At 33.1% G+C, this 72089-nt stretch overlaps 2 protein-coding genes across 3 annotated transcripts; one reads left to right on the forward strand and one right to left on the reverse strand.

Annotated features, from left to right (window-relative positions):
• Nucleotides 1-1106: 1106 nt before the first annotated feature.
• On the forward strand, nucleotides 1107-46835 carry LOC118189388 (uncharacterized). Of its 2 annotated transcripts, none has more exons than XM_085816090.1 (2): nucleotides 1107-1174; nucleotides 46437-46835. In XM_085816090.1, exons 1-2 carry the CDS (start codon nucleotides 1142-1144, stop codon nucleotides 46761-46763), a joined length of 360 nt encoding a protein of 119 aa, XP_085672216.1. In that variant the 5' UTR covers nucleotides 1107-1141; the 3' UTR covers nucleotides 46764-46835. The 2 variants fall into 2 exon arrangements, with proteins under 2 accessions (XP_085672216.1, XP_035215866.1); XM_035359975.1 differs by lacking the exon at nucleotides 1107-1174 and adding an exon at nucleotides 42125-42242.
• Nucleotides 23886-36184, reverse strand: LOC118189375 (adult-specific rigid cuticular protein 15.7-like). The gene is made up of 3 exons (XM_035359970.2): nucleotides 36081-36184; nucleotides 32948-33049; nucleotides 23886-24976 (listed from the first exon to the last, which is right to left on the reverse strand). The coding sequence occupies exons 1-3, from the start codon at nucleotides 36090-36092 to the stop codon at nucleotides 24566-24568; spliced, it is 525 nt and encodes a 174-aa protein (XP_035215861.1). The 5' UTR covers nucleotides 36093-36184; the 3' UTR covers nucleotides 23886-24565.
• Nucleotides 46836-72089: the final 25254 nt, after the last annotated feature.

Raw genomic sequence — 72089 nt, forward strand, 5'->3', positions numbered from 1 at the left:
ATCACAATACGAGAAATATACATACATTTATGCAGATTTTTCATTATTTAATTTCTTCAAATATAATGCAGGACTCTAACATTTTGTGGCAACAGTTTGAAAAGTGAACCGACATTTATGAGTCCGACGCAAAATGCCAAAACGAAACTAATAGTCCTTCGGGATTCAAATCCCTTTGGACTAAAAAAAAAAAAGAAGGGGGCAGTTCTATATTTCTCATTCTACCGTACCGATTGACGAAATTCAGCTTGTGTTTTTCGTGTCTCGAAATCACGACTTAGGATATGTATTAGATTTATATATAACATTGTTCTAATATAGGTATTTTGACGCCAAATCGAACTTTTTCTGAAATGACATGCCAATTTCTTTCCATATTTCGATTCTATGACTCTAATTATGGGAAACTGAAAAATTTTGTAAAAATCGCCAAGAGTAGTTTTTAAAAAGTTATCTCTCAAAATTTTAGCTCCTGTATGTTAGTTGAATTTGATATATATATTTATTAATATCTCTTTTCTTATTAAACTTAGTTCATTCCTTCTTCCAGAATTCGAAATTTAGGCTTAATCCAAATGAGCGTGAAGAACATGATATTTAACAAATGAAGTTCATACATAAAAAAGGCTGATAATAAAAAGACGGAAAAAAAAAAAAAAAAAAAAAAAACGACGTTTCGCTAGCCATCTTACTAAGAAAACTGGTCATTGATAGGAAAAACTGAGAAAAGATTGAAAATAATAATAATAATAATAATAATAATAAATGTATGGCAACACTTAATACTGCATCGCGAATTCTAAACATATGCTGCTTTTAAAATTTTTGTAATTTTGCTGTTGAAATGTATGTAGCGTAAGTACGAAGAAAATTATGTTTAATGACGTTTTATAATACACGCAGACATTCTCAAAGTAAGTTTTCACTAAAACTTAAAAATTTTTGTAAGTTTGGATCTAGGTAAGTAATGCTTTTTTAGTTTCTTGTGTATTAAAACAATTCTATTCTTGTGTATTAAAAATATTTCAAAGGTCGACACTTTTTTAATGGTTCCTTGTACTTAATTTACTTTTAAAGGTGCTACTTTGGTAGACGGTTGCACGGATTTTGGCGATTTTTCTTTTGGCGAGTAATACGATTTATGGTAAACCCATTGCTGGATAAGTTATTTATGGTAACCGATACTTTGTTGTCATTTTATTTAAAAAATAATGTGTTTTTATTTAAAAAATAATGTGTTTTATTGTGCATAAATTCCGTGTTTTAAATATTATTTATGGCTTCTAAATATTAAAAATCAATTTAATTCTGCATTTTTATTTGAAATAAAATTTTTTTTGTTTATCATAGTCTATGAAATTTTATGTTGCGGATGATGTAATCAATGACGTCACCTTACTTTAAAAGTAATTGGTTTTAATATGTATAAATTTAATCTAATGTTTTAAACATTATTTATGGCTTTTAAACATTATTTTAGCTTATGACCGTTTGAGCGAAGAAGGTTTTAATCACTTGCAAGTTAACCATTCGCTTCATTTCGTAGATCCTGAAACCGGAGCTCATACTAACACAGTTGAAAGACAATGGCGTGACTTCAAAAATTCTTTGCCGGTTTACAATCGTCGAGGAAATTTTGAAGGATACATAGCCTGGTATTTGTTTAGGAAAATTTGTTCTGCATTGAATGAGCATCCATATGTTAAATTTTTTGAAATTATTAGAGACATAGACTGGGATGATTCGCATGTACTTCAGGGAGGGACGGTTAAAGGATCTTCGAAATTTTAAAAACAATACCAATTATTGGATTTTTTATTCCAAATTTTTTTGTTATTTTTAATCTTCATGATCCATTAATTTGGCTCTAAATTGCTTTATCTATTTATAATTTTTTTTTAAATTTTTTTATTCCTGCCCTTGATATTATTTTTTTCAAATTTTTTTCATTGATATCTAAATTATGATTCCGATTTTTTTTGTGGTACTTATCAATAAACAACAGATTAAATGATTCAAAAAAATGTAAGTACATATTTTTCTTTTATTTTATAATTGTATACTTCAATTTTTGTTAAAAAATTAATACATTATTTTCAAAAATTGCTGAGATAATTATTGTCACATATGTTTTAATGTTAATTATATTCTATATAGCGTATTTTAAAGTATTTGAATTTATTAATATTCTAATTCTTTTAAATGTTGGATGATGGTTTTTAATTCGATATTCAATTTCAGTAATATTTTAGTCTAATTAAACGTTGGCACAATGTTTTTATAGCGGTGTTTTTATTCTCTTCTTTGCTATATGAAAGTAATAACCAAACCAAAACCGAAAGTAATAATAACCTTACTTTAGTATTTTATGCTCATAGTAAATGTATTTATTTACACTTGCCTGCCATCTTAAAAAACGGCATTTTCAACAAAAAATTAATCCATTACTTCTAACGATATTTATTATTATTATTTTTTTTTTAAGTTTCGAATACTTTATTATGCGTAAAAACAGCGTTCTTCAAGATGGCTGACGTTTGTAAAAATCGCGCCAACGTAAATCGCCAAAAATCCGTGAACCGTCTACCAAAGTAGCACCCTTTTAAAATGCATTTTTCAATATTAATAATTCCTGCGACTTATGTAACTAATGCAGTGGTTCTCAACCTTTTGATTAACGTGTTACCATCTAAGCAAAACTTGAAAAACTTCAGTACCACCCCTACAGTTTGCAATCATTATTTTTCAATTTATCAATAGAAATATTAAAAATATATATATTTTTCCATTTGTGCAGTCTATTGGCTATTTGTAATAAATGTGCACACATAAAAAAATTAAAAATTGGTTAGCATTCTAATTATCAAAATTTTATTTATATACTTTAACTATAAATTTAGTGTGAAATTGGGCCTGTTTAAGAAATATTAGTTTCTTTATGCCTGGCCTTATTTTATTTAATTTTAACCGTAAATTAGGATCCACTTTTAATTTTGTTCTGTATTTATTTTTCAGATATAAAGTGGAAGAAAATCTTTGTCGACTCAAATAGGTTGTACAAAAAAGCAATACAAATGTAATAGTTCTATTTGAAATGCCTTTAACGTCTTATTTTGGTTCAGCCAAAAGTTAGCGATTGTGTTATTTTGAAATCTTCATTTAGAGTTCGATGACAGGAAATTTCTAACAATTGTTCTTTTCTTTAAGAGGTTTTTGAATCTAATAGCTAAAAATAATTCGTTTCTTTGCGTATCACCTATTTTTCTCTTGCCTACCACCGGTTGAGAATCGCTGAATTTGGGTTGCAAATGCATACAGATTTAAGTCAAATCCTGAGAGCTGTCACAGCGTTCGACAACAGTCACGAAAACATTCACGAATTGAAGTTTAACCAACATTTCAGGTGGTGCTGCCATCTTCTGAGACATTTCTGAAACTGAAACATTAACACTTAAATCAAAGAAAGATTCTTTGCTGAAATGTAGTTAATAGCAGAGCTTTACCGCCATCTGGTGAAGATTTCTGAAACTAGAACGTCAGCACTTAAATGTTGTTAATAACACATCTTTATTTTAAATTTAAAACTACTTTTTACCGTTAGAATCTGTTCATACAAATTTGATAGGGAACAAGAATTCTTTCTTCTGCTATCAAGTTTAATTACTGAAATGCTCAAGTAATATTATAATTAATCATATAGTAAGCAAATCAGTTGTACCATTGATACGAATATATATTAGGAAATCTCATGCAATTAAGAATTTATTCTTTTTTAAGAAAAGCAATAAAGAATAGCAATCATGTAATCAATAATTAAAAAAATTCCAAGACTAATTTTTCTTTACATTTGAATCCATTTAAATAATTTCTGCAAAATTATTTAAATTCCATTTGCTTAATGAATAACAATTAAAATTCTTCACATGCCGAAAGTCTGAAGCTAAACTTTGGATTACACCGTAGTCATACGTTAGACTGTATATATATATTTCAGCAGAAGTATGCAACGAGTATACGGAGACTTTATTAAATTTGTACATGTGGCGCCATCTATACTGAATATGGAGAAACATCTTTTAACGCAGTACCCCAGTTACGCGATTTCGGCCACTTCGTCAAAATTATGTTCCGAAAATAGCCTACTCATCCTACGTCCTTCAGATGCTTGCTTAGAAACCCTCACTTGGTTTATTTAATTCAGATTTGTAGTAACTATTAGGCGAAATATACATGCTTAGAGCATCAAAAAAAGCGAGCAACGCGCAAAAAGTTTCTTTGCCGGTTTTACCATGGAATTTATGATGGGGCTAAACCAAGACAAAAAGAGAAAAAAATTACATAAGCAGTTATCGTATGTGGAGACACCATGGTCCTGAGTCAATCAGTTGACCGTTTTCTTAACCCTAACATTTATACAACATTTTATTAAAACAGTGTAACCAAAAGTGTTTTACATTATTTTTATTATATACACTTTAGTCCTCAGGAGGGAAAAAAGTAATAAAGAAAGCAAACCCATTCCTCTGAAAGGAAATATATTCTCTCTAATCAAGATCAGCATCTCACAGAAGTTTACAACGTCAATTTTCTTTTAAGCCCGTGCGGTCTATCCGATGGCGTAAGATTACGTTCGGTTTATTTGAATTTTTCCGATAATTTTGATTTTAAATTTCATCATAGGTAGCAGCCTATCAATCAATTTTTGATGGATCAAAAATTTTATAAATTAAGCTAGAGATTCCGACCAAAGTTCATCTGGAAGTTTATTTTCTGATTTATAAGATAACAGAAAGATAAAAATCCTGGTATGATTAGTTTAACACAAAAAATATCTTTAAATTAATTTTATACATTAAATGAAATTCTTAAAAAAATACGAAGTCGAATCTTAAAAAAATGGCGAAGTTGAATATTACACTTTCATTACAAATACATATTCATAAAAAATCTTGTACTTAAAATATTCAAACTTTTCTTTTGCTTCTTAATAACTTAATTCTACATTGCAAAAGGTAGAGGAAAAACATTTTTCTGTTTGTAAAGTTTTTCAATAGCATCATTTCTCACACCTTCAGATGACATAATGAAGTTTTAGAGACATTTGGTTATTTCCAAGCAGAAGATATGAAAAATGTGCATTGCCCTCGCTGGGACTCGAACCTCTAACCTCTCGAATACGCGCCGAGTGTGCTGACTACTACAGTACGAATGCATGCTAAGAACGCGGGAGAAATATCTTATACACTTCCCTTTAAAGGAGATTGGGGATTAGGGAACCCAGTCGCCAAATTCTGGTGGTGAGGAATCATCATCCACCACCTTTTAGTTCGGGCGCTATCAGGAATAGAAATTCCACATCTTCTGAAGATGGAAGATGCCTCGGAAACAGTCTCTCATGGTCGAAAATAGGAACATTTATAAATCTTAGTAATTCAGTCTTTTTTTAAATCTCAATATCAGAAACAAAATATTCGTGTAGTATAATTTTTGAATTTATGCTGTACAGTTTTTGAACTAAATATTATATCTTTGTGGAAAGTGGAAATTTATTAAAATAATTGCATTTGTATCTTCATTAACTGCGTACATTTATATCGACTAAACGATGAAAATTCTGAAGGATTTTTTTTTTTTTTTTTTTGTTTTTTTTTTGTTTTTTGTGTGGGGGTGGGGGAACTGTTTATAGAAAAAAAGCTCATAGCAGATTGCGTTCATCATTATCATTAACTAACTTTTGCCAAAAATGGACTTATACCACTTTCAAAGAAAACGGCTCAAATAAAATCCGAATCGCTAGATCAATTAATAAAGTACATTAGAATTTTTAAAATTCCTATACATCGTGAGGGGTAGGTTTTAATTTTATCATTAGAATGTTTTTTATTACTGAAAATGCTTCAGAAAACTATAAAGCAGAAATTCTTTTAAATCAAGAGGATGAGGGGATAAATAATGAGGAGATAAAAGTTTATAACGAAACAATTTATTTACATGATAAATATATCTCGAATTCTGTGAAAATAAATCAATTAAGAGAATTTCAACCAACACCTTATTATTGTTCAGCGCTTTCAAACAACCACATGAAACTCATGTGCAGTTTTTTTCACGTCTCGTGGCTAGCTGAGACGATTATTTAAAATTAAATACTGTCTCTGACTCGAAACTTTTAAATAATTTATACTATCGAATAAATTATACCAAAACACTAGATAAGTCAGCTTTTTACATTTCAATACGGCAAGGAGATAAATTGTTTTCACCAAGCGAATAAGATAAAGAAAATATATGTTTCAAGTCACTTGGAAAATCCCTTACTGAAAACTTTAATCTTCTACGTAAGTATAATAACTTAAAGAATGTAAGTAAAGTATTTTTGTCGGATGTTAAGACAGTAAACTGCATTTTAAATCGTGAGAATAGAATCATGGTCTAGTAAATTGTTCATCTTACTTTAAATTACCTGTACAAGACGTAGCAGAATTTGTGAAATGTTGGTTTTATTTATTGTAAAGGCCCTTATTTTCGCGGGCCGTAATTTTCGCGAAAATGAATATATCGATGATATCGCGAGTTGAAAATTTAGCGAATTTTATATGAACAGAACCGAAAGTTGAAAAATTTCAAAAGTATTTAGGTAAAGTTGAGAAGGTTGAAAAATTCGATTGAATTGTTCGACGTTTTTAACCAACCACACCAAGGTCCTCTTTTTCTGACTGAGCTAGAGAAGAGGAATATTATTCCAGTTTTTGTGCTCGCTTCCTGAACAAGTAAGCTCCAACCTTTGAACTTAACTGTGAATGGCGAGTTCAAGCGTTTGCTCAAGAATGAGTTTATTGAGTGGTATTCTAATAAGCTTCAATTTCTAGAGGATAAAGAATCTGTGGATTTGCGAATATCACGACTAAAACCGATTCACACGTCTTGGCTTGTGCGCGTATTTAACGGTACTGAAGCCAAGCATGAGAAAATTTTGAATGGCTTCAAAGAAGCTGGTATAAATAATATTCTAAGCGAATGAGCTGCCTTCTATTAATTTTATTGGTTTATACTCGAGAAATATACTTGTATATTATTCAAAAAATAGTTATAAGAAAGAAAGTTGTGAAGAAAAAGCTTGTAACTGTGCAATAAATCATTAAATTTTGGGTAAGTGAAAAATTTCTGATTTTTTATTATTATTTGAGGCGGAAAAAAAAGCATTTCGCGAGGCTTAAATTTTCGCGATTAAGCCGGGCTCGCAAAAATTAAAGCTTCGCCAAAATAAGAGCCTTCACAGTATTTAATTACGGCAAAGTAGTCAAGGGCTATCAGCCTAAGGTGACGGATGCCTTCATGGAGGAATTTTTAGGGGAAACTGGCTCGTGTACACTTTACACATGGGGAAAAACACAGAAGTCTACATGCAGCCAGCCCGTTCGCCGGGATTCGAGGCCCAAACAGAACTACCAGTGTTCACGCTGCTCAACTGGTATAGTGGTTAACGCCGCTGACTGCCGTGCCGAAGGGCCTGGCTTCGAATCCCAGTGAAGGCATATTTGTAAATGTATAGTGTCCGTGCGGCATGGGGGCACTCTAAATATACGGCGAGCCGGAAGATCTTTCGAGAGGTTGGTGTTAGGGGAACATTGAAGAACCCCGTTCCGCGGGGTTCTCTCCATCAAAATTACGGGCGGAACTGAACTAAATCGTAATGTTACCTGTAAAGTGCTCAAGGCTGTTGCCAACGACAGGCGTAATCGTGCGCTCCTTACCACGAGAATTTCATGGACTATACGTCAGGGAAGTGAGGATCAGTCAACAACAACAACTAGCTTTCAAGGACTTCACTGCTTGGCTGCTAGTGGGGCTTAATTGTAAAATGTAAGAAGTTATATTTGAATTGTTCACATTGTGTGAAATTGCCCATTTAAGTATTCTTACTATTGGTAGAAACCTCACTACAAAATATTTCATTTTCTGAAAGCAGGTAATAAAGCATACGCGAAAGAATCTTTTTCATCAGATCAAAAAGAAAGGGAATCAGCGAAGCCAACTGCAGTAGTTCCGAGCCAGATGATGCGCAGACCTTGAACATTAATGTGAAGAAATTTTTCAGAAAGCAGTTATTCGAAAAGATAGCAATTTTGCTTTCTATCGTAATATGCTTTCTAAAAGATAAGAAGGACCATAAAAATAGAGTAAAGTACTTATTACGTGTCAGCACTATGTCAAATTTCGGGAGTCGTAATTTTATAGAGCATTTGCAGTTAAAGAAAAGAAAAAAGTTTAGTTTCATTAGTAAATGATGTTACCTTGACCATAAAACATAAAGTTAATGCATCAGTATGCAATAAAGATGAGAGTTTCGGGAAGAATTTTTTTTCTTTTTTCAGTAATTCCAAAAATAATTGCAGATTTAACGGTCTCACATCCAACTGAAATTTTAGTGCAGGAGTTTCCAAATGTAAAATTTGAAGATGATTTAATCTTCCATAACCTGTAGATATGATGTTGGAAGCGGGAATTTTTTACGAGCTTTTAAAACTGGGACAAATTCTTATCAGTAATTCCGATCTCATTGTGAAAGACACAACTTTTAGATTTGTCGTGGCGGGAAATGTTCTAGTAGAAACTGAAAATAGGTTTCATTGTGGGTTTATAAAGAAAGAAAACGAACTGTATAATACTCTAGGAAACCTTTGCAAAACAGCGAATATTAAAACTAAAAAACTCAAAAATAATGAGGTTTTAGTTTTGTGAAAAAATATTTTACTGAGAGTTATAAGCGAGATAAAACCAGTAGGTATGCTACTAAGATGTCCTTGAAAGAAGATTCAGCTACTTTAGAAAGTTTCAAACTGACGGAAACGAATAAATTAAATTCCTTAGTGAACTGCATAGCGAAGAAGCCCAAGTATTTAAAATTATCTTTTGAATTTTTAAAAGAATATCAACAATTATTCCACCTGGTTGATATTAGAGAAGCAAGTATCGTATTATACATTCCTCATATTGGAATATATATAGGGGTTAACAGCATGGGGGAAGAATTCAGTGCAGTGGCGTAGCTAGAACTTTCGGCGCCCGGGGAAGTCCCTGATGCTTCTGCTGGTGTCTGATGCCCTTTCACCTCCCTCTTAATATACTTGTACAAACAAATAACTGCAAAGATAATAAAACGACATGCTGGGAAATAAATTAAAAATCTATGTTTATTTTTGAAGACAAACTTTAATTCCAACTTTTTAAAATTACATTATTATTTTGTGTCCTCTTTTGTTCGCAAACCCATTTGACTTATTTGATTATGGCAAAGCATTCGAGAAAAAGCCTCGTGAGAAAGCCTTATGAGGGAGAATGCCTTATGTAGGACTTTCTAAGGGAAACTGGCTCGTATACACTTTACACGTGAGGAAAACCAAGAAAACACCCATGCAATCGCCAGCCCGTTCGCGAGATTCGAACATCGAATCGAAATACCACTGTTCAGTGATTTTAACGCTCGGCCGCCGGTGGGCTATACTAAGCGGATGATGATAAAACTGTGTAAAGCGATGTATGCATATTTTACTAAATTAAAATGTCGATTATACAGTTTTCTCATTTATGCAGCTTTTCTGAATGGCCCACTGAAAGACATCACCGTGTTTTATTATATTTTCTCTTTCAATATGTATGATTTTCAGATGTATTGTGTCACATACTGGGTCACAAAGTATTCTTTTGAAAGAAATGCACTTCAGATAAATAAAATAAAATTCTCGAACACATTTATATTAATGGATTATACTTGAATCACGCATATCATATCATTAAACAGAAAATTTAAAAATAATTAGTTGAAGAAACATAATTCAACCATACAGCAAACAAATAAAATGAAATTCTAAGAACATAAAAAATTATCTAAAAATAGCAATTGGGATTAAAAAATGTAGCGTAAAGTAAAAATATTTCTAAGAAAAAAAGAAACGAAAGTGCATCAGCTAAATTTCTGAACTACTCCGTAAGTTTTTCTCTCCGTATTTTACTAGTAGGAGAAATATAAACTGTACCCCAGCACATTTTCTTAACGGAGTGTATATTGGTTAAAACAATAATTTTACATTTAAAGTAATGGTTAGGCGTTTTCGTGGTTTTCCCCTATGTGTAACGCGTATACGAGCCAGTTTCCCTTAGAAAGTCCTCCACGAAGACATCCCCCCTTTAGGCAGATAGCCCTCGTGTGTTTTGCCATAATTAAATAATCCAATCCAATCCATTTAAGGTAATGGTATTTCATTGGACGATTCTGGGTGAGTCAGTACCGTAGATTTAGAGATGCGCTTAAAATTACTGCCAACTAATTCCTAAGAACAAAATTGTTACTGTTACACATATTTAACAAGTAAACTGTAAAATATACCAAAATTATTGTAATGTAAAGTTCCAATCAAATTTTGAAACAGATGTAGGTAATAAATTAACAGATTTAAAAATGTTCTTACAATTGTTGCCAACTAATTCCTTAAGAATCACAAAAATTGTTACTGTTACAGGTATTTAACAGTAAACTGTAAGATATAGTAAAATTATTGCAATGTAAAGTACCAAGCAAATTTTGAACCAAATAATAATAACGTAACAATATTAGACAATAGATTTAGAAATGCCCTTATAAATGTTGGCAACTAATTCCTAAGAACAAACTGTTACTGTTACATGTATTTATTTATCTGTAAATTGTAAGATATGGTAAAATTATTGCAATGTAAACTACCAAAGAAATTTTGAGCCAGATAATAATGTAAAGGTATTAGATAATAGATTAACAGATTAAGGAATGCGCTTTTAATTGTTGCCAGCTAATTCCTAAGAGGAACAAAAGTGTTTTTCTTACATATATTTAACAAGTAAAATGGAAGGTATAACAAAATTATTGCAATGTACCAAGAAAATTTTGAACAGATAATAATATAACATTATTAGTTATATAATGCTGAATGTATAAATGTATGTGATAATACGTCAACATTCCAATAAATCATACGAACTAAAGAATGGAATTCCAAACGAGCTGCTGGCGGTGGCAGGGCCGGCGGTATTGAATGGATCAAGCGTTTATTCTTTAAGGACTCTGTGGGATGCTGGTGCTTGTAGATAGTTAGCATGTGAGGAAAATACCTGCTTCACCGTTTGGTAAACATCCGGTGTCCTCTATACTTCTCTTATATGTATTTTAATTCTTATTTCATACAGTAATTTTTGTTTCTAGCAGAGACAAAATGTTCTTTTCGGGTTCACATTCCCAATATTTTTTGTAAAATTTAAGAATGCGATTAACAGTTCCAGTTCTTGTTTCGCTTGTTTTGAATATGTTTCTCAGAGCCAGCATATTAATTTAGATTAGCAACTGAAAACCTTTTCTTAGAGTGGCACCTAATAAAGGATAGGAGAAGAAATAAACAATTGAAAATAAGGAAGCAAAAGTGCTTGGTACAACAAAAGTGTGACAACAAGGAAATTTAAACAGCATGAAGAATTGCAGCTATGAAATGACATACTTTGGAAAGCAATTTCAGATTTAAATCATGCTGACTTTAAAAAAAGGAAATGAAGAAGAAAAGTCTGAATGTTTTCAGATTTTAAATTACGTCCAGGAAAAAAAAAAAAAAAAAGCATTTTTTTTAACATTTTGTGCGTTACCTTTATTTATTAAATATCATGTTCTTCGCACTTAAACCATAAATTTCAGTTCAACATCAATATCACAAAATAATTTTAAAATGAGCATATCGTTAGAATTTCTGATGCACAGTCTTGCGCGTTGAAGATAATTTTTTTTTTTTTGGTACAATGTTGCCATTGCACCCTTTCAAATCCTTGAGTTTGTTACTCAAAAATTCGTTAAAGTTTTGCAAAATATGAAATCGATAATAAAACAAATTCCAAATTTCAAATTTGGGCTTCCAGATGCCCATATTCGGGTGGAGGCGTACATGATTCAAAATTTGATGGCTCTATGTAGCGTTGTTTTATCACAATGCGAGAAACATACACATGTTTATGCAGCTTCTTCATTATTTAATTTCTTTAACTATAATAGAGGGAGATAATATTTGGCGGCAACAGTTTGAAAAGTGAATGAATCAACGCAAAATGCCAAAACGAAATTAACAATCCATCTGAGCAAATTACCCTTTTGGACTAAAAAGAAAGGAAGAAAGGGAAAAGAGAAACTTGTTTAGATTAATTTGCAAAATACTGCATATGCAAACTACTTTTAAAATCTGAAACACACATTAAAAACCTTCTATTCTGAGATAGTGACAAAAAACTTGGATTTGGGAGTTTATCAGGTTCAATGTTTCTTCTAACCTTCTTCGGAAACATACAAGGACCTGACTAAGAACAGAGAGCTTACTAAAGCTATGTTCACTAATTGTAGTAAGTAGACAGGATACAGACGAAGGGTATACAAAACCCTTTATTTTTCTTTATATACAATGACATCCGTACTTCGGAATACAATGACCCTCCACTCGGGGTCTAACGTAAAAGATATCAAAATAAAACTAAACTCTAATTTAACTTTAGAATAACACACGTGTAAGATTGGCCTTATAATAACAGGAAGCGTATGTAGCACAGAGACTGTGAACACTACAATACGTTTAATTTATCAAGAGGATTAAAACCTCTGGCCTGGAAGGCAAATAGCAACTGCGTAACTTCTATGGTAAGCGGCCTGCTTCGAACTCACTGCTTCCTCTCTCTTTCGCTTGGCAAAAAGGCCACACTTAAATACTTGGCGTTCGCCAGACAAACTTTGCATAAAAACCTTCACGCTTATAATTCTGGCCGGAAGTAGAAAATAAGAAGTGATAGTAAAGATTTAAAATAAAATAAACGTTAGTAAAACTTAAGATCCTTACATACTTCCCGCCAGAGTTAATTAGTTTGAAACTGAGGTCTCAAACGACCTTGTTGAAAACTTTTAGCTCTAGAATCTAACGCGAGGCCAACCTTTTACAATCATAACTTCGTTAAAAACTAGAAAATTTAAAAGAAAGGAATTTGTTACAATAGCAGCTCCCAGGATCTACAACAATCTTTTTTTTTTCATCTGTACTGCATCTAAACAGGAGCTTTATTCAATTATGGTTCCTTCCAGAGATCTGGAAGGAAAACTAGTGTAATGAAATGTTACACAATGACATTGCAAATAACATATAGAATATACTTCTCTTAACATTCTTATTTCATTCATGATTATTTTAATTATCTCTCCCCCGTGCTCTCTGACATGTGTTGTAAAAGAACACCAAACACGAATGTGTTTCTGTCTACGTGTGCCACACTTCCTCCTACAATCAAACACTAACGTGTTAAAATTCAACATAACGAGACCTCTTAACACACCCTACTTTCAACTCTAAACCCTGAGGTACTATTCTAAAAGTGGCTAACTCTAAAGTGTAGCGTCAGAGAGCCTAACTACATCATTCAACCTTTACCACATATTCGCCATGATTTAATCTTTACAGTCACACGAATAACAAATTTTTAACATTACTTTCACTTTTACCATATCACGGTATTTCTTAACATTTAAAATAACAGTTCACATGTATATAAGAACATATCAACATGCCGTTAATTTTACACATTTGAAAACATACATTAGTAGTACATTGTTAACTTCTATTCTTTTCAAAGCAAGTGCCAATTCTTTCTACATTGAAATAATACTACATTTCAAAAAGTCTTTCAGACTAAAACTTCTTTCTTGCTAGAATGTTTTAAATAAAATTTATACAATAACTTTTTACAATATTTAAGTCTTTACACAACGCTATTATATATCAACTTTAGTTTTACGCGCGAATAATTGAAAAACATAATAAGAAAATCGGTCACAACTCATTTCTCGCCCTTTTGGCGATAAAGGTAGACCTCGCATGAAGTAAAACTTCTTGAAATCTGCCACTTGCAGTAAGAATGAAAGATTAATTTAAGTTTGCAACGTAACATAAAATTTTACTTATCTTTGTAATATTCGGACATCCTTTTCTGGGCCCAGTCTTTAAAGGTACTGCAGACCGCAGCCTGGTTTATCCTCCTTCTTGTATGGGCTCGCCCTTCAGTGCTTTCCTCTGGAAGCTTCCGTTTTTCACCAGTACGGCCACCCTTGAACACCTTACTTTTCCCCTCTGCTTGTGGTCTTGGCCGTTTGAAGGCAGCTGGTCTTGGCGGAACCGGGAAACTTCTGTCGTGATCCTGCTTGGACCTCGTTGTTGGCCGTTCAAATTTTTCTTGTACTTTTTCCTCCGCCGCTGATGGCCCTTCCGCAGTTCGGCGACTTTTGCTGCGGAGAGTTCTGTCGGATGAGTCAATCTTCCGTTTTAAAGCCGGGTTATAGTTGCCGTCCTTTCTCCTGGTCCTCTTCACATACGTCGTCCTTCTCCCTTCTTCATTCTGGGGGTGTTCGTGAACTCTGTTTTCTGGATGGTGGAACGGCTTCTTTTTCTTTTTACCTTCAATTTTTCCGCGGGGCAATTTTCTTTTCACTTGCTTCTGTCTCTCATTGGCTTGCCCTTGTACTTGTCGTTTTCCCACCTCTGGAACTTGTACCTGCGGTGTCTGCCGTGCCGGATCCTGCAAAAGATCTGAAAAGATTTGCATTTTATTACGATCGAAGTAGGGCTTAATTTGATCAATATTTGCGGAACAAGTTTCACCATTTCTGGCCTTTAACACTACAACAGCGTGAGTTATTTTTTCTATAACATATGGTCCTTCAAATCGTGGAAAAAATTTGGCAGTTTTATCTTCTGGTGCTGAAGAAAGTGAATGCTTAATTTTTAAAACTTCATCCCCTACTTTATAAGTTACTCCCCGTCGTTTCAAGTCATAATATAATTTCTGTTTTCTTTGTGCTACTTCCGTATTCTTTTTTGCTTCTTTTATTAGTTTTTCTATATCACCCATTTTAAATTCTGGGGCTCTTTGTTGCACATAAAATAATTTATCTAACGGTGTTATAATCTTTCTGCCTAGAAATAACTCAGCAGGAGTTTTTCCCGTTGTATCATGTTTTGCGGTCCTAAGGGCGAAAGCAAATTCATTGACATAGTTATCCCAGCTTTTATGAAAATTTTTAACATAACTACGGATAATTTTCACTATATTTCTGTTGACCCGTTCCGCTATATTTGATTGCGGCCGATACGGGACCATTTTTAAATGACGTATGCCCAGTTTTTGGCACATGTCTTCAAATATATTACTTACAAATTGAGGACCATTATCCGATATAACTTTTAGGGGCGCCCCGTATTTTAAAATATATTTATTTAAAATAGAATCAGTAACTAATTTCGCGGAGGCTCGTTTTAAGGGAACAATTTCGGTCCATTTACTAAAATGATCAACCATAACAAGGAGATAGCGACTTTTATTTAACTGACTTTTTGGGAAAGGGCCCAATAAATCGATGCCAATTATTTCATTTGGAAATTCGGATTTAATACTATTTAGAAACCCGGCCGGGCGGAAATTAATATAATTAACGGCTTGACATGTTGGGCAGGACTGGACATACGCCCTTGTTAACTTTTGCAGTTCAGGAAAGTAGACTGCCTCGCGTACGCGTTGGATAGTTTTTCGAATACCAGCATGAGAAGCTAAAGGGCTGTCATGGAGCTCTTGCAGGATATTTAATCTAAGACTAGCTGGGATAACAGGTCGAAATTCGTTGTTGGAATTCGTAGTTTTTGTATAAAATAATAGACCATCTATTAGTTCGTAATGGGCCGCCCTATTTCTTATCGCCACAATATCTTGTTGGCTAAAATTTTCAGGATCCTTCAAATACTCATAAATACTTCCAAACTCAGGATCCTTACCCAGTTCTGTTATTACAGTTTCTCGGGAATTTATTGTACACGCTGTAAGCATTGCAACTTTTACGGTATTACCCTGTTCGTCTAATTTAATTCGTGATAGGGCATCTGCTACGATATTTTCCTTTCCGGGGGTATGCTTGATTACCAGATTATATTCTTGCAACTTGAGTGCCCATCTTATTAACCTTGGGGATAAATTTTTCCCTGAGTACAATCTAGTTACCGCCGCATGATCAGAATATACTGTTATCGGCGCCTTTCCAAAATAGACTCGGAACTTTTGCACTGCTAACAGAACTGCAAGTGCCTCTCTCTCGGTCGCGGAATAGTTTCTTTGTGTTTGATTTAAAGTTCGGCTAAAAAATGCCACGGGCTGCTGATTTTGCGAAAGTACCGCTCCTACCGCATAATCCGAAGCATCCGCTGAAATTTCTAAATTTTCATCCTTTTCAGGAAATTTCAACACAGGGGCTTGCGTTAATGCTTGTTTTAATTTTTCGAAAGCACTATTGGCTTCGGCCGTCCACGAGAATCTTGCCTTTTTCCTTTTTAATTTTAACAATGGCTCAGCGATAGCCGCAAAATCTTTTATAAAGGACCTATAATATGAACAAAGTCCTAGAAAAGAAGAGAGCTTCTTTGCCGTGTTTGGAGTCGGATACTTTTGTACAGCGATTATTTTTGATTCATCTGTCTCGATCCCTTTTTGCGATATTTTGTAACCTAAATATTTTAATTCAGGGGCTGCAAATTTGCACTTTTCGACATTAACTTTTAGACCGGCCTCATTTAATAAAGAAAACACCTGTCTTAAATCCTGTATATGTTGGTCGAGATTATCACTAGTAATAATGATATCGTCTAAATAGATAAATGTGGACTTTCCAAGAACAGGTCTTAACACAATGTCCATGCATCGCTGAAATGTTGCTGGGGCCCCAGAAAGGCCAAACGGCATACGCAAAAATGCATAAGTGCCAGACTTGGTTATAAAAGCAGTCTTAGACACGTCCTCAGGCCCGACCCCTATTTGAAAATAACCATTCGTTAAGTCTAAAGTCGTCATAAATTTGGTTGATTTTATGTTCCTTAAAATTTCTTCTATGATCGGTAACGGATATACCGGATATTTCGTTATGGAATTTAATTTACGGTAATCAATAGCGAATCTCCACCTTTTTGGATGCTCCAAAGGATAATCATTATTTTTCTTACATAAAACCACCGGGCTAGCATAACTACTTGAGATGGGCGTTATGATCTTTTTACGTAGCATATCGGTAATATGCCATTCTATAATTTTTTCCTTATTCTTATCATACCGGTATGGTTTTTGACGAACCGGCAATGCATCTCCGGTGTCAATACTATGGTTAGTAACCTGAGTAAATCCTGGAATATCACTAAATAAGGAAGCAAATTCACTTACCACTTGTCGGATTCTATCTTGCTCGTCATTAGGCAGGTGGTCAAGATTTAACCTTGGCGGTTCAACCTTTTCTACACGCACTGGTTTCATTGTCAGCCTAAGGGACGCTTCATTAAAATCCAGTGTAGCTTGTGCGTCTGAAAGAAAGTCTATTCCTAGGATTAAATGTGCTTGCAAATTCTTTACTATAAAAAACATCACCTTTACTTGTTCGTCCTTGATACGGATATATAAAGGTACTTTACCTACGCACTTACATTCTTTTCCTTGCGCCGCTAATACTGTCGTATTATCCGCATTATATATGCGGTATTTGCGAAAATACTTTCTAAAAAAGACTTCTGCCACACAGGAACACTGCGCGCCGGTATCCAGGAGTGCGGTGGCCGGGATATTATTTACCAAGACTTCAATCTTCGGAAGAGTCAAATTTTTCACCATTACTGTATTTATCTTGTAGGAAGAGGGGTTTTCGTGGCCTTCGGATTTCCGCACCCTCTCGTCAGCAGAAATCCGTTTTAGTTTAAATTATTTTTCCTTTCCGTGCTTTCCTTCTTTTTTCCCTGGCCTTGAGACTTTTTTCCTGGGTTTCTATTGAACTGTCGACGTTCGCCGGCTGTTTTTGAATGCTCGGGTTTCCTTGCCCACTGATTCGCTTTTTCTCCGTAGCCGTATGCTTGAGTTTGTTGTAGTCTTGGCGTACCAAATTGGTTTCGCTGTTGATATTGGCGTCTTCTTTCGACGTCCGCCGTTCTTCTACTTTCAAACTGGATTGCTAGCTCAAATAACTTTTCCAGTGTAGTCGGATTTCTTAATTCAATAAAGTCTTGCACTTGGGGTAGTAACCTCGGCAAAATCACTTGAATTATTTCAGGATCCGGACGGTTTCCATACAAGAGCTTGAAAACGTGAATTTTTCTTAAAATAAAGCTCGACAGGTTTTCGATTCTTTGTTGATATATGCTGAAAAGTTCCGTTTCTTACAACAGGGAAGGCTTTTAGTAGGGCAGTCTTGAAATTTTCATAAGTATAGGTGGGACTTCCTGCTTGACCCTAGAGACTTCTGCCGATACATTTGAACCAGTTAAGCGCTTGGCCCCTCAAAGCGCTGGTAGCTAAGGTAACTTTTTGAAACTCGTGCACGGGGTAGAGCATGAAGTGGTCATCCAATTTTTCCAAAAAACTGGTTACCGGTGAGTTTCCATTAAACGTTGCTTCTGGTTTCATCGAAGCGCGCATGGTCTGGACGATGTACCCAAATCCTTCCAGGGCGGCAGCTGGCATTTCTGGATTCTGAGTCGTTTCTGCAGGCAGCACAGGTTCTTCTTGAAACTCGGCCATGGTTATTCTTCTACGTTGGGCGCCACTATCAGGTTCAATGTTTCTTCTAACCTTCTTCGGAAACATACAAGGACCTGACTAAGAACAGAGAGCTTACTAAAGCTATGTTCACTAATTGTAGTAAGTAGACAGGATACAGACGAAGGGTATACAAAACCCTTTATTTTTCTTAATATACAATGACTTCCGTACTTCGGAATACAATGACCCTCCACTCGGGGTCTAACGTAAAAGATATCAAAATAAAACTAAACTCTAATTTAACTTTAGAATAACACACGTGTAAGATTGGCCTTATAATAACAGGAAGCGTATGTAGCACAGAGACTGTGAACACTACAATACGTTTAATTTATCAAGAGGATTAAAACCTCTGGCCTGGAAGGCAAATAGCAACTGCGTAACTTCTAAGGTAAGCGGCCTGCTTCGAACTCACTGCTTCCTCTCTCTTTCGCTTGGCAAAAAGGCCACACTTAAATACTTGGCGTTCGCCAGACAAACTTTGCATAAAATCCTTCACTCTTATAATTCTGGCCGGAAGTAGAAAATAAGAAGTGATAGTAAAGATTTAAAATAAATTAAACGTTAGTAAAACTTAAGATCCTTACAAGTTGTCTTAATCTTAAAAAAAGAAAAAGAAAGAGCTGCAAAAAAGAAACTTCTTTAGATTAATTCGCAAACAACTGCATATGCAAATCACGTTTGAAAATCTGAAACACACAGATAAATCTTTCTGTTCCGAGACTGGTAAAAATCATGGATTTGACAATTCTCTAGAAAAGGTAAATTAATGATCAGCCGAAAGATTAATAATCGTTGTAAGAAAGGCAGTTGTGCTTTATCATCTTTTACCACATACTTTCGCGGTATAATTTGGAGCACGTTCGACTAGCAACTGGAACGACCGAAATTTGGATCCTGGCTAGGGTAATGCACATGTTTCAGTCTTCGACAAAGTTAATAACTGTGCAAGTTCTGTGAATAACTAACGCTGTGACAGCGGAGCGTACTAAAGCGAAAAGCAGCACGGGAAACTCAATTTATAGACATTTCTAACTTAACAATAAAATGCCGTCTTTTCTGTTCTTTGTTTTAAATAGCTCAAGCTATTTTGCACAGTGAGGGCGTAGTTCTAGGTCTGGTTGTTTTAAATAGCTACTGAACTTAAAGCTCTACAAGTGTTTTATGTTTCAGTTCCTAAAAATCAAATGGTGAATAAGCTAATATTGTATCATGCTCTGTGATTATTTAGACTACAACTAATCACAGAAATATAATAAAGCTGACAAGTTACAATTTTTATAATTAAAACTTTTGTAGCGCAAAGCTAGTTTGAGGTTAAACAGGATTAACTTTGCTGGATTCGTCAAACGTATCTTAAAATTCAAGAAGAAAGACTCAATTAGCAGTCTTATTCTAATTGTATCTGTCAGAGAAAATATACTTTCAGAAGGAAATTATCTTTGAAAATGATTACTGCTGAATTTATTGCAAGAAAAGTAGGGAACTATAACATACCTCTACTTATGATTCAGTTATGACGAAACTGTAGATTACGCTGGTACAATAATTAGATTTGCAGACTATAAAAATTCATTCTTTTGTTAGAAATAATACATTATGTCGGTAAATACCGTATTTACAACTGTTGGTCTTCGAATACACTTCTAACCGGAAAAATATTTTAAATAAGGCATTCTATCATTTTGAAAAAAAAAATAATAATATTAAAATGACCATATCCTTAGAATTTATGATAGACAGTCTCGCGCGCTGGAGATAAAAATATTTTTTTCTTCCGTCAAGTTTTGCCATTGCTCTCGCTTCGAAATCGTTGAGTTTGTTAATCAAATATTCGTTGAAGTGTTACAAAATATGACATCTATAATAAAACAAATTTCAAATTCCAAATTAGGGCTTCCAGACGCCCATAATCCATTAAAAATTACGTTATTCAAAACTTGATGGTTCTAGGTACCGTTGTTTTACGACAATGTGAGAAACATACACACAGTTATGCAGATTTTTTTTCATTATTTAATTTCTTTAAATATAACACAGGGTGAAAAAATTTGGTGGCAACAATTTGAAAATTGAACAGATATTTAAAGTTTCCAACGCAAAATGCCAAAACGAAATTAATAGCCCTACTAGGATAAAAAACAAAAACAAAAACAAAACAAAAAAAAAATCGGAAATCATCGGATTTTACATTATGCCAAAAGTGCATTTTTTAATGTTCTGTGTGTTACCGTTATTTATTAAATATCATGTTCTTCGCACTTAAACCATAACATTCAAATCAACAGCAATATCACAAAATATTTAAAACTGTATATGTTTAGAATTTCCGATATACAGTCTCGAGTGCTGGATATAAATTTTTTTTTTTTTTTCATTTTTCCGTACAGTGTTGCCATTGCTCGCTTTGAAATCGTTGAGTTTGTTAATCAAAAACTCATTTATCAAAATGTTAATCAAAATGTTTGTTAATCAAAATGTGAAATAGATAATAAAACAGATTCCAAATTGGGGTTTCCAAATGCCCCAATTTGGGGCATTCAAGTGGAGACGTACGTTATTTAAAATTTGACGGCTCTAGGTACCATTGTTTTATCACAATGCGAGAAATATGCATACATTTATGCAGATTATTCATTATATAATTTCTTTAAATATAATACGGTGGGATAATATTTGGTGGTAACAATTTAAAACGTGAGTAGCCATTTATAGTAAATCAACGCAAAATGCCTAAACGAAATTAATAGCCTTCCTGGGAAAATTTGCCCTTTAAGTTAAAAAAAAAAAAAAAAAAAAAAAAAAAAATCTGAAATGTTTCAGATTTTAAATTACGTCCAAAGGGGCGTTTTTTAACATTTTGTGTGTTACCTTTCTTTATTAAATATCATGTTCCTCGCACTTAAACCATAAGATCCAGTGCAACAGCAATATCGCAAAATAGTTTTAAAACGAGCCTATCTTTAGAATTTCCGATACAGAGACTCACGCGCTGGAGATAAAAATGTTTTTTCTGCACAACGTTGCCATTGCTCGCTTTGAAATCCTTGAGTTTGTTAATCAAAAATTCGTCAAAGTTTTAAAAAATAGGAAATCGATCATAAAACAAATTTCAAATTTCAAATTTGGTCTTCCACATGCTCATATTCGTTGGAGGATTACGTTATTCAAAATTCGATGACTCTATGTACCGTTGTTTTATCACAATACGAGAAATATACATACATTTATGCAGATTTTTCATTATTTAATTTCTTCAAATATAATGCAGGACTCTAACATTTTATGGCAACAGTTTGAAAAGTGAACCGACATTTATCCGTCCGACGCAAAATGCCAAAACGAAACTAATAGTCCTTCGGGATTCAAATCCCTTTGGACTAAAAAAAAAAGTATTTTGTACAACTTGCGAGGTTTGACTTTTAATACTTCTGCTGTATGCAGGTTTTAGAATTGTTAAGATGAAACTTTGATACTTTTAGTAAATAAGCCTTTAAACACTGTTTATTCGTAATTTCTGAACTAATTATAGTGCTATCTCTCAAGGTGATTATATATGTATTTTTCACTCAGTTGCTGTAGCTTGTGTCTGCTTTTGAGTTAAATCTTGAAATTCCCTTTTTGCTCATTTTAATTGATTTTTTTGAAACATCCCCACGTACATATGTTGTACGTTGTGACTTATCTCACGTGTTTGACAGTAACATTAGAACTTGCCCATGAAATTAATCGTTACAAGGAGAACAATCGTTGGCCAGTCGTTGGCAAGATCCTTGAGGACAGTACGACAGGGCTCAGTTCCGCCCCCAATTGTAATGAAGAGCACCCCGGGGAACGGGTCCGAGGGTCTTCAACCCCTCTTCCCCTACCACTAATCTCTCGAGAGGACTTTTGGCTAGCCGCATATTTAGAAGGCACCCCTGCGTTCGGATAAATACCTAAACATATTTGATGATTATGCTGAAAAATGAAAGTCAAGTATGCCTGCATTTGAACTTGCAGGATGTTATAAAAAGGATAATTTTCCTGCTCCATGTAGTTGACTGGTTATTTAAAATAATGTAGGTTCAGAAGGTAACTTAGTAACTGAGTGAAACTTCATAAAATACTGTTTTTTAAAAGTTAAATGATAAAAGTGATTATGTATTTTATCTTAGATTAATTACGTCAAATAATATAAGACAACAGTTTGCATTTTATGTTAAAGAAAAATATAGTTTGATGACATTTCTATTCTAAAATCTTAAGTAGTATACGTCTCGAGGTAGCTTTAAATAAAATTCTGCTCTTCATCTAAAGGTAAACGAAGATGTGCATAAATGATGAAATTTTCTTAAAAAACATATTCTTTTTCTAAAAAACATCATCATCCGATGAAGATAAGAATTGAAAACTATATATTGTTGCGAAATATGTAGTGATATATAGTAAAGTATACCAGCTGCGGTGAGACAGCTTTCCCGCAAAGCTTGGTTAAGGTTTTCAGAAAGTCGCACGGAAAGGAAGGGTTGCCAGATTTGGCGAGAAATCGCCCATTTTACGACAAAATTGGCGCCATGCCATAGACGGAGCGAGAACTTTCTAGAACGCATTCCTAGCGGGTTTCCTGGTTCATGTTCTCGAAGGTAAATTGAAAGCTATATATACCCTGCCTGTACTCGGAGTAGAGGTATGTTGAGTTCAATAGTAGTGTTTTGAGTTCAAGGATTAGCTTGAGAGCGACCGAACCGAGTCGGGAGCTGTACTTTAGTGCTCTGCCGTGAAGCTGTGTTTACCGTTACAGCCTGTAGGTTGTGTTGCTGCTTGTTTCAGCGTATTTATTGTAGTTTTCTACGCCTGTAAAGGTGTCTTTCTAATTGTTCTGTGTAATATTGGCGAATAAATTGTGTTTTGATTCTTCATCAAATGTTATTATCAATTACTCCAAATCCACGAACCTTCAGAACGCAACAATATTAAAGTAACAAGTACTCCTCTGCATGGTTTTAAAGAAAAAATTAAATAAAAAAGAAAACCACAGACATTTTTTTTTTTTTTTTTTGTGTGTGTGTGTGTGTGTGGAAATCAATCCCAGTGAGGTAGATTAAGTATACTTGTATTCTAATTTATTTATGCACTGAATGCGCATAAGTAACTGAATGCGCATAAATCTAAGTCTTGATGTTATTTTAGAGCTAATTTTTGTAAAAGTTAAAAATAAAAAAGAGGCACAGAATTTCATAAATTTGAAATATTTATTAAAACAAGAATCCAGGAATGAGAAATAAAAGAAATGAACATTTGCACATAGATACCAACACATAGCTAAAGACTTCAGCAACAATAAAAACCAGTGCAGTAAATTTTGCATTGCAAATCATCCCAAATTCAGAAGAATGCCTTAAACTTAATTGCTTAAACTACAAAATTACACTTAGTAGAGCCTGAATGAAAATACAAAGTGCATTTTCTTAGTTTAAATAATTTGGCATTTTAATAGCTTTAACAAGAGATGAGAAAACTTCATAAAGCTGACATATATTTCCTGGTTATTATTCAGCAGATCTTTGAATCTAGCCGTACCCTACGAAAAACTAGCAGTAAGCTAATATTTGGCACAAGTTATTATCAGTTTTGTACATACTTCCACCAGTTTCTTTAGTTTGCCAGAATTTTCAAGTCGAAATATTTTATTCTGACTATTAATAATTTTCCGAATTTGATAGGGTACCTTGAGCATGAAATCATGTTAGAAATTTTTTAGGTATAAGAGCACATTTTCATGTTGATAGATCAAACGCTTGTTGAATGCTAACAAGAAAATTGCAGTTAATTAATTCTTACAGAGAACCGTCAGCCTTATATTTGCTTCTAAAATTAATAATTTCTAAAATTCATAATTCAGCTTGTTAAAATTAATTTACACTTATAACAGGATAGATTTACTGAGCCCGCTTCCCCAAAGACCAAGTCCAGCCGGAATGCCAATGGCAGCATTGTGTCCGATGACGGTGCTGTAGGCAGCAAGGGGGGCAGCAGCTGCAATCAAAGGAGCAGCAGCAACAGCTGGAGCGGCGGGAGCAACTGGTGCAGCGTAGGGGCTTGCTATCATGGCGGCAGCAGGGGCACTGAGGGCGGTACCGGGTTCGTTGGTCTTGACAGAAGCTCTGAAGCCCAGGGCGTCAGCGACGTAATCCACTCTGCGAGCTCGGCCATCGATATCAGTGATGGTGTAGGCTCCTTTCTTGTTTCCGAGGGCGTCTCCCATTTCATCTCGGGAATTAGTAGCTCCGAGACCGTTGGCAATATCATAACCAAAAGCATAATTTCCTAGTGCCTAAATGAAAAATATTACTGTTAGTTCCAACAACGCTACAGTTGGTCAAATTAATTAAATGCTTAAACTTGTGTTAACTTCATGTGGTTGTAGAACACCTGGTTATTTGGATCTGCATATTTGAAAAGGGAAGACTGACATCATTTGACTTGTAGTGAATTAAGATTTCGAGAAGAAATATTATCTAGTTTAGGATTGAAAATGCTACTGTACAGTGGTGGCCAAAATTGTGGACACTTTTGGAAATTTTTATGTTTTTGAACTTTGTATGCTTATAGAAAATGTTGCGTTACACAAAATTCAAACTTGTATATATCATTTTAAAGAGAATTTATTACTGAATTCAATACAAAACACAAAACTCAATTATTTGCAATACAAAAATAGTTATATGTACTTTAATATAAATAAAAAACACAGTTATGAAGTGGTTTGTAATGTCTAGCTTTCCTGGCCAATCACTGTTCTTGTTCTGAGAACCAATCAAATGTTCATAACTGCCAGTAGAAGCTGACATCATGTTTACACTTGAAACAATTCATTATTTTGCTTTGTTCTGTAGAAGAAGGACCTGTTTCTTATACACTGCAATTACAAGTAGGAATTTTCGTAAAAATTTTTAATATTTAGTCAAGAAGCAATGACATCAAATAAATGCACTGAATTTATGCACTGAATGCGCATAAGTAACTGAATGCGCATAAATCTAAGTCTTGATGTTGGACTTAGTTGGAGTAGATTGGACACCTAGAAAGAGATGTAATATTATTGTGTTACGAGAAAGTGGTCTTTCCTATGCTAAAATTGCAAGACAGGTGGGTGGTTCAGTGACTACATCTGGAGTCCGAAAGTTTTGTTTACGATATCAGGAGACAAATTCAAAAAAAAAAAAAACAAAGAAGGAAAAGGCCGAAAAAGGTGCTCCACATCTATTGATGACAGAAGAATAAAAAGACTATGTCTCCAAGATAGAAAAATGTCATCAGCGGCCATCAGAAGTGATCTGAATGTTGCTGGTGTTTCTGTCAGTTCAAGAACAATCAGGAGAAAATTAACAGATGTTGGACTGAGAGGTAGAATTCCACGAAAAAAGCCTTATCTTAATTTTCAGCAACGAAAAAAAGACTACACTGGGTAAAGGAACACATTAATTGGACAGATGATCAGTGGTCACAAGTTATATAGAGTGATGAAACTAAGATATCGTTATTCGGTAGTGATGGAGGAAAATATGTAAGACGTAGAATGGGAGAAGAGCTACATCCTGACTGTATTTAAGCAACTGTGAAGAACCAAGTTAGTGTTATGATTTGGTCATGCATGTCAGCAGATGGTATTGGTCGCCTTCATGTCATCGATGGGACATTGAATGCCAGAATATACATTGACACTATTCTAGAACCAAAACTTCTACCTTCCATCAGAGATCTCTTTCCCAATAATGTTTCGTTTATTTTTCAGCAGGATTCTGCTCCTTGCCACACGGCTAAAATATCGAAAGAGTGGTTTCGTACAAAGAGCATTAAATTGTTGTCATGGCCAGGAAACAGTCCTGACCTCAATCCTATCGAAAATTTGTGGCACCCATTTGAAAACTCTTGTCCGAATAAGGTGCCCATCAAATAAAAGGGAACTAATTGAGGCTGTAATTGCTGCCTGGCATCATGTAATAACGAAAGAAGAGCTTAAAACTCTTGTCAGCTCAATGAAACGTCGATGTGAAGCTGTAATCAAAAATAAAGGATACCCTACTAAGTACTGATAACTCACTGCAATCATCACTATCTAATGTATATCGATAACTATTATCGTTTAAATTTTTTGTATTGCAAATAATTGAATTTTGTGTTTTGTGTTGCATTCAGTAATAAATTCTCTTTAAAAATGATATATACAAGTTTGCATTTTGTGAAACGTAATGTTTTCTATAAGCATACAAAGTTCAAAAACATAAAAATTTCCAAAAGTGTCCACAATTTTGGCCACCACTGTATGTTATCTTAATCATGGAGATTACAGAAGATTAAATCGTTCGAGAAGCTATCGAGAAGATGCTTTCAGGATATTCTCCAACTCAGGTAAAAGCAAAGAAGAAAGACAGATTAAAAGAGCCTTCTTGTTACTAGTATTATCTTGTACTTCAGGAATACATTTGTGCTAAATATGCTAAAATTTCTTAATGCAGTTTTGATTACTTTTATACGAAAAGCATATACATATTTACTAACAGCAGCTTCGCTGCCAGCCTTCGTCTGGCTTTTAAATGTACCGGAAAAATTGCTGAAGGCAACACCAAACGTTAAATTTAAAAACTGCTTATAATTTTACTCTGCAGAACAACTTCATAAACAAGTTATTACGTATAACAAAATTACTATGAAATAAGCAATATCCCTTAATACAAATATTTATTATCCTAATAAATAAATTAACCAACTTCCCTTTGCAAAATCTTAAGAACTCAAATGGTATAAAGGAGGTTAAGGACTTTGTTTCCTAAAAAAATCACTCAAAACTTTTCAGTATCTTAAAGACAGTGAAATGAGCAATAAATAATATAAAAGAATACAAAAAACAAAAAGTTCTGAAAAGCAAAGTATAATTAATGATGTTTCATCTTATATTTTCAAGAGAAAAAAATTACAATGAAATATGCTATATCCCTTAATACAAATATTAATTATCCTAATAAAAAAATTAACCAACTTTCCGTTGAAGAAAAAAAAAAATCATGCAAAACTTTTCACTATCTTGCACATAGTGAAATAAGCATAAAATAACATGAAAAAAACTCAAAGCAAAAAATTCTGCGCAGAATTTTACTCTGCAGTACAACTTTATCAAAAAAAATGTATTATAGATATATAAAAAAATGACAATGAAATATGCCAATCTCTTAAAAACAGTGACATAAAAAATACGATGAAAAGTTGTTGCCGAACCCATATTTCTAAAAGAATGAAACTGTTCAAAATGACGGGATTTCATCAAAAATCTATCAACAACAATAAGACAGGAAAATTGTTGCGAAAATCACATTTTTAAAGATGTAAGAAGTGTACTCGGAAGCTTCATTTAGAATTTTTTTTTTAAAAACACAAAATATTATCATTTTTCCAAAATTCTTTTTGTAAAAGCAGTGGCAAGGATAAAAGTTTAACGTGTACAAAAATCAAAGAAAAATAAACTGTACCTTTTTAAAAATAAACTTTCTTAGAAAAAATCCCGTTGAAAAGGTATTAAGCTTACTTTGTTAAATAAATACGTATTTAATCGATTTATTGAAACACAAAATAAATTTTGTAAAATAATTCGTAAAATAATAAATTAAGTTCGTAAAATAGCTAAGTGCCTATGTTTCATGACGATGTGAAAATGGAGTGGGTAGAGTAGAATCTCGCTTTCCCATAGCCCATTTTGTCTCAAAATGACGCTATTTCGTCTCAAAACATAAAATAAAAAAAAATTCTAAATCTACGAGGGTTGGAACTTTAATAGTGGCAACACAGCTGAAAAAACGCTACGCAACAAAACCAAAGAATATCGCGTACACCACACGTAAACTACATACCTTCCTTACCTCTCAGCAAAAAGACTCGTCCTGCCTACGTCACGCGCATGCGGAGTGACGCGAAGAACAAATCCTTGTATTAGCTCGCGGTCTAAAGTAATCGTTGTCAGGATGTTTTCAAAACAAGAACAACGATGTTGGATAAAAATTGAATGTGCCAGAGGTCGTACAGAACGACAGTGTCATCAAGGGCTTCAAGAGGCTTGCGGGGAATCTGCATTGGCTTACAGAACCGTAGCAAGATGTCTGAAAGCATTCAATGAAGGAAGCCAAACGTGGCAGACATGCTGCGGCCAGGTCGTCCGAGTGTCAGCGATGCAGACGTGCAAGCTGTTGCCGCAATAATGGACAGTGATCGTCGCCAAACGATTTGTCAGCTGGCCGGACAAACAGGATTAGCGCATACGACTGTGCTGCACATTCTGAAGGAAGGCCTGTCCATGAGAAAAATTGCTTCACGATGGGTTCCACATCAGTTGACGGAAATACAGAAATGGCTACGATACGATGCTGTCCGAACCCACCTGGAGCGTTATGAGCGCGAAGGAGATGCTTTTTCACGCCGTATCATTACGCTGAATGAGACTTGGGCCCGATCGTACCAGCCAGAACTGAAACGCCAATCAAACGAATGGCGTCATCACGGGTCACCACGACGTTCAAAATTTCGTCAGAACCCCAGCAATGTGAAAGTTATGGTGATTCTCGTATACGACTGTGATGGTGTCATCCTAACGCATACCGTTGCCCCACAGCAGACCGTCACTGCGCAGTATTACTGCTCATTTTTGGAGCACAATCTCCGACCAGCGTTGAGAAAAAAAAACGGCGACACTTTCAACAGAACGCTCCTCTCATTTTGCATGACAATTCTCGGCCGCATGCAGCGCAAGCTGTGACTGATTTGTTCAAGCGATTGGGCTGGGAAGTGCTTTACCATCCACCATACTCCCCAGATCTAATCCCTTGCGACTATGACTTAATTCTTAAGATGAAGGAACCACTTCGTGGCACTCGCTTCCAAACTGTTCCTGAGATTCTTGCGGCAGTAGACCGGTCCATTCAAACTATCAACAAAACAGGCTCTGCTACAGGTATTCTGCGACTTCCACATCGTTGGAAACGGGTTGTACACAATGTTGGCGACTATATTGAAGGACTGTAAAACATGGTGACATGAATCACTTTTGTATTCCTTGTAAATAAATAGTTGCCACTATTAAAGTTCCAACCTTCGTAATTTCGAAAAAATCTCTTCGAGGTGCACTGGCTCTTGTCTAGATGTACCTATGTACCAAATTTCGTAGCCGTGGGTCTATTAGCTTACGCGTTGCGCGAACGAAAGACACGCACACACACACAGACAGACTCTTTCTTTTATTATATGTAGAGATAATTTTCGGAATAATGCTTAGAGCAAAATAAATTGTATAACTGAATATTAAATAAAGAATTAAATTAATGTTAAAATTTATATAAACATGATGGTTTAGGTATTTAGTTATGGCCATACAAATAAATAATCTATACAGAATTTTACGGCAACAAATCACTACCTCGCGTAAAACTGATACACGTTAAAACACTAAAAGACAAGTTATCGGCAGAACATTTAAGTAGAGCAGACGTAATATGCATTTTAAATCTCTGCTCATTTAGCTGTCACACCGCATACGTGTTTGTAGACAGACTTTGAGAAAGCAATGAATGAAACGACGGAAAATGTTACTTTTCTCCAGGTGTATTTTGATCAAACAAAGTGGAAACTTTACATTTAAAATGCAAACATTTCAATTTATTTCCTCGAGTTCGTGAGCCAATAAAGAGAAGATTTCATTCTTTTTGCATACAAAATGATGCTAACGGTAACATATTGAATGAAATTTTTCTTGAGTTTTAAATTTCGATCCTTTAATTTGTATTTTAGATATTTTGTTTGCCAAAATCTATTGAAAGTATGCACAGAATAACTATTTTAAATGCAGTACATACTTTGTGTATGGAATTTCTGCTATAATATCACAGATTTTAAGCTTAAATGAATATTTTATGGCAAATAAACTATAAATTTAAAAAAATCTGGAGAATGAAGAAAAACTTGTCTGCACCATTTTAAACAAATACTTGTGAAAATATTCTAAATTAAACAATAATCAGATATAAAGGAATTTCTAATATGCAAATAACAGTATTTCAGCTACCAAGACTCTTAACAAGTTTAATAAAACTTGATAGTAAAACTTGCTAATAACAAGTACACTGAGATTTTTAACCTCCAGAAAAGAAGGGCAAATGTGGAAGGAAGAAAGGAAAACAACTCCCAAATCTGCTCGACTTCTACTTCGAAATACTATTATTAATTCAACAAAAACTAGCAAAGACCTTAAAAGAGATCTGTTGTCTATTGGTACTGGTATTCTTCTCTAAATGTGACGTATAGACTTCTCACTCCTGATCGGAAGGCGACGAAACAGGCTGATTAAAAAAGAACTTTTGATGCATCAAATGAAGCAAAAAAGATTATTGTGGGCCACAAATTACAAATCCTCGAGCATAAATGACTGAAAAGCGTCATTTTCAGCGATAAGACTCTTTCATTTGCTTGTGGTTGCACATATAACGTTGTTAGTCGAAGTATGGTAGAATCAATAAGACCTCAGCATATCCAGCAAACTGTTAAATGGATTCAAAAACAAGCATTTTGGGTTTTTTACTGAATTAATATGTTTTTTTTCGATGACATTGGAAGTCCAGTTCATATTGGTGGAATGATGAATTAATAAGAGACTGTAGGAATGTTTAAACGAAGAATTGTGTCATTCTCGGAAACCTACGTAGGGACATTTTAGTATGACTTAATTGCATGTTACAGTTCGAAATCTTCAAAAGGTGCACGCTGAAAAATAAAATCATTTTGCTAAATTGATCTGGAAATTCACTAGCTTTAAATCTGATTGAAAAATTGTAAGATAGTATTTTCAGGGAACATATTAGCAAAACGGATTATACAACAAATATGGGCGTAATAAACCTTAAAACTGTGGCTCCATGACAAAGAAGTTAAAAACATATGTTTGTAGAATTAATGCCTTGTAGAGTCAAAGAATTGAGTCAATGGAGCATTCTAGAAGTCATTTCTGTTAAAGGAGGACAAATTGCCTATTAATTTTATAATTATCACAGTATATGAAGGTGCGTACATAAATTATCAGAACATCGCTTTGACCCAGTTAATTTGCACACTAATAGTACTAATTTAACACTTACGATATGTTCAAAATTTTTAGTCCAAAGGGGCTTTGTCCCTGAAGGACTATTGTTTTCGTTTTGCGATTTTACGCTGAATCACTCTGAATGTCCGTTTCACTTTTCAAACTGTTGCCACTAAATACTATCGCCCTGTATTATATTTAAAGAAATTAAATAATAAAGAATATGCATAAATGTATGCATGTTTCTTGCGTTGCGAGAAAACAACTTTACCTAGAGCCATCCAATTTTGACTGACGTAATCCTACTGCGAATATGGGCATCTGGAAATCCAAATTTGAAATTTGGAATTTATGTTATGATCGGTTTCATATTTTGTAAAACTTTAACGCAATTTTGATTAACAAACTCAACGATTTAAAAACGAGCAATGGCAACATTCTACAGGAGGGAAAAAATCCTTTTTATCTCCAGCTCGCGGAACTGTGTATGGGAAATTCTAAAGAAGTGCTCATTTTAAAATTATTTTGCGACACTGCTGTTGAGGCCCACCAGCGGCCGAGTGGTAAAGTCGCTGAACACTGGTAGTAAACTGGAATTTTAAATTCTGTTGTTGTTGTTATTCTGTTGTTGGTCCGAGGTTCGAAACCCGCGAACGGGCTGGCTGCATGGGCGTTTTCGTGGTTTTCCCCATGTGTAACGTGTATACGAGCCAGTTTCCCTTAGAAAGTCCTCCACGAAGGCATTCCTCCTCTTAGGCAGATAGCCCTCGAGGCTTTGCCATAATACACACACACACACACGACACTGCTGTTGAACTGAATTTTATGGCTTAAGTGCAAAGAAGATGATAATAAATAAATAAAGGTAACACACAAAACGTTAAAAAAACGCCTCTTTGGACGTAATTTAAAATCTGAAACCTTTCAGATTTTTTAATTTTTTTAGTGTGTGAATATTAAATTATTTACTTCTGATTAATACAAAAGCTTCACTTTAATTCTGTTAGTGTATCACTTTAGGTGCTGGAACATGTGATCAAAATATCTTTCACTATATAAGCGTTTTAGGCAATTCTGCTTCATATAAAAACTATATACTGATTATTGATGCGTCGAACTACATATATGCACCAGGTACATAGGTTGTATTTAATTACTTTTTTATTACTACGAGTTATGCATACTTACATCTTGTTGCCTTGAGCTGGTACTGACCCCAGTACTGATGATGGGAGCAGACAGAATAGCGGCGGCGTTGGCAGCTGCAAGTGCAGCGCAAAAGATGGCAATCTAAATATAGAAAGAATTTTTGTATTATAATATTTCAGTAACAACGGATTTGTACTTATTTCAGAGTAAATTTTAATTGAATTTAATTAAAGTACTCAGCAAGAAAAAATCAAATGCATTATGGAATGTAATAAGTGGGTTATTTTAAACTTGTCTTTTAAGACAGTTGAAAAAGGAATTCAATTTTATTTCAGCAAATATTTTGCTACTAGTTTAGATATTTAAAACATCACTATTGCAGACTCGTCAGAGAAAAAGCGAGCTTATAACCATCTGAATTTATAATACAGTGTTCAAGAATGGCAAAATGTATTACTTTTATTAAAATGTTTCATGAATAGAAAATGAAAATGGTGGATGTTAGGAGAATTATCTACGAATAACTTCTGAGACTTCATTGCAAATTTTATTTTAATATCTTCAACAAAAGGCACAGAGAACTCTATTGTTAAATTTGTGAAAGGAATATGATTTACACTAGATTTATTTTTGATTATGAATGTGTATATATAGTTCCTTAAAAGTAGTCATCAATAAATGTTTCAAGTAACATTCGTGAAAAAATTTTGAAAATATAATATACTTTTCCGCAGAGAAAATATAATGTACTAGATACATGGAGGCCTAAGAATAAATCTGACTGAAATTAGTTCATAAAATTCAGAAAGTAAACTGGAATTTTAAACACTGTGGATGATTCTGTTGTTGTTGTTATTTATGCTCACTTGTCGTGACGTAGTCAGCCCAAGGAATTCCTCGAGGCAAGGAGCACAATTTACGCCTGTAGTTGGCAACAGCCCCGAGCACCATACAGGTGATAGTACGATTTGGCTGAATTCCGCCCCCAATTTTGATGGACGGAACGAGTCTGAGAGTCTCCACCCCTCTCCCCTTTCACTTTTGGCTCGCCGCGTATTTAGAGAGCCGCTGCGCCGCACCGATATACATTTACAAACATCCATGCCTTTTCCGAGATTCGAACCCGGGACCTTCGGCACGGCAGTCAGCGATGCTAACCACTATACCAGTTGGGAGATACGGATAATTCTTATTTTATCTAACAAGATGCTGAAAATGCGATATCTTTGAATCCGCGGCTTCGAACAGCGAGAGAATACATCAGCCCAAGATTAATAATTCATCAATATTTGATTTACTGCATAGTTACATAGCAGTTAATTACAATTAATCTGCTCTTAACTTTTAATCTCTTCTTAATACATAATCCTTTTCTTACATATTAGTTTTTCCCCCCGAAACTTGCAGAGATTAGTAATGAATTGTTAAAGTTCCTATTTTTATAACTTAGAGATAACTCTTATGTGTCTTGAGGTATTTTAATAAACAAACAAAGAAATTCATTTTCACAATATTTATATCAGAATGCTTTACTTGTTTGCTGCTTAATCAGATGTGAGGTTTATATTATTTTTACTAATAGTTATTTTAATTTGCTAGTCTTTTGTGTCATTCATTTATCTCCCGTTTCCGCGCCGGGAAGTAATGAGTTATAGTCAATGTGAGAGTTTGTAAACTAAAGTAACGAAAACGTTAATCAGAGCCTGTTCGCTACTGAGTGTGCATGATGTTGTTTCTACTAGCTGTTTGAATTCTGAATCTCTCGGCTTCGCATTTTTGCCACCAGCTTTCAGTATCCGGCCGGTGTAGGTTTCTGAGTCAACTTGCTAAGTTAAATTAATTTATATAGTTTTGAACTATTTATCTTTAAATTTAGTTTAGTTTGCTATGATCTTTGTCGCCATGAGTAGATTATGGATTTGTCTGTAAATAACTTATAAGGTATTTCTCCGGCTTTCTTAGCATGCCCTCTTAGTGTAGTGGTCAGCACACTCGGCACATACTCGAGGTGTCCGTGGTTCGAGTCCCGGTGAGGGCAATGCTCATTTTTCATCTCTCCTGCTTTAAAAAAATACACAATGTCTCTGTTACCGTGAAAGACCGAAATTGTAGAATGTCGACTTTCACCGGAGAATATCAACATTCACCAAATACGTCGGTGAAAGACCGAGTATTTCACTACATTCTCGTATATTCGGACCCTCACCGGTGTATGTCGACAATCACAGATATGCTCTGGTGAAAGTCGAAAAGAGAGGTCATAAAGTGCCTAAATAGTTTAAGTTGTTGCAATAAATAAGATTTGAATCCCATAATTTAGTAAGTTTTTTATGACTGTTATTTTATTTTCTCATTTAGAGCGTACTGTATAATTAAGTAAGTTTTTAACTTGTATTATTTTCCTTTCTCATTTTGAATGTGTTGTGTGTTTTAGGCTCTGATGTTCTTAGGTTCTTATTTCAAGTCTCGAGTGCGTTTATTCGCGACTGAATGACGGAGAAGAAAATATAATATTGTTATATGTTCAACATTCACCATTAGTACATGGTGAATGTCGACATTGACCGGTGTAAGTCAGAAATAAGAGTATTTGCAAAATATTTTGGACATACACCAAGAGACTATGTGAATGTTGACATTCACCGGTGAAAGTCGACATTCCCCAGTTTTCGGTGTTTCACCGTAACATCTCTACAAACTGAGATCAACAAAAGGGTCCTTTATACCTTCCCCCTGTTTTACTTATCTTCTATTCTTAGCCATAAATTACCAACAGACTAAGTCTGTTGGTATCTAGTAGCAGTATATGCTAGCCACGGATACTAGGCGTCACACAGAAAATTTCCAGTTGTTCGTAATATATATGTTAAATTTTAAAATCTTAAATCTGTTATAAAATTACAATTTCTTTAATCAAGAATATCTAACCTAGTAGACCTATCTTCGGAAAAATTATATACTTTTTCGCCTCTCCATTTTCTTTCAGTAAAATATTTCAAAAAGGTTTGAAAAATTCCAAGGGAAATATTTTACAATACGCAGAAGCAATTTGAATAAGCAATTTAAGCGCAATCTATTGATCACAATGTTGCACGTAGACAAGTCTGTAAATTATGCAACACTTAAAAAGCTTAAAACTATTTTCTCGCATTTAAGAAAAGAGTTCACTTACCTTTGCAATCATTGTTAGCGTTTGCTATCAATTTCGCAACTGGGAACACGAAAGGGAAAACTTTGAAGAGGTTTTTTATACTCTTCAGAGGAATTCACTCTAGGTCGTAGAAGCAACGAAACATGTTAGAATGGGTGGGGCACATGTTAGGAACATTAAAAAATAAAATCAGGTTAATCCTCCGAATTTTCTTAATATGTATTCGATGAGCGCTTGAACTTGTTCCGGAATTGACAAGAATAACTACCACATGCTTATGAACTAGTTTAGATTCCTTTACCATTCATCCACGTGAAAAGCACGTGAATTATGAAACAAGATCGATGCGATTATACTGGAGTTCCCTTGAACATAGCTTTAATTGCAATTTTCTTTAAGGTAACTATTATTGTTCTTCCCGTAACTGTGATTAAACATCTGAAACTTTATATAATTGTTGATTATGTATGTAAAAAAGCTAATTAAAAGCCCAGCTTCGTGAAATAGTGTGAAGTTCCATGTAAAAAAAGCAAGGTTTTAATAGAGATGATTCTTAATATTCTATAATATTCTAATTAAGGCCGTCGTGCGAAGACTTACACTCATTTAAGAAATTTAAAGATATTTTTGCAAAGATTTCCTTATACAACAATTGTGGGCAATAGATTTCATAATTTAAAGATGCTTCAAGTTATAAATCTGATTCTAGACTGGAATATAGAAAATAACCTTCAACTACAGTAAGACCTCGCTTAACGCGGTGGATACGTTCCATCAAGTAGAGCGTAATACGAAACAGCGCAAAACGAGGCTATCTTAACATGTAAATAATGGGGTTAGGGAAAGATGGATAGGAAATTGGTTAGGTATTAAATTTAATAATTTTTTTAATAAAAATAAAACCAAACATTTATTTCTTATAAAAATAAAAACGATATAAACGAATATACTTATAAAAAAACAAATAAAATTCTCAGTCAGTCAGATTATTCAGTCTATTCTGTGTTTCCAATTTTCTGCTTTTTTGTCAAGAAGGCATCTAATGTTGAATCTACTGAAGTTGCCAAATTCAATGCAGCGCTGATTTGAGATTGACGTTCACCAGAATCTAATCTTCTAATAACATGCATTTTAATTTCCAGTGAAATGCTTTTTCTGGTTGCTTTCTTTTCTTGTTTTTTTATTATCACCCATGATAAAAACTAAAGATCATAATATTTGTCACTGTATTAATCGTTATAGTATTATATAAGTTTATACTTACAATAATGTCAACAAATGTTTCAAATGATAAAAATGCGTCCGGACAGCACCGCACCAAACAAGAAACACAACTACACTGTTTCGGATATATTATTTGGAAACCTAGCGCTGCGCACAATTTCAGGGAATCACCGGGAATAAAAGAGCGCTAAACCGAAACAGCGCTAAAGGAAACAGCGTTAAGCGGGGTCTTACTAAAGCTGAATGGGAAAATGCAGAAGTAGGTAGATAAAACCCGCATATGATCCAATCTCATATAACTTCTTCATCAACATATTCTTATCTGGACATGGTCCTTTCCCCACGTACTACTTTGCACGAAATTTGAGCGATTCAGACAAGTGCGTATATGGGGAAAAGGGAGACCCAGAACACTATATTTTCAAGTGCCAGCTCACAAAAGCGCTACACTGCAAAGGAAGGTCACAAATTACGCCTGAGTACATTAAATGCATGCTAACGATCCCTCAATTACAACAAAAGGTTTCCTTGATTATGAAGAAACTTTTCGCATATAAAAGAAGACATATGTCAAGGTGTTATGACATCTGTTTAAATACCTCTTATTCCATAACTTGCAATATTAATGCAAGATTTCAGAAATATTGCAAATGTCTGAAACAGGCTAAATATGGTATGAATAGTTTTTACAAAATAATTACATTAAGAATTTGAACTGTATTAGGACATGAGGGGGAAAAATCTTGTAATAATTAAATCATTAATTAAAAAAAATAATATACGACTCTATTAGATATATTAGTGTAAATGTAAGTACTACGCGATCTTCTAATATATATTTTATGTGTTTATGATACATTAATGAACAAAAATAATAATGTAAGACTTCAGTGCTGATGCAGTTGTGTGTAACAAGTTAAAAAATGAAAGGAAATGTATTAATAAGATATTTCGCCTTAGTAATTCAACTAAGTATAATAAGATGCACAAAAAAAAAAAAAAAAAAAAAAAAAAAAAAAAAATCTTCCCTAATTAGTTTCTTAAAAAGATGTTTATTATAATTCGATATAACTAGATATACTAATGTAAATATATTGTTTGTATGAAGTACAATGTACAATGAAAGTTTGTATGTATGTTCGAAGTAATTATGTTATTTCAATCTGCCATAATCCAACTTTTGTTAATAGGTCAATCTCTTTGTAATAATTGTATACTGTGTCTTTGTAATTGTATATTCAATACGTAAGCCTAGTATTGATGTAAAATTACTATGTAAATGTCTTGGTATGCTAGCATCCGATGCGGGCCAACTAAAAGCCCAGCGGGGTACAGTAGTGCAGCGGGGCAACACTTGTAAAAGTCACTGACGAAGTTCTGGTGCTCCGTCCACTTTTCCCTGTCCCTGTATATATTCTTGTAATATAATCCAAGCATCTAAACAACATTTAATTGTTATTAATAACTCCGTAATACAGTGATAAGTAATTAAAATTCTCACAGATATTCTCTGAAAATGAAATCAGAAAAAGACGTTCACAGGAGGAGAAAACTGAAGACAGTTTAAACAGAAAAGATGAACCGTTTGCTAAATTAAAAATTCAATCGCTGTTCACTCGAAATAAATATTTACTATTCATCTTCACATACTATAAATATTTATGAGTAGTTTAAAACAAAAAGATAAAAGCAAAATTACTATTTCTCAAAACATCAAAGAACATTTTAATCACCTACCTCCCAAAATAATAATAAATAAAAAAAAATCTGAAAGCTTTCAGATTTTATGTTAAGCCAAAGGCGAATATTTTTTTTTCGTTTTGTGTGTTGCCTTTATTTATTAAATACAATTCAGTTCAGCAGCAATATCGCAAAATAATTTAAAAAGAGTATATTTTTAAGAATTTCGGATACACAGTCTCGCGCGCTGGAGATAAAAATGTTTTTTCTCTACAACGTTGCCATTGCTCGCTTTCAAATCCTTGACTTCGTTAATCAAAAATTTATTAAAGTTTTACAAAATATGAAATCTATAATAAAATAAATTCCAAATTGGGATTTCCAGATGCCCATATTCGAGTAGAGGAGTACGCTATTCAAAATTTGATGTCTCTAGGTACCGATGTTCTTTCACTGTGCGAGAAACGCACATACATTCATTCAGATTCTTCATAATTTAATTTCTTTAAATATTACACAGGGCTCTAATATTTTGTGGCAACAATTTGAAAAGTAAACCGACATTTATAGTGAACCAACGCAAAATGCCAAAACGAAATTAAAATCCCTTCTGTTCCAACACTCTTTGGGCTAAAATCTGAAAGGATTCAGATTTTAACGGTCGCCGAAAATGGTTTGTTAAGGTTTTCTTTACCCTCTCGCAGAGTTCTCACAGATACTCTCAGTCTTTACCAGTCTATTACACTCTCTCATACCAATCCATTTCGTTTTGCAGTTTTAACTTTATTATTAAGGACAATTCCCTTCGCACTTCTAAAAGTCTAAAAAATAGTTAAGCTTATTTATTGCGAAACGACGGAAAATGGATCATCATTGTAAAACAAAGCAGTCGACGAAAAATACAAAAGAAAAAGAATGCGTGGGATAACAGTAGTGATAGCAAATGATATTATTTAACGCGTGTGTCGTATTTGCGCAATGCTTAGGGAAAAAAAAAATTGTAAATGTTATGTGGTTTCCACACCAAAATTGTAAGAAACCTTAGTGTAAACAAAGATTATGAAGACATCTAATTTCAATCAAGAGAGCTTCCTCTTTTACACGCAGAGATGAATCGCTGCAGGCCTCGTATCTTGAAAACTTGGTATCTTATAAACGATATTTAAAAATGCGGTATCTTGGTATCTTTAAAACGACATCTAAAAGGTTTTGCAAACAATCTATATTCGCTTTTGATGTAAAATAACCTTTTGTATTATTTTTTGACTTGGAATATACCTTAGTTTAGTTAATATGTATATACCAGAAATATTCTTTGCGTAAGAAAAGTATTACTTCCATTTCAAATCTATGCAATCCGAAGATTTTAGACATAGTAATAATTGTATATGGATATTATTGTTAATGAATGTACTGAAAGATTATTAATTTGTAGAGTTTCTCATCTACCTCAGAAAATAATTAAATTAATAATTTTAATAATAAAACTTACGATTTATGTAATGTTAAGTAGCTAAACATCTTTCCGAAGTAACGCTTATATACTTGATTTCATGAACTTAAAATTGAAATTAATGCAAAATTTTTAAACAATTCATCTAGGAACTTTCAGGATGTAAATAAATGCATTGTTTTCTAACTTTAGAAGTCACACCTCTTTCAAAAGTGGACCAAAATTAATACATTTATTCCGTCTTACCAGAAAAAATACTTGCATAAAATAATGAACTTCTTTTAATATCTTTCCAACAACTATTGCAGAATACCAAATAAAGATAGATATGTTATTTATATTTATTGTAAATTAACTAGGTTAAAAATAAAATACGTTATTTCAGAGCATTTTTGCATTGTAAATAGCACATTCTTTTTGCAAGGGAAAAACAATAATAAACAAAACAAAGAAACTAAACAAATATGATATTGAATATTTTAATAATTATTTAAGATTTCTGATTTTACAAATAGCTTTTAATTAAAAAATTTAACAATAATTCGATTTTAACTGCGTAACAAAAGTCGGAAGCCGTGAGTAGCTTTTAAAAGCCCCACTTCACGGCTTTTTTCTTTTTAAGTGTTTAGTTTTAGTGTTTAACAAATATGATATTAACTTCAATTTATTTCAGGAATCTTTCCTCTCTCCCATACAAATAACCTCCTAACTGGAACTTTTATTAAAATTTTCCGATAAAAGTACTATATAACCGTTTAACTTCGAAAATGCTATTATGAATTACTTAAAATGATCAATATTCCAAAATTAAAGCGCGTGAAATATGCTTTGGAAAATAAAAAAAAAAATAAAATCTGAAAGCTTTCAGATTTTACATTACGCCCAAAGTGGCGTTTTTAAAAAAGTTTTGTGTTCTACCTGTATTTATTAAAAATCATTTTCTTTGCACTTAAACCACAAAATTTAATTCAACAACAATATCGCACGAGCATAGCTTTAGAATTTCCGATATACAGTCTCACGCCCTGGAGATAAAAACGTTTTTTTTTCCGTACAGTATTGCCATTGTCGCTTTGAAATCGTTGAGTTGGTTATTCAAAAATTCGTTAAGGTGTTACAAAATATGAAATCGATAATAAAACAAATTTCAAATTCCAAATTCGGGCTTCCAGATGCCCATATTCATTGAAAGATTACGGTATTCAAAATTGGATGGCTCTAGGTACCGTTGATTTATCACAATGCTAGAACATACATTTATTCAGATTCTTCATTATTTAATTTCTTTAAATATAGCACAGGGCGATAATATTTGGTGGCAACAGTTTGAAAAGTGAACCGCCATTTATAGTGCACCAACGCAAAATGCCAAAACGAAACTAATAGCTTTTCTGGGCTAACGGCCTTCGGTCTAATAAAATTTATATTTAGAAGGCAATGTTAAATTTTTTTAATAAGTTTTGCGATAATTACTCTCTGTTATTGCTGCACGGAAACAATTACAGCTATCAAATAGCTAAACGAGTCAGCTAAACAAGTCCCGGTTGTAGCCTAGATTAATTGATTATTACTTCAAAATGTATGATGCAATATTATTCTTTTGTTGCCATATGGCAACTCCTATATTTACTAAACATGCTTCAATGTCATTCAACGTATAAAGGGCGGGGTCTGAAATTCACATCTAAACCATCACTTCCTACATCATTTACATTCTGCATATTCAAGGTATCGAAAAGAGTATATAAGTAACTACCCCCCGTCAGTAAATCATAATCTTATTGAGTAGATCAATACTCCCTGAACTCCTGAAAATGTTTGCTAAGGTAAGATTTCTTTATTTGACAAAAGTACTGTTTTGTTTACTATTTAACTTTTTACTTAAGGTTACACAGAACATCTTTTCAAAATGAATGTCCCCAAATAAACCTAAAGCTTAAAACTATGTTTTTTAAAGTAACTGTCTTTTAAGGTATTAAAACACTTATTAAATAACAAGAAAACTGAAAATCTTATTTAGAATGCCTTTTTTTAATGTCAAATAATGCATTAGTTTTGTGAAATTTAAATCTTATTTACGAAACAGAATTTAAAAATTTTGTAATTCTGACACCAGTTCACTTGAGAGTTCTTGAAGATGTTACTTGTAAAATTTAAAAAAATAGCCTAGAAAAGAACATTTAAAACAGAATAATTAAATTAATTTTATATTTCTAATTATAAGTGCAAAGGGGCTTTGTTCCTGAAGGACTATTGTTTCCGTTTTGCGATTTTGCGTTGAATAACTATAAATGTCCGTTTGAATTTTCAGACTGTTGCCACCAGTCCTGCATTATATTTGAAGAAATTAAATAATGAAAAATCTGCATAAATGCATGTAAATTTCTCGCATTGTGATAATACAACTGTACATAGAGCCATCGAATTTTGAATGACGTAATCATGTTACGAATATGGGCATGCGGAAGACCAAATTTGAAGTTTGGAATTTGTTTTATTATCGATTTCATATTTTGTAAAACTTTTAACGAAATTTTGATAAACATATTTAAGGATTTCAAAGCAAGCCATGGCAACGTTGTACAGATAAAAATGTTTTATCTCTAGCGAGTGAGACTGTGTATCAAAAATTCTAAAATATGCTCAATTTAAAATTATTTTGCGATATTGCTATTGAACTGAATTTTATGGTTTAAGTGCGGAGAATATGATATTTAATAAATTCAGGTAGCACACAAAATATAAAAAAAGCCCCTTTGTGTGTAATTTAAAATCTGAAACCTTTCGAATTTTTTTAACTCATTTTAATTATTTGGTTTTAATATATAATTTTTTCGTGTTTTTTTAAATATGTTGAAATTGTCTTTGTTTCTTTTCACTTTCCGAATAAAAGAAAATCACAAATCCGAAAAATCATGATATGTTTTCAGTTTTAGATTTATGAGTTGTAAGAAATTTTTGAACTCAGTTAATAAAATAAAAGTCGATAGAAGTAATTTTTATTTTATCTTTAATTGATTTTAATTCATGAAAACCATTACTTTCAAATAAAGGTAAATAGTTTTCTTACGAGTCTTACAAATTTCTGCTAAAAAGATCATTAACAATTTTTAAAGTTTACCGTTATCTTCTCTTTTGTAAAATGTGGTAAATTACCTCGTAATTGTTTTATTAATAGGAATAATCCTTCTTCTATACTAAGAATTAAATAAGTACTCATAAACTGCGTTGTAAACTTCTAGTCTGCTCAATAAAAATATATAACAGAAACTTCTAGTCTGCTCAATAAAAATATATAACAGAAACTTCTAGTCTGCTCAACCAAAATATATAACAGGAACTTCTAGTCTGCTCAATAAAAGTATATAATAGAAGACCAAACTATTTTGAACTGAATTTTTTAATTGCAGACGACTAATTTTGCAACAATGTAACAGCGTCATAGCGTAAAATGAAAATTCTACTTTGTAGATTTTGCAATGTTTTTCTAATGAAGCTATGCAATATTATGAATCTTTTAATCTCAATTTCGCTATTATTGCCGTTAGTTAAATTATAGATTAAGTTACTATTATTATGATTATAGCTTAAATTCTTGCAGTTTAGAAATAAGTTAGCTTAAAATGAAAATTAGCTAAAACAAGTACGTTTTTAAGATGGACGTAAGCAAGTAGGACGATAACACGAGGCAAAGTCATGCTCGCTTCCAATTCTGAGATGTTTTTTGTTTAGGTTAAAATAAAACTCCGAATAATGATTATTGGAGAAGTCAAACAACAAGAAGCGTTATATTTGTAAGCTAGTCCTGAACAACGCTGATTCTTATTGTTTGAATTCCCCAAAAATTTGTAATAATTTAAAATAAGTAAAAAATTCTAACTTAATAAAAGGTTTTGATGCATTGAACTCTATTTAAGTGTACATAGAAATAGAGTTCTAAAACATTACATGTATTGTAACGTAACGTAAGCTTCAAAATGATCGCTATATGTAGACGTCGTTGACAGATCTTATTGCTACCTCTACCTTAATATAAATTCTAAAGGTGAAAATTACCGTAACTAAAGAAAAATATGTTGTAACTAAAATCAAATACTTCTGACCACGTCTTTGAAAATCTGGAGTATTATGGATTGATAAAAATTCATTAAATTAACTTTGAAATAATTCGGTTTTTTTCCTATTCAAAAATGACGTTTTAAATTATTTATCTAAATAAAATAAAATAAAATAAAAGCCACTTATTTATCATCAGTTACCATTTCTGGATGATGTAAATCTGTTTCTAAAATACCTATTTTCTTTCCCATTTTAAAATTACTTAATACAGGTAGAAAACAAAATTTGACATTTAGCATTTCATTTTACTAAAACTGTATGAAAAGAGTCATATACTTTAATTCAAAGCCAAAGTAACGAGTCTGCAAAATCGTTGTTTGAAAAGAGAAAAAGAAAATGTCTGATGAGGACACTACGTGACTTTATAGTATGGCCTATTAAATTATACGCACTTTTTACTGGATTGAGTTTAAACCTATTTCCTCTAATTTCATTAGATTTCTCACACAATTAATGCAATTCTCACTTTGCGGAGAGGCAAAAACACATAAAAAGCTCAAAAAATCTTCATTAAAGATTTTAAAATGCAGAAAAACATAAGTGTAAAATACAGTTAAAAAAGTTTAAAAAACAATTCTTACAACTGCAATTGAAATTTCTACACACACAAAAATAAATAAATAAATAAATAAATAAAAAATAAAAATTCAATTCGGCCAGCGGGCAGCAAGTCAGATTTTTCGGGGAACAGAACTGAAAGTTTACTTTTGGTTTCACTCGGCAAAAAGACACTGAAGTTGGTGCACAAACTAACTTAATTTACTAATCTACTAAATGTTTTCAAATGTAAACAAATGGAGGTTCGGTTAGGCTTAGTGACACTTAAACAACTTTTAAATTGTTGATAATTCAACATCTATTGCATGCAGATTAACTAAAGGGACTAACTTAAGATTAGTTCTTAAGCAATACATAAAAACAACATAATTCAATCACTTTTAAAGCAAAACAGTTTCAACGTTCTGAGGCTACTCGTTCGTGAGTCATGCGAGTACGTGCAGACGTTACGAAAAGAAATTTCTTCTAAATCCATTGTACTATCTTTTTGAAAAAAAAAAGAGTCTTTTATTCTGTCCGTACGTGCAGATGTCATGCAAAAACATCGTTCAAATGGGTTCGAGCGCGGTCAAAATGGGTATTTTCTTCTTTGAACATAGTATAAAATGCTGAAAAATGGCATAATAGATGGATACATTTAAAACACCAAACAATTCTCTCATGATTAAGGTGTAGAACCTATGTAGTTTAAGTAAGTAACGCCTTTTTTCTGCCTATTTAAAACAGTTTTAAATGTGGATTTGTTCGGTTATAATGTCTTTATTAGTTATTTAAATTAGTGAGTTTTATAACTAAATGGAAATTATCTAAAAATGATAACCAGCTCCGGACAGTTTAGAAGATAGGACACTTGTCCTCGGAGAAGGCTTTGGATTCGATTCTCCAGCCGAAGTTCAGAATTCTACAGCATGAAATAGCAATACTACATTTCTAAGCATCGTAAGTTCCTAATCTTTAAGTTGAGAAAATGATTCAACCTGAATAAATCAAATTTAACAATTAATTTTAATAAAAATTGTTAAACAATTAATAATTATGAAACGAGCTTTGTTTATTAATTTGGAGAAACGAATTGTTTTCTTGACCCCTCAAAAAATTCTTCTTTAAATGTTACAGTTCTTAAATTTTCAAAGAATTTTCGTAAGCAAAATATTTATGTGAGTGGCGAAATAAAAAATTTTCTTACTTTAAAAAGATAAATATAGTTCAAAATTTTATTTAGCTTATATTTAGATAAGAAAACAGAGTGACACTGAAATGGCTGACATACAGTGTTTGGTTGTATTCAGTTCGTGCAATTTAATTTTAAATAGTTCTTAAAGCTGAAATAATTTTTCCTCCAGATTGCTGTTCTCCTCGCTGCTGTTGCAGCTGCTCAGTCTTCCACTTTGCTTGCACCCGGACTATTGAATGCTGGAATTCTAGCACCCTCAGCTGTCTCCACAACTTCTGCCGTTGCAATCCCTGGTGCAATCACAACTGACAACAGAATCATCGGAACTAACGGATTATGGGCCGGTTCTCCACTTTTACTCAGCAACAGAATCATTGGAAACGGCTTGATCGGAGCTTCTCCCTTTGCTCTCAGCAACGGAATCATCTCTCCTATCGGCCTCCGTAGCGCTGGATTACTCGCCGCACCCACAATGCTCAAAACTGTTCTCAAATAAACGGCTACTATGGACGTAAAATTTTCTAGCTCTATAGATGTTTATCAATCTTAATAAATTTCTTTTTGCATAGTTTGGGTTTTCTTTTATTTGATACTGACATACAAGTGCCGCGCAAAAGTTTTAGGCTAAAGATATATCTAATATTTTGCAGCTTATATATATAAGAAAAAGAGCTAGACTCTCTATATATAAGTAAATATATTAATTAAACACAAGCATCCAAAATTGAAAATAAAATAAAATTGGAATCAAAACAGGGCAATTCCCTATTAATATTAATAACTGAAACCGTGGATAAAAGGTCAAACATCGTAGCTAATCATAATCAAAATTATTATAAGAATTCATCAGTAAAATAAATCCTAAACAATTAAAACGCTATTTGGTAATATAAATAAAAACTACCATTTAATCTCCTTTGTCTGAAAACTTAATTCAGAACTCATCAGGAAAAAATTAGAGTTTCATAAAAGTCGATTAATATGTCGCGAATACATGTGTCATTCTTCTGAATCATTTGACATCAAAAACTGATGAAAGATTCAATTAAATTTTCTTAAAAATATTAAAATTTAGACTAGAAGAGAAACACGCTAATGTGGCAATCAAAATCGTAAAAACAACCTTGTATTTAGCGTAATTATATTGAAACACTCAATTGATTTCGAGGGCAGCTAAAAGTCCCTCCTCATCAGGAGAAAGAAATACATAGATAGAAGAAAACTAAAGGGGAAGGAGCCTCAGAAACACGTGGTCCTTATCAGCACTGCACGTGGTTATAACCGAAATTTTAGCCTGAAGGTGCAGTTGCCCCTCGCTCCCTATTTTTAACTTCGTTAATTCTTTGTCCTTTCTGTTACTTGTTTGATCAGATAGCCTGGCTCAGTAAAAGTAGGCGGCCAGTGTAACTCTGATTAAACCTTTAGGAAGGAACCTTTAGCTGCCCTCGAAATCGATTAAGTGTTTCAATATACTTACGCGAAATACAAGGTTGTTTTTACGATTTTGATTATTAAAATTTAATTAAAACCACAAAACCGAGTCTCAAATGTATTCCGAATTTTCCCTACATGTATGCGATCACTTAGAAAAAAGAGAAAAAGGGTAAAAAACAGTACATTATGCAAAACTGACTGCTCTAAAAAGAAAAATTGCAAAGAAACATTAAAATGCAAATCAAACTTTCAAAAGAAATTACAGATTAAGGAGTAAAGGAATTAACTTTTAAATCAAATTGTTATTTAAAAGAAACTCAAAGAATGGGTGGTCCCTAATTATGTGAACCTGAATCTTTTAATACTATGAAAAAATGAAAAACTTTACTAAAGGATTTCCATAAATAAATTGTACATAAAATTCTAAATCCAGTTTTAACCAGCTAAGAAAACAGCAAACCTACTAAAAACAAACAAAAAAAATATTAAACAAAATGTAAACTGGAGGAAAAAAAAAAAAAAAAAAAAAAAAAAAAAAAAAAAAAAAAAAACATCGTTTTCCTAAGTACGGAGTCGTGCAAAAGAAAGTAGAATTCATAGCTCTACCCTTGGAGATGTAGAAAAGTTGAACTTCTTGGAAAAGAGTATGAAACATTCGTCTAAGCGTCCAAGACCAGACAACAGTATTTTTATGGGTTTATCCTGTTATACATATATATAACAAGATAGGTATGCCTTATCCAGTTAAACTTTGTATGTGGGAGTGAGACTTGTGAGAGTGGTCTGTGAAAAGTACAAACGACGAAGAAGGAGAGTAACAACGCATCATGGCGGCAGGTGAAACACTTCTAAAAGATAATGGCTACTGTAAAAACTTGTAGCGCGAAGACTTAACTGGCTTAAAGTTGACGAAAAAGGGAAATATATACATAATTATATGTATATATATATGTATATACACACACACATATATATATATTCAAAATAATGTAATTAAAAGTAAATTAAAAAGCCTGTGATTTGCGCTAAAGTTGCAATGTAATAAATTAATAATTCATAATAATTTGTAATAAGAAAACTTTCCATATACCATCTCCAAGGAACACAAATTCAATTTAAAACGATGAATGAAATTTTTTTTAGTCAGAATTTAAATTAGTATTTTAAATAGTAATTTCAATCTCCTTGTTTAATAAATCTGCTAAGAAAAATCTTTAATGTCAAAAATACCAAAATCAAAAGTAAATTTTAAGTTGTAAAAAAGTAGCTATTGTCATTGATTGCAGATTAATCGACTTATCAAGGAGATAAAACGATCTACCATCAATTAACAACAACTAAATTAAAAGAGAGCGTTTCATCTTACTTCGAGCCCACCAGCGGCCGAGCGGTAATGTCGCTGAACACTGGTAGTTCGGTCCGAGGTTCGAATCCCGCGAACGGGCTGGCTGCATGGGCGTTTTCGTGGTTTTCCCCATGTGTAACGTGTATACGAGCCAGTTTCCCTTAAAAAGTCCTCCACGAAGGCATCCCTCCCTTAAGGCAGATAGCCCTCGAGTGCTTCGCGGTAATCTAATAAACCAAACCAAACCAAACCATCTTACTTCGAAGTAAGCATCAAATTATTTGCTAGTTCCAAACTATAAGTCACGATGAATACTCAATCCATATAAAGACATTAGTCCATTTAAGCCAAAAGAATCTTATCAAACAAAATAGCAAATAATCTTAAAATTAAAGTTTCTCATTAAGAACACAATTAATCTGAACGAGATGCTTACTTTAGAAGACATACCCCCCTACACTCTCATTTTCAAACTCACAAACAAACGTAAACACATTAGAAAATTAAAATTTAATTTAAAATCATAAGAAGATAAAAAATAATACAATCTTAAAACTAAAGTTTAAAACAAGTAGTTAATTAGAAATTTAAAAATCAAACTAGTAAATTAAAAGTAACAAACTGCTTTCAAAATTTTTAATATGAAATGACTGGAAATTCAAGTATTAAGTGATGGAAGTAAAAGGGATGTCGTAAAGTTCAGTTTTCTATTTAAGAACATTTAGCCTAATATATATATTGTAATAATAAAATTCCGTAGTCAAGAATACACTTAAAATTCTAACTGTATGTTCTTTTCAATTTTTTTTAATGGCGACGGTCTCTTATTTGAAAGTACGTGGAATTAAATCCACAGCCCCGTAGTCAAGTTGTTTTTCCCGCCTTTTCTACACGTACAGTTATAGAATGTTCTGGAGATATTTAAAGCGAACTGGAATGGCTGACGAGGCTGACGTCATTTCTTGGAAGCTCCGCCTTTCTGGAGGCTATAAAAGGACTCGCAAAGGAATATCGGGGTCTTTTCTTTAATGTAACAATGCAGTAAACTTCATACAAAAAGTTATTAGTAATTCTTTTTTATTTACTCCGGAAATAGGATTTTTGTAACTGCTATTTCTCCTGACCAATAATAAATGGATCCTGTTTTTTAAACTTATCGTCTGATAATTTAAGCTACGACTACATCTATATTTCTTCACCAATCTATTTATTCCGGACAAAAGCTGGTACATCACATATATATATATAATTTAATATATATATATATATATATATACACATTAGGGTCAACAGTTCTCTTCTGCAGTGTAAGTGTAAGCAGTTGCATGCAAAATGTCAATGTTCTGCGGCTAATCGTTTTGAGTTATGCCAGACATCACGAAAAAAATCCATTTCGATACCCATTTTGGAACAAAGAGTCCTTTATTCTGTCCGTACGACCAGGCGTCACTTAAAAGAGTAGTCAGTAGGGATACTGGAACTGTCAAAATGAAAATTTCTGCTGAAATATGATAGCCAAAAATTTTTGCCATTATAATACTCCCTTTACTTCGCAGATGGAAGTAAAAAAAAAGAAATGCATTTGATTTATTATTAAAAATCATTCAATATTTTTATTAAATTATATAAGCTAGGACCCAATGAAGTTACATAAACTGGATTGAATAAAATCCTAATATATTTTTTCCTTTATATATTTACTATTTTAGGCGGCTGCATGAGTAAGTGTATGGTATTCGATAAAAGTGGAAAAACAATATAAATAAATTCTCTCATTTTTAAGAATACAACTTGAAGAACAATTTTCAACTCAGAAAGAGATAAAGGTAAGTATTACTCGAGAGGAGAAAAAATCAAAGAATTTACGTTTTGATTTTATGTATCTAGATGCTGACAATATTGTGCAAAATCAGTATATTTCGTTTAAACTTATGGAAGAAACTATTTATGTATAATTTGCTTAACTATCTTTACTATAGTCAGGATGACTCCAAAATACAGAGAATTCTTTTCCACTGATCCTTAAGCCTAATTCTGTACATTTTGAGTGATAATAAAATTTTAGTAAACTGCCATTCAATTTTGTAAATCTTATGTTCATTGAGTTCTAGTCAAAATAACAGTGAAATTTTTGTTTGAGAAATAGGTATAAGCAAAAATCCCATTACTCACTCTTTCTCTTACCGTAAACTTTAGCAGAATATGCAGTTGCCTGTTAAAGTTAGATGCTTGCTTAGTGTGATTGTGGTTAATGATATTATTCGAATATTTTTATACGAATTGCAGAAAATTCAGGCTTTTTTGTACGAAACCACGGAAAATATATCTCTTATTTTGACCAAAAATTTGGCTAATATTATCAAAATGTTATAGAATAGATTTTTTAAACTGAAGTAAAATCGTGAAATAAAAGAAAAAGTCGACAAATAAATTTGAAAAGATTTTAAGACTCAATGAAACGGAAATGTCGCCAAGCAAGCAATTAAATCGCCAAACAGTTTGACATCAATTTCAGTTAACATTTTAAAATTTGAAAAAAAAAAAAAAAAAAAAAAAAGCTTGTGTGCCGATTTCCGATTTTGAGAGGGATCAGGTACAGGTATTCCTCAGGACGGGGAGAAAAACTGGGTAAGAGAATTCCTGAAAACAGTTATGCTAAACTTAGGCTATTTTTAGCTCAAAAGGGGTCTCGAAAAATCTCGAATCACTAAAAGCTTTGAGTCACTTTTCAAATTGTTTCCAACAAATATTATAGCCATTTTTATATTTAAAGAAATTAAATAATAAAGAATCTGCTTTAATGCATACATGTTTCTCGCATTGTGAAAAAATAACTTTACCTAGAACCATCAAAGTTTGAATAATGTTGTCCTCCCCTTAAACATGAGCACTGGAAGCCTGAAACGTGAATTTTGTTTTCATATTTCTAAACCTTTAACGAATTTTTCAGTAAGAAACTCAACGATTTCAAAGCAAATGGTGACAGCGCACTGTGATAAATAAAATATTTTTGTCCCTAGCGCGAGAGACTGTCTATCGGAAATTCAAAAATATGTTGTTTTTAAATATTTTTAGCCCAAATGCATTCGAAACGCTCCTCAAACACGCATGTGTCAAGTGAAAAATTTGCCCCTTTGGGCGTAATATAAAATCTGAAAGCTTTTAGACATTTTCTTTTGGGGGGGGGGAAGGTAGCAATTTTAAAGTTTATATTGGTATGCTCTCTTACATCGAGGGATGCACTCCGAGTATTAAGATTAAAGGTACAATATCCGTTGAATTATTTACAGACACTTTATTGAACTTATGAATATAAAGTTCATAAATTAACTTGTAGATATTATCATCAGTTCATAAACAGACGTTTCCTAATATAAATGCTGTGAAAATACTTATTCATATTTGCAGTATATTTATGTTTCATGTTATAGTTATTTTAAATTAGTTAAACTCTATTACTATATACAAGCACATTTTTTCTCGTCGTTTAATGTTAACATTCCGCTAAGGCTATCAAAGCTCTCTGGAATAAAAGTGATTACATTAAGCGGCGTTCACTGTACAAGACACATAGGAAATAATTTAATCGAAATTGGATTGCAAATCTGTTTCAAATAAGAGGAATCTGGATCCATCGTTTTCTAACAATCTCCTTTTTAAAAAATGTATTATAAATATTATATAGAAGAAAATTAAATGAAGTTTTATGCATCAGTACATTCATTTCTCACTTTTATTGAAAACGTATTATTATGTTAATTGTTTGATGTTTAGTTAAATCAGCTTTTAGTTTCATATGGATTTTGAAAAATTCTTAATGTCTCTTATTCTTCAGAAATCGTCATAATTAATTACATTAAAAAGCAGTTTAACGTAACTTAACACTGATAGAAAATTTATGGGCGAAATGTTTGAGGAACTAACTTCCTTCGCTCGAGATATTTTGAGTTTGAAAATATTTTCATTGCAGGTTCTTTAATAAATCATTTGAAATTTGTCATATTTTACTTAAAAAACTAAAAATACGGGTTACTTCATCATTCGAATGTAGATATCTTGTATGTACAGTTGCAGTTAATGCACCATTTTTGTGCCTCATTTCGTAATGTTTAGTTAACGGTCTATTTGTTGAATCAGCTGACTACCACCAAACGTACTCTAACATTTTTCCTCCTGGAGATTTACGACTGATGGCTTATGTAATCGTGCTATGCAGCAATCTTGAATCATTACTTCTTTTAGTATTAATATAAGTATGATAATAGTACATTTGAGACTCTTGAAGTAGGCGGGATTTTCGAGCATCAACATCCCGTGCAATCCGATTGAATAATCAATAGCCTGAATAATCAATAAATAAGAATCCCTTTCGATAAAATATAGTTAGATTAACATATAATCAAGAAAAAATTTTGGTGGGAAAAATTACAATAAAGTGGATATACATCTATAGCACTACACTCGTTTCATCCACAGAACGAACTTAAGCCTATCAGGTTCAATGTTCCATCTTACTTTCTTTGGGAACATGCACAGACCTGACTCGGAACAGGGAGCTTACTAAAGCTATGTTCAATAAATGTGGGAAGTAGACAAGATACACAGGATGGGTATACGAAACCCTTTATTTTTCACTCTTTACAATAATTTCCGTACTTCGGAATACAGAGACCAACTACTCGTGGTCTGAACGTAAGAATATAAAAATATAACTAAACTCTAACTTAACTTTGAAATAATAAACGTGGAAGATTGGCCTTATATTAACAGGAAGCCGTATGTAGTACAGAGAAATGTTAACACTAACGTTTAAAAATTATCACGAGGATTAAACCTCTGGCCTGGAAGGCAACCAGGAACTGAGTAAAACTTCTAAGGTAAGCGGCCTGCTTCGACTAACTCCTTCCTCTCTCTCGCTTGGCAAAAAGCCACCACTTAAGTACTTGGCGTTCGCCAGACAAATTTTACATAAATAAGTTAACGCTTTTAATTCTGGCCGGAAGTAGAAAATAAGAAGTGATAGTAAAGATTTAAAATAAAAATAAACGTTAGTAAAACTTAAGATCCTTACAAGCCGTCTGTTTACCTTTCTGTCAAATATTATATATTTAGTGTTTTTCTCATTCTTTTTAAATTTGGCTTAATTATTTCTAAATAATATATGTCTAAATTCTTTAAAATGTAAAAGGATATTTTATGTTATATAATTTGGTTATACTTCAACATTAATATATAAAAATCTGTAAACATAAATTTTCAACATATCTAACAATTCTATTGATACTAAATTATAAGCTTTATTGTAAGCATTGCCATCTATGGGAACATCACAAGACCTAAATAATCTGTTTCTGTATGTCATATGTATATTCGTACAACCATTGTAACTTTGTAAAATTGTATTTCAAATATATGCCGCTAATAGCGGATGGTAAATAGTTTCCATCAATAAAGCACAAAAGCTAAAACCTCCTCTATTGATGGTCTCCTGTCCTATTATTGCCGAATCACGAACAGAACTAGAATTTAGACATATCTATGCATATATTAAAAAATCTGGGGCAGGGCTTGTCGTACGCCATTTAAAGATGGTTTCTTATCGGCCACAATCAAATACTGCAGAGCACGTGAAAAAGAATATAGTTAAAATAATTCGTAGTTACGTTAAAATTTACCACCACCGCTGTGATGCCTGTGGCAACGAACTGGTTGTTACCCTAAGAACAGCCAACAGGAAACTACAGGAAAAATGCCAGCAGAATTATTCTAGGGAAGAAAGATAACCTCCCTGGATATATTATTCTTCGTACAAAAATAAGAGGCAGAATTTAAAGTAACAGATATTCAGAAACTGCTTAATGAGGCGGTGGCAAATTTAGATATCCCAAGAAGAAGGCAAAAATTGTACTACGCTAAAAAAGAAAAGCTTTTGACTTTAAAGCCGGGGACAAGGTGTAGATAATTGCACATTTGTTGTCTCGGTCTAGAAAAAGAAAATTAGTAAATTATGCCTAAAATTCGAAGGACCATTCGTTATAAAAAGGATTTTTGGACCTGTTTATTACCTGAAAGGAGATAACAGGGTGAATATTCTGTCAGTGTGGATCAAGTGAAAAGCTATTGCCACCTGAAAATAGCCAAAAACATTTTGAAGGAACCATCTTTTGGTTAAAGAAGGACAGGAGATGGGCCTTCGGTTTCAAGAATAATAGTTTCAGAAAAGAAAAGAAAGGTGACCGAAATTTATGAAGCAGAAGCTAAAATACGCAGGTAATGAGGAATCAAAAGGCAACATCACGGAGTAACTAGGGCTAGCACAAAAGTGTGGCACGTCGGCAAGAAACGAAGCAGAAGGAGAACACATACGAAATCGAATGAGCGGCTAACGGACAAACAACGCCAGCCAAGGTATGAGTGATCCGGATTTCAAGCGCCAAGGAGGGAAGTTAGCGATCGGATGCCAGAGCAGATCCCACGCCAGAAGCGGGGGCTTGAATAAGAATTTCCCCAGCGCAAGAAATTGCTTAAGAACCAGAGGACTCCTCCGACTGATCAGGCCAGCATTCCCCACGGACAGCAAAGAACTTCGACGGCCAAATCTGACAAGCTCCCAGCAACTTCAGACCTTGGTTAACGCTGGAAAACGTTTTCAAGGGAAAAAGAAACATAATATGAGTGGAAAACACCGTTGGAAACGGCAGATCACATTGACTGCTGAAGGCCCAACAGATTACCAAATCCAATTCTGGAATGAGCTCGTCCAAAAGAGAATGTTTGACTTCAACAAACGAAAGATAAGTAATCTCTATTTAAGTATTCAGTTTTACTTAGTCTTAAATACGAAATTTGCTGAAAACTACAATACTTATGCGACAGATATTCCGATGCACAAAAAGGTACTAATCGTATCGAGCGTAAGAGAAGATCTTAGAAGCACTTTGTTAAAATCCTGTTCAATGAGACAATGGTGAGAACTCAAAGGCCAACATCAAAAGTAGACTCACTGACATGTGAATCAAATCATATCAAAATTTACTGCAGCACGAATTGAAACAAAACAAGGAACTGAAGATGCAGATGTACAATTACATTGCTAGATTGCTCAGTCCTTTGCTTCAGAATATGTCGTTGCAGTGCGGTAGACATAAACCTTCTGGCCACCGTACTCGCTTGACATAATCAGCACATAAAGTGAGCTTATTAGCTGTGTTTGTTGTTTCAATTTCAACTTTATTTCTGCTGATAAATTTCCTTAGATCAAAATACATTTTCTTCGCATGAAAATTATGTCATTCCTGTGAAAGGGATAAAATAAAATGATGCATTATTTAAAATTAGTCAAAAATGATTGCTCAAACTTAGCACATTATTTTTCGCTGCAAAAATATTTTTAATGAATTCTAATAATCATGAATTGCAAAACTTACAATTTATGTAATTAGGGAGCTAGTAAAGTAGCACTATAATACTTTAAATTTATCGATTAATTACGGGAATATACCCCAAACGTTACGGTTCCTGAGAGAAAATCACTATGGTCCACAGTCAAAAGGTTTATTCCGGCGCTATTGGTTATCTATTACTTTTATTATTAGTCCAAAGGGATTTGAATCCCGAAGGACTATTAGTTTGGTTTTGACATTTTGCGTCGGACGGATAAATGTCGGTTCACTTTTCAAACTGTTGCCACAAAATGTTAGAGTCCTGCATTATATTTGAAGAAATTAAATAATGAAAAATCTGCATAAATGTATGTATATTTCTCGTATTGTGATAAAACAACGGTACATAGAGTCATCGAATTTTGAATAACGTAATCCTCCAACGAATATGAGCATGTGGAAGACCAAATTTGAAATTTGAAATTTGTTTTATGATCGATTTCCTATTTTTTAAAACTTTGACGAATTTTTGATTAACAAACTCAAGGATTTCAAAGCGAGCAATGGCAACGTTGTGCAGAAAAAACATTTTTATCTCCAGCGCGTGAGTCTCTGTGTCGGAAATTCTAAAGATATGCTCGTTTTAAAACTATTTTGCGATATTGCTGTTGCACTGGATCTTATGGTTTAAGTGCGAGGAACATGATATTTAATAAAGAAAGGTAACACACAAAATGTTAAAAAACGCCCCTTTGGACGTAATTTAAAATCTGAAACATTTCAGATTTTTTTATTTTTTTTATTTTTTTTTTATTCTTATTTCTATTGTTATTTTAGAGGTTTCGTGCGGTGTAATACTTTATTTAGCTTGAATAACGAGCTATGCTTTTGAATTTTTCCTTATTTATTTTCTCCTCGTCACACAGCAAGAAAACTATTTTACTATTCAAGCGAGCGATCGTTCAGCTGGTCGTGACTGAACTTTACTATTTATGATGTAAACCTCTATTCGTCACACATCAACAAAGTTATTTTACTATTCAACCATAATGCATGAGCGATTCTTCAGCTGGTCGGGATTCTATTTTATGATGTAAATCTCTATTATCTATACCTCTTTTTATTATCAAATAATGAAGAATCTGTATGCATACATGTTTCTCGCAACAAAGTCTGTGGGAAAAAGGCGACATCAACAGGCACCAAATCTTGAACGCACATAATGCATTCGAAAATATGTGCACCTCCAAGACTGAATTTTGAGTTTGTTTTTAAAGTAAATATTTTGTTTGAATTTAATTAGGCTATAATTAATAAACTCAGCTATCTAAGCAAGGTTTTTCTACTTGGGAAAACAATAATTAATCATTTATTTGTTTGCATTAAATTTCATTTAAATTTATTAACTTTAATTTGCTTTTTACGAATAGAGAACGAATTCAAATTCAAATTTCAAATTCAAAAATTTCAATTTTAAATTCAAATTTCATTTCTTGCAGCAATGGCGCAAGAGAATTATTTAAAATTAAATTAAACTTTACTTTATTCTTTTGAAGCAAAATATATATATAATAATAATAACTATTTTAGGACCTGGCCGCGCAAGCGGATAATAAAATAAATGAGTACGTAATTATGCAATGAGTACGTAATTATGCATGAGTACGTAATTAACGTAATTATGCTCATTTTACTGTAGAACAACGGCTTAACACAAAGTCACAAAATTTTGAATAACCGTAGTCCTCTACGAGAATATGTGCACTTGAAGCAGCATTTAATTTGAATTTCGAATTTGGTTTCAGACCGAGACAGGCTATGATTCTCAATTTTTACTTCTGCGTTGTATCGCTTTTCAATAACTTTTCCAAAATACTCTTAAATTCAAAAATCTGTCGTTTATATACATACAGTAGTAGGCCAACCCTGTTCTATAGAGATACTAATGAGTAATGAATAATTTCTGTAAATATTTCCAATTCTGTCAATGATGCTTATAACGCTGATGATGCATATAATGCTTATAAATTAGTTTCATAACGTTTATACGGCGCTGACTGATCAACAAAATGTTGTAGAATATTTCCTTTTCGGACGGTAGCTTATATCGTTTATAATTTTTAGCCACTTTTGGATGGCATCACTTTTCCAGTTTCCAAACAATGATTATTTTGCTTTTAACTTATCCTTACTTTTCTTTTATAACGCTCAACAATACTACGCTTTTGAAATTTTACTTTCCGAATGATGTATATCTCTTATAACTTTTATAATGTTATTAACGCTTATAACTTATCCTCGCTTTTGAGATGTATAACTTTCTAAATAACACATGAATGTCTATAAAGCTAAAAAATATCATTTTGGCGAATGCCTGCTGTTAGGAGACAACAAATATCGCTTATGACGCTCATATGTAATATATTTATATATATAAATAAATACACACACACATACACACACACATATATATATATACAGTAAGACCTCGCTTAACGCGGGGGGGGATACGTTCCATCAAAGCAGAGCGTTATGCGAAACAGCGCTAAACGAGGCTATCTTTACATGTAAATATTGGGGTTAGGGGAAGATGGCTAGGAAATTGGTTAGGTATTAAATTTAAAAAGTATGTTTTTTTAATAAAAATAAAACCAAACATTTATTTCTTAAAGCCCAAATTAATACCACATTATTATTTCTTGCAAAAATAAAAACAAAATATAAATATCAAAACGAATATTCTTAAAAAAAACAAATAAAATTCTAAGTCAGTCATATTTAGTTAGCCTTCCGCGTTTTCAGTGTTCTGCCTTTTTGTGACAAAAGCATCTAATGTTGTTTGCCTTTTTCTTTTGCGTTGTTCTCTTAAAAGTTCTTCATAAACGGATAGAGCATCTCTAACACCGCGCCTTACTTTTGAGCTCCTGTCAAAATTCGGATCATTTTCAATGAATTGATCCATTATTTCAGTTATGGTAGACGAACTCCTTTTTACAAACGCCATCGAAAGTTCTTTTTGCTCTTCTTCTGAATCACTGCTGTCAACATTTTTGTTTTCTTCTTGTTCAGTTAATTCCTTGAGCTCATCATTAGAAAGACTAGCCGCTGCTTCTTGAATTATTTCTTCGACATCTTCCACATTTACCCCTTCAAAATATGTCTGTACAATACCGCACCAAACAAGAAAAACAAGTACACTCTTTCGGATATGTATTTGAAACCTATTGCTGCATAATATTTCGGGGAATCCCCGTATGCTGCGAGCGATTTCGTGGAATCCCCGGGTTGAAATAAAAGAGCGCTAAACCGAAACAGCGCTAAACGAAACAGCATTAAGCGGGGTCTTACTGTATGTATATATATATATATAGAGAGAGAATATATATAAATAAAAAATTATATCTTATGAAATGTGAAGGGAAATTCCGAAGTGCTATGTTGAGTTCACTTTCCATTTCATTGGAAATAATTTTTCATTTATATATTCTGTATTAAATTGACACTTTGATTCCTTAGTGCCATACTGGTTATCAGCAGAAGATGAATTGATCTTACCAGTTCCGTCTTGAGTCCTATTTAGGACCTGACATGTGATAAAATCGAAAAGAAATGTTCTCCATATGAGAAATTTGAAGCATGAAAGTGACTTTGCCACGCTGTCTATAAAGGCCTGACCTATTAAATTAAATTTTATCTTTGCTGCAATAGCACAGATGTTTACTTTTTAAATTATTTTAAAATAAATTTTAGTATTCGTTAGTTTGAAAGATTTTATGTTTGTTTTTCTATATAATATATATATTATATACATGAAAACATAAAAAAAAAAAAGACGTTGCAATGTCGATGGCGCAGAATGTAGATCCATATTGAAGAGGAAAAATTCTGATGGCATAGTTTGCTAAAAATGAATCCATAATAACGAGAAAACTTAAAGTCGAGAAAGATATTTTCGTTTTCATTCTAACTGACATTTGTGTCCACAATATACTTGGCCCTCTTATCGTGCCTATTTAAGAACATGTACATTTTTGGAAATGTTACGATAGGAAGAGAGCACAGCAAATTAGTGTCAAAGCAGAACAAAAGCTGAAGTTAAAAGGGTGCAGTTATAAAATATGGAAGCTCACCAAGAGAAGGTAGGTTTGGGTTTAGGTTAGAAAGGTTTCAGTTCTCAAAATTTTAAATTTAGGTTCCAAATTAGCTACGTCATCAGCGTTACATAAGCCATGCAAGGTGGATTGATCTAGAAATTGAGCAGTCCAGAATAGTTATTACTATTTTCATACTACAGAAAGGAAATACCCAAACTAAAAATGAGAAATTAAAAGCCTACTGCTAAATTTAATTATAAAACTGATTTACATATTTTTTTACATATTGCATATTTTTTATCTTACACACACATACACACATATATATATATAATACAGATAATCGTATGTAATAAATGTATATATGTATATATATTACACATAGGCATGTGTAATATATGTATATACATTACACATAGGCGTATGAAATATATGAATATATATCTGTATGCATGTATGTATGAGAAAGAGAGTCGCATCAGAGAATTCGAAAACACTCGATATTAAAATTTGATACGTTTCAGATTTTATTTATTTATTTCATATTTTTCGAGAATTTAACAAACTTTGAATTAAAAATTCAACCATTTAAAGCAATGTGTTTTGCATTACTTGAAATAAAAAAAAAATATATATATTCCTTCCTTCTCTGTGTTGCCATTCTGCAAAGTTATCTTCTTATCTTTCAAATTTAGTAAACTCAGCTGTTTTAAAGCAACATGTTGCATTGACGAAAATAAAATACCGTATTCACGTCGGTATCCAACCTTTTGTTTTTGCCTCTAATTAGAAATAAAAATTCCACTGATAACCTGTTTGCTATCTACAATTTTTTTTTTTTCGGTTGGAAATGTCAAAGCAACTAAAATGAAAAAGTATCTACCACTCCCTGAGACAAAATTTTTATTATAGGTTAAAAGGAACATGCTACTGTATTTAGCACTTCTTATTCACTGTCACTGTCGGTACTACTAGAATATTCGCTTGCATTACCAGTTCCACTATCACGGATATCGGTTCTCCACAGCATATCACCAAGACCTGCAACCGCAGCTAAACTTATACAACCCTATTAACATTCACCTAACAACACTATTTCTTATTTCATGTAGTTCTTCTTTTTTCTCCTTATTTTTGAGGCAAATTTGTGTGGAGACGATATGAAATATTATTCATTTGATAACTACTATCTACAGCTCTTGCCTGAATCAAGAAGAATCGCTAGTGGAATCTTGGTTGGTATTAAAATGACTTGACGTCCAAATTCAATATTATCAGTGACTTATCCTCTCATATTGGTGCTGAGGTGGTCAAAATCGATGTTTGGAATCAAAAAACCCATTTCACTATTTATGCTTGTTATAGCCCACCGAACAATAATAAATTAAGTGTCCAGGTTCTTTCCTTCCTTAATAAAACTATCCTCTGTGGAGATTTTAATGCTCATAACTCCCGCTGGAATTATAACGATTCTAACCATTCCGGGAGGATAATGGAGGACCTAATTAACTCATTCAGACTAGAATTAATCTACCAGAACACGGATATCCCTTCTTATATTTATTATAATGGAAATGGTACAAATCCCGATCTGATTTTAGCCACTGTTGATTTAGCTGGGGATGCAAGAAGAGTTTATGATCCTGGTTCTGGTATGATCACGACCAGTTTTGGATTACCATCCTCTTACCCTTTAGTAAATAAAGTGAGAAACAGGTGGAATTTAAGAAGGCGAAGTGGGAAAACTTTTGCTGGGAACTTGAGACTATCTTTTTGCAGCCACCTAACCTTTTAAACCCTGAGATGAGTAATAACCCTGAGATAAACCCTGAGATGAGCAAGACATTCTCTTATTTTTCTGAATTAATTTTGACAACCGCAAAGAAATGGATACCAAGAGGTAAATAACTAAGGTTCAAGGCTTTCTGGAATGATAGCTTGACTGTTAAAGGGTATATCCATTGAATCCCGAAACTTTGCTGAACAAACAAAAAATCCTAAGGACGTCCAAAGATGGAGAAGAAGTGAAGCCTTAAAAAAGAAATTATTGCGGCAAAGAAAAGATGCTTTAATGATTTCATTACTAATATAGATGATAGAAAGGACGGAAAAAAGGTTTATAATTTTGTGAATAGAGTGAAAAAGGAAGAGAGTGTTCATGAAAGAGAACGCATGAAAGTAATTAAAAAAATACTGACTGATGTCTGGTCATTGCGGATGCTTTTAACTCCTTTTATTGCAAAAGACAGAATTTAAAAAGTAATCTAAAGATTCTTAGGAAAAAACTTATTGAGAAATTTTCTTCTAGCCCTCGGGGACCTTCGGATTTTAATAGAGATTTTACTATTTCTGAATTGCGGGGAGCTATTGGACAAATGAAATGTAAAAAAAGTCCAGGCCCAGACAATATCCATATTGAAGTTTTAAGGAATTTTTGCGATTAATATCCTGAATGTACTCCTGAAGCTCTATAATAAGAGTTGGAACTCGACTGTTCCTGCTGCCTGGGAAAAGGTCATCTTGATTCCAGTTCTTAAAAAGAACAAACCACAGCAGGATTTGGACAGCTATAGATCAATTGCTTTAACTAGTGTGTTATCAAAGATAATGGAGAGAACGATTGTTTCTCGTCTTAAGTGGTACTTGGAAATCAATGGCTTAATATCTTCCAAGCAAACGGGATTTAGAAATTACCATTCTTAAACCAGTCAATTACAGATGCACTTGATGAACGAAATTCAGTACTGGCTGTTTACGTAGATTTCCAAGCATCTTATGATAACGCTTGCAGGTTAAAGGCTGTTCAAAAACTTCAGACATTCGGTGTTGGCGGAAAAATGTTCCTTTGGGTAAAACTTTTCTTGATCCACCGTTTTTGTGCTACTCGTTGTGGCACCAGCACTTCAAAATGTAAACAAGTTGAAACGGGTTTGCCTCAGGGCACAGTTATTAGCCCTATTCTCTTTAATATTTTTATTAACGACCTACCAGACATCTGAGAAACAGATGGGATCGTGAACACTGCCCCTTGTCGTATAGGCCAGAGCTAACAAAAAAGATCAAAATGGTTTAAACTAAATTTTAAACTTTGTGCTCCAGACTTGAGGAGTGTTGTTCTGCTAATAATATGAGAGTTAATCAGGGGAAGACTACTTGTCAGTTTTTCTCTCGCAACAGACAATACTCCTAGACTAATGTATGAGTTTTGTAACAGACGGATGGTGTCACCTATCTTGGCTGTATTTTTGACAGGCGCTTAACCTGGAGAAAGCATGCAGAGCATGTAGTTGCTAAGGCGGAGCGTAGATTACGTATCCTTAAACGCTTAGGAGGTCTTAAAGGGGTTGTGGTAGAGAGTCTCTCAACTCGACGTATAAAATGTATATTCGAGCAATATTAAATTATTGCTGTGAGATATTGATCTCGGCTACGCGAGATGTGATACAACGTCTGAAGGTATTCCAAAATCAGGCACTGCGCATTTAACCGGGGCTGTTAAAATGACTCCCATTCTGGCAATGCAGTTGGTATCGGCAAACCAACCAATGACAAACCTGATTCAGAAAAATGCTTTCATCCTTTTCTAGAGACTTATTCGTCTACCAAGTAACCGTCATTGGAGGAATTATGATTATAATAAACAACGAAATCTGAAGACACAAAATTGCTTTCTGCACTGTGTTTCTCGCCTAGAACAATGCAATCATATAAGAACACTGAAACTGGCACTGCTGGTTTTGCTAAATCCTTTGGATTATAGCTTTCTTTATGTGCAGTTCGACCTGGGAATGAAAGTAGATAAGAAGGAAATGAGTCCACAGCAAATAAGAACTATAGCTTTGGAAACAATTGAGCAACGTTTTCGCTCTTTAACTGATAGGATTCAGGGGGCTGGAGCTGGAGTTTTTATCAAGCTTTTCAGTTTCTACATACATGCAGGGGCTTACTCCACTCACTTTGATGGAGAACTGAAAGACATTCATGTAGCTCTAAAACAATTATCATTGAGATAGAACTCGTTCAGGAGTTCTGTTGTACTGCCTGATTCGACTTCAGCAATACAGGCCATCTCCTCTTACAAAGAGTGTAAGAACACAAGCGTTCAACAGTGTCAGGAAGTCATAAAAGAACTTTCCCACAAGATATCTTTTCAATGGGTACCTTCACACAGCGGTATTTATGGGAATGAGATGGCTGACATGCTTGCGAAAAAGGGAGCTACGGTTCTCCAAAAGCCAAAAACGAGTGGTGCAATACACCATTCTATTAAGCTTCTGACATCGCTAACGTATCAAAAGACTTTTAGAGATTTTGTCACTCGGGCTTGTGAGGGCAAGCCTTGGAGTGTTCTCTCAACAAACCCAACTTTTCTTCCTGACCACTCGCGAACAGTTGAGGTTGTATCTTTTAGACTGTTGACGGGACATGACTGTCTACAGAATAATTTATTTCGCATTTGACTAGCTGATTCACCGTTGTGTGTTTTATGTAATAGTGGACGACCAATGACGGCGGAACATTTGGACGAGTGTGAAGCACTGACAAATTTTTCTTGTAGATTTCAGCGCTATTGGCAAGCAAGGAGTTTAACGGCCTAACGGCCAATGTAACTCGCATTTGACAAATAAAATAAAAATTTCACCTACCAACAATGGATTTTATACTCAATTGTTAACTATATTGCATGTTGTTATGACACATATCTGTTAAGTACGTAGCTCTAATCCTTCGCGTGTACAAGCCGCACCCTTGATTTTTAACTGCTTTCTTCGTAAAAAGAAGTCTGGTTTATACACGAGAGAATACAGTACGTTTATCTTCCACGCACCAGTATGTCAGCATTTGGTAAAGCGTAATACAGTTAACGTACAAACTTTATCCGTCTGTTATTAATTAACAAACTAAGCTATTTGAAAGCAATAAACGCAATTTTTAGTAATATTTATTTATTCAATCTTTTTATTTTTTAACTTGTTTGATTCAAATAAAAATGCATTTACTTTACGACATGCTTAATTAGTAACTTGTTCTGCCCGAGTTCGCGCTTTTCTTGTTTACTTTTCAGTTTATCAGAGATTATGCCAAAGCAATTACTTAACTCATATAGAAATCTTTTCTAATTTTATATCGTTTTTCAATTTTTTAAAAAATGCAGATCATTTTTTCAAGTGTCATATTGTAATCTGAAGATCTTAAATGCAATTAATTAATTGGATTACTTGGATAATTTACACTGAAATTCTTCAGCATTCATTGCATTTAATTATTCGAATCTATTTCATGCCATATGATAATATAGCTTTAACCTCATTCCGTTGAAATGTTTTGACATCCTGTGATAAAGATTAGCCAAATTCCATTGCATAAATAGAAAAAAATTCTGATGTGTACACCACATGACTTTCTTGTACGGAATATTAAATTACATGCATTTCGTTCAAACCTATTAGATTGAATTAAACCTACTTCGCCGACAGCGCATAAACCACAAAGAATAAATACATTCTTTAAAATTCACTTTGTTTACCATAGCGACATTTTGGCGCTAGGTTCATTTAACAGTATTATATTTCGTTCATATTATAACTCAGAATGCACAAAATTTATATCATTTAAAGAATTATCTAATCGTTGCCACATGTTCTATTCAAATACTATAATAAAGCTAGAACGATGTATAAAAGAAGTTAAGCAAACAAAGCAAAAAAGAAACAGTTTTTCACAGACGATTGAGTATTTCTCATTCAATTAATTCAGTTCTCACTTCGCGGCAAAGCAAAAATACATAAAAACTCAAAATATATGTATTAAAAATTACGAAGTAAATCTTAAACACTTATTTCCTCGAAAAAATTCCAGAAAAGATTAAGCATGATTTAATTCGCAATAATAAATGAAGGTGTTATCTTTGTTGTTGCGAAGCTAAGCTTCTCTAGATTGGCAACAAATCCGCTATCCTGCTGTTTCAAATGTAAACAAGGGCAATGGCCGCCATCAAAAAAAATTATTAGGCTTAGCGGCACTTAAACAATTTTAGAATTGTTGATAATTATAAAAGTATTGCCTACAGATTTACTAAAGGCATAAAAACCTTAACCGGAAGATAAGAACAACACAATTCAATCATTTTTTAAAGCAAAAAATGTACAATTTACAAATATATAAGAGTAAAGAAACTGAGATCACTGAGCCGGGTAACAGAGTGGATATCTATATAAATATATTTATATACGTTTGGTGCGGCCGATTGCAACCAAAACACATCTACATGTTATAGCAGTCATATATACAAACTTTCAACATTCTGAGTCTACTCGCTTTTGAGTTATGCGAGATACGTACATACGTTCGTACAGACGCCACGAAAAAGTGTCTTCAGAATTCCTTTTAAAGCAATTTTATAATTTTTTTGGAAGGAAAGAGTATTTTATTCTGTCCTTACTTACAAATATCACGGAAATACATCGTTAAATTGCATTCGAAAACGGTCAAATGGATATTTTCGTTCAAATATGCTGCCTGAAACTTTTCGCGATGAGAATACTTTCTTTTTACTTCGTACAAGGAAGTAAAAACGGAGTTTTATTACAGAAATAATACACATGATTTTTGCCACAGAAAGCTAGCCCTATAGCATTAATCGTATATATAATTGTTAGGGTGTAAAGAAATGGATTGAAATTAGTTCTGCTTTCTTCAACATAAATCACGTATTTCAAACTACAAAACGTTCTAATTAAATTAAATAATGTTAAAAAAGCGTTTTCAATAGTGAAAATATGAGGTTTCTGTAATTAAAAAATCTAACTCTTTTTATGCTCTAAATTGCTCATTTTTCTTCAAAGACGTAAGTCTAGAACGTTTCATGTTTGTTCGAGTGAAATTCATAAAATTATTCATTATAATAAATTATATGTACCTTTGTATTACAGATGTTTCAGATATTTTCATGCATCCCAAAAGTAATTGGTTTTGACTGACATTACGCTTTCGCAACATTTTGTATCTTCAACAAAAATAAATATCTTTTTCTCCTGTTATATTTTTTTCTCTTAATTAGACTCTACTACGTCCAAAATTATTTTTGTTCATTTCTTTCAAGTGAAAGGTAGGTCGTTAAGGAGACAAGCCTGGAATTTGCCAGTATTCCCTTCAGAAGCCTGGAATTTTACAGTTTTCCCTTAAGAAGCCTTGCATTTTACATTAGCAACTAAGTCCCTTATTATACTTAGTTCTAGACGATATTTTAAAGATATTGGCATAATAAAAAATTAAAGTCATAATAGATCAATTCAACTTCACCTTTACAATGAGCACTTATGCCAAAAGTCAGAAGTCACCTGTGACTCAACAACAACACAATGTTACGAAATTGTAGTATTTACCTTTATTTACATAAGGTGACGATCATAATCCTAGAAAAAACTGTAATATTATGAACTACTTGTTTTATGATATTCGAAGTTATAATGTTAGCGAATTCATAAATTTTCTACCATTGTTTTAAGAAGCTTGTAATTAGAAGTACTTGCCTAGAATAAATAGTTAAAAATGTAAAGCCTTTCTTATATGTTATTTAATTTAAAGACTTTCTTTGAAGAAAAATGAGCAATTTAGATCATAAAAAGAGTTAGATTTTTTAATTACAGAAACCTCATATTTTCACTACTGAAAACGCTTTTTTAACATATTTTAATTTAATTAGAACGTTTTGTAGTTTGAAATACGTGATTTATGTTGAAGAAAGCAGAACTGGTTTCAATCCATTTCTTTACACCCTAGCAATTATATATACGATTAATGCTATAGGGCTAGCTTTCTGTGGCAAAAATCATGTGTATTATTTCTGTAATAAAATTCCGTTTTTACTTCCTTGTACGAAGTAAAAAGGAAGTATTCTCATCGCGAAAGGTTTCAGGCAGCATATTTCAACGAAAATATCCATTTTGACCACATTCGAATGCAATTTAACGATGTATTTCCGTGATATCTGTAAGTAAGGACAGAATAAAACACTCTTTTCTTCCAAAAAAATTATAAAACTGCTTTAAAATTAATTCTGAAGAGACTTTTTCGTGGCGTCTGTACGAACGTATGTACGTATCTCGCATAACTCAAAAACGAGTAGACTCAGAATGTTGAAAGTTTGTATATAGGACTGCTATAACATGTAGATGTGTTTTGGTTGCAATCGGCCGCACCAAACGTATATAAATATATTTATATAGATATCCACTCTGTTACCCGGCTCAGTGATCTCAGTTTCTTTACTCTTATATGTTTGTAAATTGTACATTTTTTGCTTTAAAATATGATTGAATTGTGTTATTCTTATCTTCCGGTTAAGGTAAATAATGAAGAATCTGCATGAATGCATGTATGTTTCTCGCACTGTGAAAAAACAACGGCAAGCAGACGCAACACATTTTGAATAACGTAGTCCTCCACACAAATGTGAGAACCTGGAAGTCCCAATTTGAAATTGTTTTACGTTTCATAATTTGCAAAACTTTAACGAATTTTTTAATAACAAACTCAACGATTTAAAAGCGAGCAATGGCGACATTGTAAGAAAAAAAAATTATCTACAACGCGCGAGATTGTGTGTGGGAAATTCTAAAGATGTGCTCTTTTTAAATTATTTTTTATTTTGCTATTGAATTGAATTTTATGGTTTGAAGGCGAAGAACAGTATATCTAATAAAAAAAGGTAACACACAAAGCGTTTAAAAACACCCCTTTGAGCATAAATTTAATTTTGCTGATAAATACAACTGCAAATGTATCTAAAATTTTATCGACTGCAAATTTTTAAATATCTTGCCCTAAAACCTTATAAATCCCTTTAATGAGCTATTTATTAAATTTTTTAATAGAGATTTAAGAAGCACAAGAGTAAATTAAATATTTTATTAAATTTTCTTTTTCGCGTACATATAGGATTTTCCATTTATATAGGTTTTTCCATATAGGCATACACCGTTTAATAAACATTGCTTAATTGGTGTATTTAATTATGGCAAAGCACACTAGGGCTATCTGCCTAAGGGGAGAGATGCCTTCGTGGAGGACTTTCTAAGGAAAACTGGCTCGTATACACGTTGCACATGGGGAAAACCACGAAAACGCCCATGCAGCCAGCCCGTTCGCGGGATTCGAACCTCGGACCGAACTACCAGTGTTCAGCGACTGTACCGCTCGGCCGCTGGTGGGCCTAAACATTGCTTGAAAATTTCGTGTTGAATATATTCTCACTCTTTGAAACAAGACAACTCTTTAAAACCAGAATCATGAAAACATAGAAATTGTCCACTACGGCTTCGAAAACATGCATCAGGTAGCTAAAAAATTAGTATTATGATAAGACTGTTCATCTAATTTATATTTGGCTTCAAAAATAAAAAAAGAACATAAATAACTCTCTCCTTTAATATATTTAAAACTATAAAAATTATGCTTTCTAGATAAACAATTCGACACTTAATGAACAGAGTGTTACACAATGCACAGTTTCTTGCTGCGAAAGTAGAAATACATTTATTTTTATTTTTAAGACAAAAAACTCGAATGGGCTCTTAGTCTCGAAGCGGGAATTTTGCGTCGCCCACTATAAACGGCGAATCACTTTTTAAACTGTTGCCACCAAATACTATCGGCCTGTATTATCTTTAAAGAAATTAAATGATGATGAATCTGAAAGTATGTATGTATGTTCCTCGCATTGTAAAAAACTAACCATTAAATTTTAAATAACGTTGTCCTCCACTCAAACATGGGCACCTGGATGACGGGAGTTTGAATTTAGAATTTTATATTTCATATTTTGTGAAACCTTTATGAATTTTTGATAAAAAACTCAGCGATTTGAAAGCAAGCAATGGCAACACTGCGCAGAATAAAACATTTTTATCTCCAGCGCGAGAGACTTCTATCTGAAATTCTAAAGATATGTTGTTTTTAAATATTTTCTTATTTTGCTGTTGAATTAAAGTTTATGTCACGTAAGTTCGAACACCGTGATATCTAATAAATAAAATTAAAGCACAAAGCATTAATAATAAAAGACATAAAAAAGGTTTTGTAAGCCATTTTACTAAAACAGGTGAACATTGATATGGAGAGCAGAGAAAAGCCTGAAAAAGGTAGAAAAACGTATGCCAACACTTAACACTGCATAGGAAATTGTAAACATAAACTGCTCTGCTGATTTTAAAATTTTTGCAATTTTGCTGTTGAATCTTGTGTGGCAAAAGTGAGAAGAAAATGCTGCTAAATAATAAAGATAGAAGGAGTGAGTGCAACAGCGGATAGGCAGATTACGAACTCAGCGAGAGTGTAAAAAAACCTTAATAAATCCCTTTGGGCTACCGCTAAAATCTTAACCCTTTCAGATTTTTTATTTTTTATTTTTTGTTCCAGTTGCAACAGATTTTTATTATCTAGCCCTCATTTTTATCTCTTATTCTTCTACTTTGCTAGCCTTTCTTCATACCCGGGAAAGTCTTCCACATATTTAGCATATTTACTGAAATAAATATTATTTCTAGCTAACATTTGCAGAAGATGCTATTAAATAACATATAAGAACTGTTATGATCACTGCTACTAAAATATAGGAAATATTATGATCATTGCTTTTCTTAGACCGTTAGCTGTGGCATTAAACTAAGTGTAGTATAAGATAGGTTTCAAAATCCTAAGTCTTTAGATTTTGTGCCCGTTTTTATTCTTGTGAAACATTTTATAGATACAATGTTTCGTAGTGGTATTTTAAAGTTAAATTAATAAACATTAAGAATACAATTTTTGAGTGTGAACTGTAAATTTTAGTAAATATACCTTTTTGAGTACATGCACTAGTTATTTTTTGAGCTATTTCTATGTTTTCATTTGCAAAATTGTCTGCACATTTTTAAATATGAACATAAACCTGAGCTTATACTCTATTTAATTTACATTACTGTACAGATTTTTGTGAAAAACTCCATAAAATTACTCTAAGTTACGAATTTTAAATTCCAAGTTTAAAGTTACTTATTTTGTCAAAACAGAAAATTTGAAAAAAAAAATAACATTTTTTTCAAAAAATAGGTTTAGTGCAATATGAACACAAACAGGATGAGAAGAAAATGTTGCCAAATCTGAAAATGAACTTGCAAAACTTATCTTGTTACCGAGCGCTTACTAGGAAATATAAAGTTTCAAAATCATCTTTTGAAGATAACTGTAAGTGTTCAGATGAAACATTGTCAGTTAGAGCAATCTGTGTCTCTTTAAATATCACCTTCCGTTTCACGGTCAACAGAAACCTCCGGTTCAAGGCTTAGAACAAGAACAGCCGTAACTCAATCATTGGAGAGGCAAACCTGAAGTAGTTTTAGAAAGCTTTAAAAGGCAGTAATAAAAACGTTTTTGAAATTTTCACTATAACTGATGATTAGAACGTAGTTAAAGAAAGTTGTCTAAACCTTCTCAAGGCCTTGTAATATTATTTCAGAAATGGCGATAACTTGCTACTTATCTAGTAGGGCTGTAGGATTATGTAACCTTATCAAACTTAAAAGTAC

This window comes from Stegodyphus dumicola, chromosome 4 (assembly GCF_044657685.1).
Source record: "Stegodyphus dumicola isolate Sdum_Otavi_A_Nest chromosome 4, ASM4465768v1".
NCBI lineage: Eukaryota > Metazoa > Arthropoda > Arachnida > Araneae > Eresidae > Stegodyphus > Stegodyphus dumicola.

What these genes read in the sequence shown, in the direction of transcription:
- LOC118189388 (XM_085816090.1), top strand. Translation starts at nt 1,142, where the DNA reads ATGGTAAACCCATTGCTGGATAAGTTATTTATG. An exon ending in TGCTGGATAAGTTATTTATG is followed by an intron (nt 1,175 to 46,436) that starts GTAACCGATACT and finishes TTTTTCCTCCAG; the next exon opens with ATTGCTGTTCTCCTCGCTGC.
- LOC118189375 (XM_035359970.2), bottom strand. An exon ending in CCAGCTCAAGGCAACAAGAT is followed by an intron (nt 24,977 to 32,947) that starts GTAAGTATGCAT and finishes TTTTTCATTTAG; the next exon opens with GCACTAGGAAATTATGCTTT.